General features: G+C 45.1%; 1 protein-coding gene across 3 annotated transcripts; it reads left to right on the forward strand.

Moving 5' to 3' along the window:
• Positions 1–374: 374 nt before the first annotated feature.
• Positions 375–48544, forward strand: LOC129867608 (ubiquitin-protein ligase E3A-like). 3 transcript variants are annotated; one of them, XM_055941119.1, is made up of 16 exons: positions 375–536; positions 3664–3799; positions 7710–7750; positions 8913–9214; positions 15499–16166; positions 16441–16518; positions 20045–20104; positions 26315–26416; positions 28118–28444; positions 30799–30943; positions 32049–32254; positions 36235–36399; positions 39752–39907; positions 43062–43135; positions 43352–43495; positions 45071–48544. In XM_055941119.1, coding segments are annotated over exons 3-16 (2550 nt in total). In that variant the 5' UTR covers positions 375–536; positions 3664–3799; positions 7710–7748; the 3' UTR covers positions 45192–48544. The 3 variants fall into 3 exon arrangements, with proteins under 3 accessions (XP_055797094.1, XP_055797093.1, XP_055797092.1); XM_055941118.1 differs by lacking the exon at positions 3664–3799 and having other exon boundaries at positions 375–666; XM_055941117.1 differs by lacking the exon at positions 3664–3799.
• Positions 48545–51825: the final 3281 nt, after the last annotated feature.

Here is a 51825-nt window from a genome sequence, read left to right on the forward strand (position 1 = left end):
TTGTGTACGTTGCCCATGCGTCGTCGTGCATTGTTTACATTGCCTATGCATTCTGGGTGTGTAGGGGACAAGGAAAGCACTACTTCAAGTAGTGAATGGGAGTTCATTGGGCGTCGATCAAAAAAAACAACATTAGCAAGAATTTCGTGAACAAGGAAGTACAACATTACAAATATTTTCCACGATATCATATAGCTTTGGAATAGTGTATTTTAGAGGGAAATAGCCAGGTTTCTCGATTCATAGCCTGACTTTTTTTATTTTAGCAACCGCGTGACGTGAAGGCGATTGGTCGACAGTCTGCCATTCCTCAATTCACTGCCCAATGGGATTCCTTTTCCTCCTCTCTCTAATATCTCGAACTGTACTGTCTTTGGTTGGCTTGTTTTGGGATCACCATGCGCTGCATGCCGGGATACACCTCCGTGTTGACACAAAATGGTCGAGTATGTTTTGTGACCCGGGAGTTTAGCAGGCCTAAAAGTTGTACCTTATCATTCGGCACGCAGAACAGCTATTTGAATAGTACATAGTAGGTAAGTGCTAAAGATAGTTTTTATAGAAAGGACATTTATACAGCATGAGAGCAAGACTTGTCGAAGGAAAGCTGATTCTGCCACAGACAGACACACAGTCCGCCCTGCATGACTCGGATAGCACTCACAGGTCGGTAGCATACAATATCTATCTAACACCGGGGATATTATTGGACTGCAATCTTGTCACAAAAAGTGACGAGGACGCGATTGCATGAACAGAATGTCTAAAGATCGCCAAAATACCCGTTCACATTTGCAGCGATGTTTACTTGTCCACTTTGGCATATCAAGCGCATGGGACTATACGGTTCTATCTTTACATAGCAGAAGAATCTGGACACCCCTTCAAGTTAGGGGGATTCAGCTATTTCAGGTTCACCCGTTGCTGACTGGTGTATAAAGTTGAGCACGCAGCCATGCAATCTGTAGGAAAAAATTGACAGTATAATGAATGGCCTTATACTGAAGGCCACACAAGCTCACAGAAAGTGACCACCGAATGCTGTAACACTTAAAAATAGTCTGTCCTCGGTTGCAACACTCACTCCCGAGTTGCAAACTGCCTCTGGAAGCAACGTCAGCACAATAACTGTTTGTCGGGAGCTTCATGAAATGGGTTTCCATGGCAGAGCGGCCGCACGCTAGCCTAAGATCACCATCCGCGCAATGCCAAGCGTCGGCTGGATTGGTGTAAAGCTCGTCGCCATTGGACTCTCACGCTTCACCATCTGGCAGTCCGACAGATGAATCTGGGTTTGGCGGATCCCAGGAGAACGTACCTGCATAGTGCCAACTGTAAAGTTTGGTGGAGGAGGAATAATGGTCTCAGGCTGTTTTTCATGGTTCGGGCCCCTTAGTTACAGTGATGGGAAATCTTAACGCTACAGAATACAATGACATTCTAGATGATTCTGTGCTTCCAACTTTGTGACAACAGTTTGGGGAAGGCCCTTTCCTGTTTCAACATGACAATGCCCCCGTGCACAAAGTGAGGTCCATACAGAAATGGTTTGTCAAGATTGGTGTGGAAGAACTTGACTCCCTCAACCCCATCGAACACCTTTTGGATGAATTGGAACGCCGACTGCGAGCAAGTCCTAATCGCCCAACATCAGTGCCCGACATCACTAATGCTCTTGTGGCTGAATGGAAGCAAGTCCCTGCAGCAATGTTCCAACATCTAGTGGAAAACCTTCCCAGAAGAGTGGAGGCTGTTATAGCAGCAATGTTCCAACATCTAGTGGAAAGCCTTCCCAGAAGAGTGGAGGCTGTTATAGCAGCAATGTTCCAACATCTAGTGGAAAGCCTTCCCAGAAGAGTGGAGGCTGTTATAGCAGCAATGTTCCAACATCTAGTGGAAAGCCTTCCCAGAAGAGTGGAGGCTGTTATAGCAGCAATGTTCCAACATCTAGTGGAAAGCCTTCCCAGAAGAGAGGAGGCTGTTATAGCAGCAATGTTCCAACATCTAGTGGAAAGCCTTCCCAGAAGAGAGGAGGCTGTTATAGCAGCAATGTACCAACATCTAGTGGAAAGCCTTCCCAGAAGAGTGGAGGCTGTTATAGCAGCAATGTTCCAACATCTAGTGGAAAGCCTTCCCAGAAGAGAGGAGGCTGTTATAGCAGCAAAAGGGGGGAACCAACTCCATATTAATGCCCATGATTTTAGAATGAAATGTTTGACAGGCAGGTGTCCACATACTTTTGGTCATGTAGTGTATTTACATATAACTAGGAATAAAATTACAGACTGTAAACAGTAGCGGTAGCATATGTGATGAGTCAAAATATTTCATGCAAAAAAGGGTCAACTATTTATCAGTCATCGGTTGAGGTAGAAATCCTTGTTCAGCGTTATGTCAACAACTCCATAAAACAATTTGAATGCAGATAGAACCGCAGCTATAGTCCTAAAGCTCTCGATATCCTGGGTTTCCCTTTGCAAGAAATAGCTGACCCTGCTGTTACGCTTGTTGACACAAAGCCCGTTTATGCTTGATCCGGGCGATGTGGCCTGGTGGTTCCGTACGGAGGGTGTGACGCAATTGCGGAGCCCCCGTAGGCTTGCAGAGGCCAAATCCAGCTCCGGTCCGCATCGCCATGCGCCTCCCAATATGTTGGAACAATGCAGAAAGCATTGTGTTGTGAGTGTGTGTGTTGTGAGCGTGTGTGTGTTGTGAGCGTGTGTGTGTGTGATCCTGCATGTGTGCATACGACCCTAATATCTTTGTCTATTCTGCATTGATATGATTGGTTGACGGTAAGTGGGGGCAGTTTGTCCGTATAAACACAAACTCACTTCCTTCACAAGATCTCTGCGACCGCAAGAAATATAATACGTCCTGGCTTCTGCAGAGGCCACATCTCAGTAACTGATCCGGATTAACCATGAATCTGCTTTCTGAGCTGCGCTGGGGGGCAGAACGCAATCATGGTGACATTGACACCGTGGAGCCGGCGTTAAATATGGGTCGGAAAACATACCTCGATGCAGGGATGGGATATGCCACTGTACTCCACATTTTGACCTTTATCCACACTGATACATCTACAAGATTGAAATAGTGTTTAGGGAGAACTGCCCTTGACTAAAGAGACCCAGAAAAAACTACCGGCTAATTAAAAAATATATATTTAACAAATTATGAATATTTCAGTTCACTAAGACAAAACATATTCTCTATGTGACTAAAGTCTGACTTCTAAGTGCAATGGACAATAGTTTTTGAAGAGATTGCGAGCTTTTCAGTGACGAGCATTAAAGCTGCAATATGTCACTTTTTGGACGACCTGACCAAATTAGATCTGTGAGTTATAGATCTGTCATTCTCATTGAAGGCAGGTCTCTAAGAAGAGGTGGATCTGTTCTATCTGCACTATTTCTATGCTTCACGTTCTTAAGTTTAGTTTTTGCGTCTTTTACTCTCGATTTTGTACACCAGCTTCAAATAGCTGAAAATACAATATTATTTGTTATTGAAAATATATTTCACAGCTGTTCAGATGGTTCACATAATTTCAGTTTGTGTGATAAAACAAGCAGTATATAGTTAAGAGAATTATTGTACTATTAGAATTTTGCAACCAGGAAAGCGATTTCTGCATATTTCACCTTTTATTATTACCAGCACAGATGTCCAGTACTGTTCAGCAGTGGGAAGTATGCATCACAAAGCCTACATCAGCTGGTGAGCTGCGGGGGAGCAAGCCGATGACTGTGGGCAGACTGGCTACGCCTCCGATTATAGCCTACGCATCGCACAGGTGACTCGTGCTTCACCATCAGAAAGCAGGCTGTCTTTGAATTTGTAGTCTCGCTCAACCCTCACACTTTTCCCACTGCATTTCATATGAGTCATTCCACATCAAAAATTATTTCAACACCCACCATCTCAGATTGTTCTGAAATGGTTTCTGTAGTTAGAAACAGATAAGATTAGCATTCCTGAAAAATAATTTTGTTTAAATGTAATTAGATTTTTTTTTTTTTCACCTAATTGATTGCACCCAAATTGGCATTTTTTTAAAAATATTTATAAAATTCATATAATCTTCAATAAAAATAATAACTAACATCTGATTTGGACCATAATTTTTCCTACCAATGTCTTAAAATGTGAGGAATCCAATAAAATGGTCAAAAGCAACCCACGGACCGCCCACACCCCACACTAATCCCACCCCAACGTCCGGTATACAGTATCAATTCTCTGTCTGACAAGTAGTGTTAAGGTGCTGCTTGGAGTATTGCTTCTTCTTCCTTTAATGTATTTTCCTTTAATATCTGACTGGGTAAATAATCCCTCTTTCCACTACACTATATCTGACTGGGTAAATAACTTTATTTTGAGTTAATGGGGACCCAGTGACTGGACTTGAGCTCTGGGCCTCGGACTTCAGCCTTAGGGACTCGTGACTGGACTCGTAACTCAAGCCATTGATGACTCGGACTCGAGCACAAGGGGACTTGGGGACTCGATTTTGGACTCGACTACATCACAGGGTGAAACAGTCATTAGCCCAGTGTGGCTGTGGAGCATTGATATCAATGAGTTGACCGAGTGGCGGTGGTGCGACAGGTACTACTTTACAGTACCATCTGTTGATTGTGTCTGTTCTATAATATCTGTTTAGGCTGAATTAGGAATTTACATGGACAGATCATTCTTTCTATAATATTCTTCTATATGTTTGTCATATTTCTACTCTTGGGAAGAGAATAGGATGTTTTGCAGAGCAAAACATATAGGTAGGACAAGGCTAAATATGTTTATGTTTACTATAGGTTCACGAGGCACTACAAATGTGATGTAAAAAATGAAAGGGCATTTAGTTGACTAAACTAAACTGTTTTTTGTAGTTTTGACAATAACTAGACTAAATCATTATTCAAATGACATGATTTGCGTCACGTTGAACAACAAATGAGCTGATTGGCTGACACTGCCATTCCTAATTGGCTGCGGTGGCTACTGCTAGTTAGCATGAAGACGAAAAGGGCAGTTTCCCAGGAACACTAGCAGTATTTCATCTCGATGGAGCAGTGTGAAAAAAGGTACAAATTGAGTACAGTATCCCATCCCTGCATTGAGGTACATTTTCCGACCCACATCTCACACCGTCTCAACAGTGTCTTAATGTAACCATGATTGCGTTCCGAGCTCAATTTAAACAAGCATAATGGCAGGGTTGGTATCTTCTGGGTAGGTTTCACTTTGCTCACCTCGAACTAGCATCATGTATTTATTCTTCTCCTCTAGCTGCCCTCTAGTTGCCCTCTAGCTGCCCTCTAGTTGCCCTCTAGTTGCCCTCTAGCTGCCCTCTAGCTGCCCTCTAGTTGTCCTCTAGCTGCCCTCTAGTTGCCCTCTAGCTGCCCTCTAGCTGCCCTCTAGTTGCCCTCTAGCTGCCCTCTAGCTGCCCTCTAGCTGCCCTCTAGTTGCCCTCTAGCTGCCCTCTAGTTGCCCTCTAGTTGCCCTCTAGCTGCCCTCTAGCTGCCCTCTAGCTGCCCTCTAGCTGCCCTCTAGCTGCCCTCTAGCTGTCCTCTAGTTGTCCTCTAGCTGCCCTCTAGCTGCCCTCTAGTTGTCCTCTAGCTGCCCTCTAGTTGCCCTCTAGCTGCCCTCTAGCTGCCCTCTAGCTGCCCTCTAGCTGCCCTCTAGTTGCCCTCTAGCTGCCCTCTAGCTGCCCTCTAGCTGCCCTCTAGTTGCCCTCTAGTTGCCCTCTAGTTGCCCTCTAGTTGCCCTCTAGTTGTCCTCTAGTTGTCCTCTAGCTGCCCTCTAGCTGCCCTCTAGCTGCCCTCTAGTTGTCCTCTAGTTGTCCTCTAGCTGCCCTCTAGCTGCCCTCTAGCTGCCCTCTAGCTGCCCTCTAGCTGCCCCCTAGTTGCCCTCTAGCTGCCCTCTAGTTGTCCTCTAGCTGCCCTCTTGCTGCTGCTGTGGTGACAGACACGTGAGAGGTAAAGAAGTGTCTGCCCTCTAGTTGCCCTCTAGCTGCCCTCTATTTGTCCTCTAGTTGCCCTCTAGCTGCCCTCTAGCTGTCCTCTAGCTGTCCTCTAGCTGTCCTCTAGCTGTCCTCTAGTTGCCCTCTAGTTGCCCTCTAGCTGCCCTCTAGCTGCCCTCTAGTTGCCCTCTAGTTGTCCTCTAGTTGTCCTCTAGTTGTCCTCTAGCTGCCCTCTAGCTGTCCTCTAGCTGCCCTCTAGTTGTCCTCTAGTTGTCCTCTAGCTGCCCTCTAGTTGTCCTCTAGTTGTCCTCTAGTTGTCCTCTAGTTGTCCTCTAGTTGTCCTCTAGCTGCCCTCTAGTTGTCCTCTAGTTGCCCTCTAGTTGTCCTCTAGTTGCCCTCTAGCTGCCCTCTAGCTGCCCTCTAGCTGTCCTCTAGTTGTCCTCTAGTTGTCCTCTAGTTGTCCTCTAGTTGTCCTCTAGCTGCCCTCTAGTTGTCCTCTAGCTGCCCTCTAGCTGCCCCCTAGTTGTCCTCTAGCTGCCCCCTAGTTGTCCTCTAGTTGTCCTCTAGCTGCCCTCTAGCTGCCCTCTAGCTGCCCTCTAGCTGCCCTCTAGCTGCCCTCTAGCTGCCCTCTAGCTGTCCTCTAGCTGTCCTCTAGTTGCCCTCTAGCTGCCCTCTAGCTGCCCTCTAGTTGCCCTCTAGTTGCCCTCTAGTTGCCCTCTAGCTGTCCTCTAGCTGCCCTCTAGCTGCCCTCTAGCTGCCCTCTAGCTGCCCTCTAGCTGCCCTCTAGCTCCCCTCTAGCTGCCCTCTAGTTGCCCTCTAGTTGCCCTCTATCTGTCCTCTAGCTGCCCTCCAGTTGTCCTCTAGTTGTCCTCTAGTTGTCCTCTAGTTGTCCTCTAGTTGTCCTCTAGTTGTCCTCTAGTTGTCTTCTAGTTGTCTTCTAGTTGTCCTCTAGTTGTCCTCTCGTTGTCCTCTAGCTGCCCTCTAGTTGTCCTCTAGCTGCCCTCTAGTTGTCCTCTAGTGCTCCTCTAGCTGCCCTCTAGTTGTCCTCTAGCTGCCCTCTAGTTGCCCTCTAGCTGCCCTCCAGTTGCCCTCCAGTTGTCCTCTAGTTGTCCTCTAGTTGTCCTCTAGTTGTCCTCTAGTTGTCCTCTAGTTGTCCTCTAGTTGCCCTCTAGCTGCCCTCTAGTTGTCCTCTAGTTGTCCTCTAGTTGTCCTCTAGCTGCCCTCTAGTTGCCCTCTAGTTGCCCTCTAGCTGCCCTCCAGTTGCCCTCCAGTTGCCCTCCAGTTGCCCTCCAGTTGCCCTCTAGTTGCCCTCTAGTTGCCCTCTAGTTGCCCTCTAGCTGCCCTCTAGTTGCCCTCTAGCTGCCCTCTAGTTTCTGCTGTGGTGACAGACACGTGAGAGTTAAAGAAGTGTCTGTCTGACTAGCCGATGTTTCAACATGACATCAATGTAACCAGCTGATTCTGAAATGTGTAACAATGTAACAACAAATGGAAGGAGCTTGTTGCCATGTGTCCTGTAGCCTCTCAGCAGTAGCCATATCCCGAGTGACTGACCATGTCGAAGACGGCAAGTCAAATACGAAGTAGTTGTCTTCCTATAGCTGCTTATTCGTTGGCCTAGTTACGCACTTTCATTTCGACAGTCCTTCAGAAGCCTCATATATATATATATATATATATATATATATAAACCCTTTTAAATCAAAGGTTAGTTTGTTAACATACTCCCGTCTCGTTTCAGACCGTCGCCTACATCATAGAGGACGCTAAAACAAGCCGAATGTAAGTGTGAGGTACAAGAATGTTACTACTGCTAATACCCATGTCCCGTATTAACCACGGAGCCACAATGATTCTCTTAATCCTATGTGGACTGAGGCGGGATATCTCCATGCTGATTTGATTTGTCACCATGGTGATTCACACAGTTTAAAAAAATAAAAAAAAATAAAAAATGTCATTGCTTTTGGCATGGACCATTTGGCAACATTGTCGCTCAACTGTAGGCTTCTACATTTTTGTCCAAATGCATGCAATGCTCTGTTTTTAATTTATTTTTACTTATGATTAGGTACATATTCATAGTTGTTGCACTGCACATTTATTGCTATTGGGGGTTTTTTTGTGCTTTTTTTTTAAACAAAATTGTAAATATAATGTATCCTCTCTGTTATGGGGGTCGTTCCGAGGTCGTTCCACCTCCAAAAAAGCACAACGAGGAGTTTGACACCGACCGTCTCAGACTGTTCTGAAATTGTAAGAAACACAGATCAGATTAGAAACAGATCAGATTAGGAGCAGATCAGATTAGGAGCAGATCAGATTAGGAGCAGATCAGATTAGAAGCAGATCAGATTAGAAACTGATCAGATTAGAAACTGATCAGATCAGATTAGAAACAGATCAGATTAGAAGCAGATCAGATTAGAAGCAGATCGGATTAGAAACAGATCGGATTAGAAGCAGATCGGATTAGAAACTGATCAGATTAGCGTTCCTGCTGCATTGTTTTGTTGAAATATAATTTGATCTGGGAAATTAAGCTAATTGATTGCACCCAAATTGTCCATTTTAATTTATAGGATTCATATACATTAACGTTTGACCATTTATTTTTGATTCTTCGTGTCTAATTCATTGTTAGAAAAAAGTTTGGTCCAAATCTGATGTTGGGCACTATATTTATTGAAGATTATATGAATCCTATAAATGTAGGTGCAGTCAATTAGCTTAATTTCTCAGAGATTAAATTATATTTCAACCAAATAATGTTGCAGGAATGCTAATAATATCCATTTCTAACTACAGAAACATTTTCAGAACCATCGGAGGTGGTGGGTGTCACGGCTTGCTGAAATGACAATGTTCTGTGGTGAGCAAGCTTCCTTTTTCGGTGGTTGTCATACTAAAACCTTGTCACTTCCTGTTTGAATGTCCCGTACAGGAAGAGAGCGGCTGCAAAGCATCTAATTGAGCGCTACTTTCGCCAGTTAACAGAGGGCTGTGGAAATGGGGCCTGCGCGAATGAGTTGTGTGCTTCGTGTCTTGGTTTTCAACCTTTGGATCACAACACGGCGGCCATCAGAGCCCTGGAGCTCTATAAAATTAACACCAAACTGTGTGACCTTCACCCCTCCGCTGCCTTCCCTGACAACAACAGTGCCGAGGACACACAACCTGCCTTATTGGGCGACCGCCACGGGAAGATGACGGACAACCTGTTTCCCCCAAGGGAAGACTTCAGAGGTAAACACTCACATAAATACACACTGGCTGTATCCCAGATGGCACCCTCGTCCCTATATAATGCACTACTTTTGACCAGGGCCCTATTTAATGCACTACTTTTGACCAGGGCCCTATATAATGCACTACTTTTGACCAGGGCCCTATATAATGCACTACTTTTGACCAGGGCCCTATATAATGCACTACTTTTGACCAGGGCCCTATATAATGCACTACTTTTGACCAGGGCCCTATATAATGCACTACTTTTGACCAGGGCCCTATATAATGCACTACTTTTGACCAGGGCCCTATGTAATGCACTACTTTTGACCAGGGCCCTATGTAATGCACTACTTTTGACCAGGGCCCTATATAATGCACTACTTTTGACCAGGGCCCTATATAATGCACTACTTTTGACCAGGGCCCTATATAATGCACTGCTTTTGACCAGGGCCCTATATAATGCACTGCTTTTGACCAGGGCCCTATATAATGCACTGCTTTTGACCAGGGCCCTATGTAATGCACTACATTTGACCAGGGCCCTATGTAATGCACTACATTTGACCAGGGCCCTATATAATGCACTGCTTTTGACCAGGGCCCTATATAATGCACTACTTTTGACCAGGGCCCTATATAATGCACTACTTTTGACCAGGGACCGGTTTCCCGATAGCGATAGAATTTAGGCTTACGAGTGTCTTCAACGATGCGTATTTCCTACATCGGCCGAAGGTGTAACATGCGTTTCCCAAAACGGCACACGGAGAGGAAGGTTCACATTGAGGTGTTGATACTGATCGGATGGGAAGAAAGGAGGCGCTGCTCTCGGATCAGAGTTCTCCCTTTCCAGTCTTACCTTAACATTATAATTATTCCACAATACTGACGCTGGATCAGCTCCTAGAGCGATATTACCACTAGAGGTCGACCGATTATGATTTTTCGACGTCGATACCAATTTATTGGAGGACCAAAAAAAGCCGATACCGATTAATCGGCCGATTTTAAAAATAAAAAAAATAATAAATAAAAATAATAATAATAATAATAATAATAAACATTTTTTTTTTAAAATAAAAATAAAAATATATATATATTATTATTTTTTTATTTAAAAAAGGATATATATATATTATTTTTTTTTGTTGTAATAATGACAATTACACCAATACTGAATGAATACTTATTTTAACTTAATATAATACATCAATAAAATCAATTTAGCCTCAAATAAATAATGAAACATGTTCAATTTGGTTTAAATAATGCAAAAACAAAGTGTTGGAGAAGAAAGTAAAAGTGCAATATGTGCCATGTAAGAAAGCTAACGTTTAAGTTCCTTGCTCAGAACTTGAGAACATATGAAAGCTGGTGGTTCCTTTTAACATGAGTCTTCAATATTCCCAGGTAAGAAGTTTAAGGTTGTAGTTATTAGAGGAATTATAGGACTATTTCTCTCTACCATTTGTATTTCATATACCTTAGACTATTAGATGTTCTTATAGGCACTTTAGTATTGCCAGTGTAACAGTATAGCTTCCATCCCTCTCCTCGCCGCTACCTGGGCTCGAACCAGGAACACATCGACAACAGCCACCCTCGAAGCAGCGTAACCCATGCAGAGCAAGGGGAACAACTACTCCAAGTCTCAGAGCGAGTGACGTTTGAAACGCTATTAGTGCGCACCATGCTAACTAGCTAGCCATTTCACATTGGTTACGCCAGCCTAATCTCTGGAGTTGATAGGCTTGAAGTCATTAACAGTTCAATAGCTGCTGCTGCCTACCATCGCTCAGTCAGACTGCTCTATCAAATCATAGACTTAAACTATCCTTTTAGAAAACAAAACGTTTATTCTTTCAGTGAAATACGGAACCGTTCCGTATTTTATCTAACGGGTGGCATCCCTAAGTCTAAATATTGCTGTTACATTGCACAACCTTCAATGTTATGTCATAATTATGTACAATTCTGGCAAAATAATTACGGCCTTTGTTAGGAATAAATGGACTTGAAACAGTTTGCCAAGAAGCAAGGCGGCCCAAACTGCTGCATATACCCTGACTGCTTACACGGAACGCAAGAGAAGTGACACAATTTCCCTAATTATAAAAAATTCATGTTAGCAGGCAATATTAACTTAAACAGGTTTAAAAATATATAATTGTGTATTGATTTTAAAGAAAGGCGTTGATGTTTATGGTTAGGTACATTGGTGCAACGACAGGGCTTTTTTTGCCAATGCGCCAAACGGTTAAATCATCACCCGTTTGGCGAGGTAGGCGCATCGATTATATGCAACGGAGGACACACTAGATAAACTAGTAATATTGTTAACTAGTGATTATGTTAAGATTTAATGTTTTTTTTATAAGATAAGTTTAATGCTAGCTAGCAACTTACCTTGGCTACTTGCTGCCCTCACGTAACAGGTAGTCAGCCACGCAGGCTCCTCGTGTACTGCAATGTAAGGCAGGTGGTTAGAGCGTTGGTCTTGTATCCGGAAGGTTGCAAAAACGAATCCCCGAGCTGACAAATCTGTTGTTCTGCCCCTGGACAAGGCAGTTAACCCACTGTTCCTAGGCCGTCATTGAAAATAACTGACTTGCCTAGTTAAATAAAGGTGTAAAAAAAAAAAAAAAAAAAAAAAAATTAGGCAAATCAGTGTCCAAACATACTGATTACCGATTGGTATGAAAACTTGAATTCCGATTAATCGGTCGACCTCTAATTACCACCTATGGCTGAAAAGATTGAGATGGCTTAATCTAATACCTAATAATAACCTGAGTTTACGTTACCTAATAATAATGCACTGAATCAAGACTTAGCACATCATTGCTCACATGTTACGCACCATGGAGAATATTGAGACACAAATTACAGACAGTAGTAGGCCTAGCCTACAATTTGCAAAATAGAACTCCGTTCAATACACATGAAACTGATTTCAATATGATTGCAATACATACGGTGCCTTCGGAAAGTACTCAGACCCCTTCACTTTTTAGACATTTATTTACGTTACAGCCTAAAATGGATTCAATAAATTGTTTTCCTCATCAATCTACGCTCAATATTCCATAATGACAAAGCGAAAACAGGTTTTTAGAAATGTTGGCAAATTTATTACAAAGAAATAAACAGATACCTTATTTAAGTATTCAGAACCTTTGTTATGAGACTTTAAATTGAACTTTGGTTTATCCTGTTTACATTGATCATCCTTGAGATGTTTCTACAACTTGAATGGAGTCCACCTGTGGTATATTCAATTGATTGGACATGATTTGGAAAGGCACACACCTGTCTATGTAAGGTCCCACAGTTGACAGTGCAAAAACCAAGCCATGAGGTCGAAGGAATTGTCCGTGGAGCTCAGAGACAGGATTGTGTCGAGGCACAGATCTGGGGAAGGGTACCAAAACATTGCAGCGTTGAGTCCACTGTGTTATTGGGGACCTTCAATCATTCTTAAATGGAAGAAGTTTGGAACCACCAAGACTCTTCCTAGAGCTGGCCGCCCGGCCAAACTGCGCAATCGGGAGAGAAAGGCCTTGGTCAGGGAGGTGACCAAGAACCCGATGGTCACTCTAACAGAGCTCCAGAGTTCCTCTGTGGAGATGGGAGAACCTTCCAGAATGACAACCATCTCTGCAGTACTCCACCAATCAGGCCTTTATTGTAGAGTGGCTAGATGGAAGCCACTCCTCAGTAAAAGGTAAATGACAGCCCGCTTGGAATTTGTCAAAAGGCACCTAAAAGACACTCAGACCATGAGGAACCAGATTCTCTGGTCTGATGAAACCAAGATTTAATTCTTTGGCCTGAATGCCAAACGTCACATCTGGAGGAAACCAGGTACCGCTCATCACCTGGCCAATATCATCCCTACAGTGAAGCATGTTGGTGGAAGCATCATGCAGTGGGGATGTTTTTCAGCAGCAGGATCGAGGGAAAGATGAACGGAGCAAAGTACAGACGGATCCTTGAGGAAAACCTGCTCCAGACTCCGACTGAGGCGAAGGTTCACCTAACAGGACAACGATCCCAAGCACACAGCCAAGACAACACAGGAGTGGCTTCGGGACAAGTCTCTGAATGTCCTCGAGTGGGCCGGCCATCTCTGGAGAGACTTGAAAATAGCTGTGCAGCGATGCTCCCCATCCAACCTGACAGAGCTTGAGAGGATCTGCAGAGAAGAATGGGAGAAACTCCCCAAATACAGGTGTGCCAAGCTTGTAGCGTTATACCCAAGAAGACTCGAGGCTGTAATCGCTGCCAAAGGTCCTTCAACAAAGTACTGAGTAAAGAGTCTGAACACTTATGTATGTCATATTTCTGTTTATTTTTAATACATTTGCAAACGTTTCTAAAAACGTGTGTTTGCTTTGTCGTTATGGGGTGTTGTGTGTTGATTGATGAGGTAGAAAAAACAAACAATTTAATTAGTTTTAGAATACGGCTGTAACGTAACAATGTGGATAAAGTCAAGGGGTCTGAATTCTTTCCGAAAGCACTGTATAGGGCTCTGGTCAATAGTAGTGCACTAAATACGGAATATGGTAATATGGGACGCGGTATGTAGGGAATGTGGTGACGTGGTATGTAGGGAATGTGGTGACGTGGTATGTAGGGAATGTGGTGATGTGGTATGTAGGGAATGTGGTGACACGGTATGTAGGGAATATGGTGCTGCTGAATGTGGTGACGCGGTATGTAGGGAATGTGGTGACACGGTATGTAGGGAATGTGGTGACACGGTATGTAGGGAATGTGGTGACACGGTATGTAGAGAATGTGGTGACACGGTATGTAGGGAATATGGTGCTGCTGAATGTGGTGACACGGTATGTAGGGAATGTGGTGACACGGTATGTAGGGAATGTGGTGACACGGTATGTAGGGAATGTGGTGACGCGGTATGTAGGGAATGTGGTGACGCGGTATGTAGGGAATGTGGTGACGCGGTATGTAGGGAATGTGGTGACGCGGTATGTGGGGAATGTGGTGACGCGGTATGTAGGGAATGTGGTGACGCGGTATGTTGGGAATGTGGTGACGCGGTATGTAGGGAATGCGGTATGTAGGGAATGTGGTGACACGGTATGTAGGGAATGTGGTGACACGGTATGTAGGGAATGTGGTGACGCGGTATGTGGGGAATGTGGTGACACGGTATGTAGGGAATGTGGTGCTGCTGAATGTGGTGACACGGTATGTAGGGAATGCGGTATGTAGGGAATGTGGTGACACGGTATGTAGGGAATGTGGTGCTGCTGAATGTGGTGACACGGTATGTAGGGAATGTGGTGACACGGTATGTAGGGAATGTGGTGACACGGTATGTAGGGAATGTGGTGACACGGTATGTAGGGAATGTGGTGACACGGTATGTAGGGAATGTGGTGACACGGTATGTAGGGAATGTGGTGACACGGTATGTAGGGAATGTGGTGACACGGTATGTAGGGAATGTGGTGACACGGTATGTAGGGAATGTGGTGACGCGGTATGTAGGGAATGTGGTGACGCGGTATGTGGGGAATGTGGTGACGCGGTATGTGGGGAATGTGGTGACGCGGTATGTGGGGAATGTGGTGACACGGTATGTAGGGAATATGGTGCTGCTGAATGTGGTGACACGGTATGTGGGGAATGTGGTGACACGGTATGTGGGGAATGTGGTGACACGGTATGTAGGAAATGTGGTGACACGGTATGTAGGGAATGTGGTGACACGGTATGTGGTGACACGGTATGTAGGGAATGTGGTGACACGGAATGTGGTGACGCGGTATGTGGGGAATGTGGTGACGCGGTATGTAGGGAATGTGGTGACACGGAATGTGGTGACACGGTATGTGGTGACGCGGTATGTGGGGAATGTGGTGACACGGAATGTGGTGACACGGAATGTGGTGACGCGGTATGTGGGGAATGTGGTGACGCGGTATGTAGGGAATGTGGTGACACGGAATGTGGGGAATGTGGTGACGCGGCATGTGGGGAATGTGGTGACGCGGCATGTGGGGAATGTGGTGACGCGGCATGTGGGGAATGTGGTGACGCGGCATGTGGGGAATGTGGTGACGCGGCATGTGGGGAATGTGGTGACGCGGCATGTGGGGAATGTGGTGACGCGGCATGTGGGGAATGTGGTGACACGGTATGTAGGGAATGTGGTGACACAAACTAATTTTTTTCTCTTCATTCATGCTATTCAATATTCATTATTTTTTAAAGAGATTAAAATGGTTGCTCACTATTTTTCTCTTATCTGTTTCCAGATGTGCATTACCTGACCGAGGAGAAGGTGTATGAGATCCTGAGTATCTGTGAGGGGAAGAAGGACTACTCTCCTCTGATCCGAGTCATCGGGAGGATCTTCTCCAGCGCTGACGGTCTGGTGCGGAGCTTCAGGAAAGACAAGGAGCAACACCCCGACACCAAGGAGCAGCGCAAGACCCACCAGGCCAAAGACGAGGACAAGGACGAGGACGACAAGGAGAGAACCACCGCCATGGAGCAGGAATCAGAGGCCTCGGCGTCCATGGAAGGAGCGACGGGATCGACGGAGAACAGACTGGGTCCTGTGGAGGTCTCCTTGGACGTAGAAGCTGTGAGGAGAGTGTACGACAGACTCCTCTCCAACGAGACGATGGAATCAGCCTTCCTCAACGCCCTGGTCTACCTAACTCCCAACGTAGAGCTGGATCTAACCTATCTGGACGTGTACGACACCAACCCAGACTACCTGAACATCTTCGTCATCGTGATGGAGAACAGCAGCCTCCACAGCCCAGAGTACCTGGAGATGGCCATGCCTCTGTTCTGTAAGTGTATGAGTAAACTCCCTCTGCCTGCCCTGGCCAAGCTGACGCGCCTGTGGTCTCGGTACAGTGTAGAGCACATCAGGCGAATGATGGAGACCTTCCAGCAGCTCATCACCTACACGGTAACCTTACATTCTTTATCTGATTTTGAGGTTTTTATTTCATTCGTGCTCGCAGTCGACAAGACTGAATTATTATACGGAATACGCAGTTACATGCATTCATTGTTTTATGTACATTATTTTGTCTTTTTTGTCATTTTCTGCCTACCTAAAGCGTTGATTCCTCTGTAATGATTAGTTCTCTATCAAAATTAACAGCACAGGATACAGCAGGTGGGAAAAGTACAGTGAAATGCTGTTATACTAATGTCTTATTATTATTATCGTCATTAAGGTGATCAGCAACGACTACGACAGCGACAGTCTGGTAAACGATGACGAGGCCGTTGTGGCGGCCACCAAGTGTCTGAAGGTATGTTAGTCGTTTATCAGTTTATCAGATGCTTATCAGACGCTTACCAGATGCTTGTCAGACGCTTATCGGACGCTTATCAGACGCTTATCGGACACTTATCGGACGCTTATCAGACGCTTATCAGACGCTTATCAGACGCTTATCGGACGCTTATCGGACGCTTATCGGACGCTTATCGGACGCTTATCGGACGCTTATCGGACGCTTATCGGACGCTTATCGGACGCTTATCGGACGCTTATCGGACGCTTATCGGACGCTTATCAGACGTTTATCAGACGCTTATCAGACGCTTATCAGACGCTTATCAGACGCTTATCCGATGCGCTCATCCAGAGCAACATCGCATTCATCTTAAGGTAGCTAGGTGAGACAACCACATTTTACTTCACTTTTAAAAGCACTGAAGTTCACAGCCTTGCTCCCCTCTTATCGGACAGACGTGCTCGTTCCATACAACCAAGGATCTGGTATATAACAATACCTGGTGTTACAACCAAGGATCTGGTATATAACAATACCTGGTTACAACCAAGGAGCTGGTCTATAACAATACCTGGTGTTACAACCAAGGAGCTGGTCTATAACAATACCTGGTGTTACAACCAAGGAGCTGGTCTATAACGATACCTGGTTACAACCAAGGAGCTGGTCTATAACGATACCTGGTGTTACAACCAAGGAGCTGGTCTATAACAATACCTGGTGTTACAACCAAGGAGCTGGTCTATAACAATACCTGGTGTTACAACCAAGGAGCTGGTCTATAACAATACCTGGTTACAACCAAGGAGCTGGTCTATAACAATACCTGGTGTTACAACCAAGGAGCTGGTATATAACAATACCTGGTGTTACAACCAAGGAGCTGGTCTATAACAATACCTGGTTACAACCAAGGAGCTGGTCTATAACAATACCTGGTGTTACAACCAAGGAGCTGGTATATAACAATACCTGGTTACAACCAAGGAGCTGGTCTATAACAATACCTGGTGTTACAACCAAGGAGCTGGTCTATAACAATACCTGGTGTTACAACCAAGGAGCTGGTCTATAACAATACCTGGTGTTACAACCAAGGAGCTGGTCTATAACAATACCTGGTTACAACCAAGGAGCTGGTCTATAACAATACCTGGTTACAACCAAGGAGCTGGTCTATAACAATACCTGGTGTTACAACCAAGGAGCTGGTCTATAACAATACCTGGTGTTACAACCAAGGAGCTGGTCTATAACAATACCTGGTGTTACAACCAAGGAGCTGGTCTATAACAATACCTGGTGTTACAACCAAGGAGCTGGTCTATAACAATACCTGGTTACAACCAAGGAGCTGGTCTATAACAATACCTGGTGTTACAACCAAGGAGCTGGTCTATAGGAATACCTGGTTACAACCAAGGAGCTGGTCTATAGGAATACCTGGTGTTACAACCAAGGAGCTGGTCTATAACGATACCTGGTGTTACAACCAAGGAGCTGGTCTATAACAATACCTGGTTACAACCAAGGAGCTGGTCTATAACAATACCTGGTTACAACCAAGGAGCTGGTCTATAACAATACCTGGTTACAACCAAGGAGCTGGTCTATAACAATACCTGGTGTTACAACCAAGGAGCTGGTCTATAACAATACCTGGTGTTACAACCAAGGAGCTGGTCTATAACAATACCTGGTTACAACCAAGGAGCTGGTCTATAACAATACCTGGTGTTACAACCAAGGAGCTGGTCTATAACAATACCTGGTGTTACAACCAAGGAGCTGGTCTATAACAATACCTGGTGTTACAACCAAAGAGCTGGTCTATAACAATACCTGGTGTTACAACCAAGGAGCTGGTCTATAACGATACCTGGTGTTACAACCAAGGAGCTGGTCTATAACAATACCTGGTTACAACCAAGGAGCTGGTCTATAACAATACCTGGTTACAACCAAGGAGCTGGTCTATAACAATACCTGGTGTTACAACCAAGGAGCTGGTCTATAACAATACCTGGTTACAACCAAGGAGCTGGTCTATAGGCCTATTAACTATACCTAGAGTCTTCAGAAAGTATTCACACCCCTTGTGTTACAGCCTGAATTTAAAATGAAATAAACTGATGTTGTCACTGGCCTACACACTACCCCATAATGTCAAAGTGTAATTATAAAAAGCTGATATGTTTTGAGTCCTTTTCCCCTGATTCGGATTCTCCAGTTCGACAGAAATCGTGGTGAATCCTGCCGACAACGCCAACTGTAGCAACAGCTCAAACCAAGTTTATTCACCCAATGGGTCAGACAGCTGAAAAGACAAAGACATATTTACACAAACCACTGGCATTTATACCTTCCTCCTATGCCGAGTCTCCGCCTTACACACCTGGACAGCCAATAGCATCTCTGTTGCTGGACAGGACTTTAGTGATGCCTGTTCTATCTCACTTCATTTGGACCTGACCTCGGACCAAATTCTTCACTCCTCCCCAACTCACGGCCGTCCTGCTGCCTTGTACCCAGACCGTGGCCCTTCTTCTTTCCATAGGATACCTGATGTCTAACAATAAAATGTTCTGACTGAACGTAAACGCTCTGCATTCCCCTCTCTCTCCCTCAGTGACATGAATGAGGATATTTCATGTTTAGAAGTCCGAACCCATCACAGTTTAACCGGGGCTGCCTAGTGGGGCAGAAATGTGACTGACTTGTTGGAAAGGTGGCATCCTATGACGGTGCCACGTTGAAAGTCACTGAGCTCTTCATTAAGGCCATTCTACTGCCAATGTTTGTCTATGGAGATTGCATGGCTGTGTACTAGATTTTATACACCAGTCAGCTATGATAGCCGACTCCAGTCATTTGAACGTGTGTCGACATAGTTTTGTATATATATATATATATAGTGTACACTGGATTTGCTCACCAAGATGACGTTGAATGTTCCTGAGTTGTCTAGTTACAGTTTTGACTTAAATCGGCTTGAAAATCAATGGCCAGACTTGAAAATGGGTTTTCTAGCAATGATCAACAACCAACTTGACAGATCTTGAAGAATTTTTTTAAAGAATAATGTGCAAATATTGTTCAATCCAGGTGTTGAAAGCTCTTAGACACCCAGAAAGACTCACAGCTATAATCGCTGCCAAAGGTGATTCTAACATGTATTGACTCAGAGGTGTGAATATTTATGTCAATTAGATATTTCTGTATTTCATTTGTCAATAAATTAGCACATTTCTAAAAACATGTTTTTCACTTTGTCATTTTTGGGGTGTCGATTGGTGAGAAGAAGAAAAAAAAATAACAATTGAATCCATTTTAAATGTGAAGGTTGTAACACAAAGTGGAAAAAGGTCGAGGGGTATGAACACTTCTTGAAGGCGCTCTAGCTGTAGAACCAAGGACAATCCTTGATCAGATCCCCACAGCTATGGAAAGAAGATGTGTTTATACATGTTATAGTTGTCATTGATTGTTTTCCTGTAAAGTGTCTTGTGATTTTAATCGTGTCTGATTCTGTTTGAAGCTGGTGTTCTACGCCAACGTGCTGGGAGGTGACCTCGATACGGGCCACAACGAAGAGGAGGTAAGAGATATCGTCCGGCTGGAGCAGCCTAATGATTATCTAATAAACTCATCATCGACTAGAAAAATATTTGTCCATGGAGAAAAGTTGTGACTTGCTTTAACTGTTTAGGTAGCCCTATCCAATCACAGCCTAGCATCCCATATACCTATCCCATCACAGCCTAGCATCCCATATACAGGGAGTGTAGCCCTATCCAATCACAGCCTAGCCTCCCATATACAGGGGGTGTAGCCCTATCCAATCACAGCCTAGCATCCCATATACAGGGGGTGTTGCCCTATCCAATCACAGCCTAGCATCCCATACAGGGGGTGTAGCCCTATCCAATCACAGCCCAGCATCCCATACAGGGGGTGTTGCCCTATCCAATCACAGCCCAGCATCCCATACAGGGGGTGTAGCCCTTTCCAATCACAGCCCAGCATCCCATACAGGGGGTGTAGCCCTATCCAATCACAGCCCAGCATCCCATACAGGGGGTGTAGCCCTATCCAATCACAGCCTAGCATCCCATACAGGGGGGTGTTGCCCTATCCAATCACAGCCTAGCATCCCATACAGGGGGGTGTAGCCCTATCCAATCACAGCCTAGCATCCCATACAGGGGGGTGTAGCCCTATCCAATCACAGCCCAGCATCCCATACAGAGGGGTGTAGCCCTATCCAATCACAGCCTAGCATCCCATACAGGGGGGTGTAGCCCTATCCAATCACAGCCTAGCATCCCATACAGGGGGTGTAGGCCTATCCAATCACAGCCTAGCATCCCATTTACAGGGGGGTGTAGCCCTATCCAATCACAGCCTAGCATCCCATTTACAGGGGGGTGTAGCCCTATCCAATCACAGCCTAGCATCCCATACAGGGGGGTGTAGCCCTATCCAATCACAGCCCAGCATCCCATACAGGGGGTGTAGCCCTATCCAATCACAGTAACTTATCTAATAAACTCAAACTGTTTAGGTAGCCTTTTCCACTTCAATATGGATTGAAAATGACATATTTTGTCTTGACTGATAACCATTATAAATTTGAGCACAATACGCAACAAGAAGTTGTGTTCTGACAGATGAGACGTTGAGGATTATAATAAATACCACTGAGGTCATATAGTCTCACAGGGCCTTACCCCAGGACAGGACACTAGTCTATCTCAGGGCCTTACCCCTGGACAGGACACTGGTCTATCTCAGGGCCTTACCCCTAGACAGGACACTAGTCTATCTCAGGGCCTTACCCCTGGACAGGACACTAGTCTATCTCAGGGCCTTACCCCTGGACAGGACACTGGTCTATCTCAGGGCCTTACCCCTAGACAGGACACTAGTCTATCTCAGGGCCTTACCCCTAGACAGGACACTAGTCTATCTCAGGACCTTAACCCTGGACAGGACACTAGTCTATCTCAGGGCCTTACCCCTGGACAGGACACTAGTCTATCTCAGGGCCTTACCCCTGGACAGGACACTAGTCTATCTCAGGACCTTAACCCTGGACAGGACACTAGTCTATCTCAGGGCCTTACCCCTGGACAGGACACTAGTCTATCTCAGGGCCTTACCCCTAGACAGGACACTAGTCTATCTCAGGGCCCTACCCCTGGACAGGACACTAGTCTATCTCAGGGCCTTACCCCTGGACAGGACACTAGTCTATCTCAGGGCCCTACCCCTGGACAGGACACTAGTCTATCTCAGGGCCTTACCCCTAGACAGGACACTAGTCTATCACAGGGCCTTACCCCTGGACAGGACACTAGTCTATCTCAGGGCCTTACCCCTGGACAGGACACTAGTCTATCACAGGGCCTTACCCCTGGACAGGACACTAGTCTATCTCAGGGCCTTACCCCTGGACAGGACACTATTCTATCTCAGGGCCTTACCCCTGGACAGGACACTAGTCTATCTCAGGGCCTTACCCCTGGACAGGACACTAGTCTATCTCAGGGCCTTACCCCTGGACAGGACACTAGTCTATCTCAGGGCCTTACCCCTGGACAGGACACTAGTCTATCTCAGGGCCTTAACCCTGGACAGGACACTAGTCTATCTCAGGGCCTTAACCCTGGACAGGACACTAGTCTATCTCAGGGCCTTACCCCTGGACAGGACACTAGTCTATCTCAGGGCCTTACCTCTGGACAGGACACTAGTCTATCTCAGGGCCTTACCCCTGGACAGGACACTAGTCTATCTCAGGGCCTTACCCCTGGACAGGACACTAGTCTATCTCAGGGCCTTAACCCTGGACAGGACACTGGTCTATCTCAGGGCCTTACCCCCAATCTTATCTCTTTAATGCTGAGTGCCAAGCAGAGACACACAGGTCCCATTTTCAGAGTTCTTTGGTATGACTTGGCAAAGGGATTGAACTCGCAACCTTCCAATCTCAGGGCAGACACTCTAACCACAAGGACACTGAGTTGGTGATAGAAGGTGGGTTATGTAGTCATTGCCCCAGCATGTCTTCCAGTGGACGATTCGGACGGGAATACTTTTACCCAACTGCCCATGTAATTGTTTTTTTCCTCTCATTCAAAATTGACCGTTATGACGGAAGGCTGTTCTGGGCGTGAATATATTTCACATGTCGAGGGACAGTCTAATAGTGACCTAATGCCCTTCGGTTCACATGTCGAGGGACAGTCTAATAGTGACCTAATGACCTTCCGTTCACATGTCGAGGGACAGTCTAATAGTGACCTAATGACCTTCAGTTCACGTCGGGGGACAGTCTAATAGTGACCTAATGACCTTCAGTTCACATGTCTAGGGACAGTCTAATAGTGACCTAATGACCTTCCGTTCACATGTCGAGGGACAGTCTAATAGTGACCTAATGACCTTCAGTTCACATGTCGAGGGACAGTCTAATAGTGACCTTCAGTTCACATGTCGAGGGACAGTCTAATAGTGACCTAATGACCTTCAGTTCACGTTGGGGGACAGTCTAATAGTGACCTAATGACCTTCAGTTCACATGTCTAGGGACAGTCTAATAGTGACCTAATGACCTTCAGTTCACATGTCGAGGGACAGTCTAATAGTGACCTAATGACCTAATGACCTTCAGTTCACATGTCGAGGGACAGTCTAATAGTGACCTAATGACCTATTGACCTTCAGTTCACATGTCGAGGGACAGTCCAATAGTGACCTAATGACCTTCAGTTCACATGTCTAGGGACAGTCTAATAGTGACCTAATGACCTTCAGTTCACATGTCGAGGGACAGTCTAATAGTGACCTAATGACCTTCAGTTCACATGTCGAGGGACAGTCTAATAGTAACCTAATGACCTTCAGTTCACATGTCTAGGGACAGTCTAATAGTGACCTTCAGTTCACATGTCGAGGGACAGTCTAATAGTGACCTAATGACCTTCAGTTCACATGTCTAGGGACAGTCTAATAGTGACCTTCAGTTCACATGTCGAGGGACAGTCTAATAGTGACCTAATGACCTTCAGTTCACATGTCTAGGGACAGTCTAATAGTGACCTAACGACCTTCAGTTCACATGTCGAGGGACAGTCTAATAGTAACCTAATGACCTTCAGTTCACATGTCTAGGGACAGTCTAATAGTGACCTTCAGTTCACATGTCGAGGGACAGTCTAATAGTGACCTAATGACCTTCAGTTCACATGTCTAGGGACAGTCTAATAGTGACCTTCAGTTCACATGTCTAGGGACAATCTAATATTGACCTTCAGTTCACATGACGAGGGACAGTCTAATAGTGACCTAATGACCTTCAGTTCACATGTCTAGGGACAGTCTAATAGTGACCTTCAGTTCACATGTCGAGGGACAGTCTAATAGTGACCTAATGACCTTCAGTTCACATGTCTAGGGACAGTCTAATAGTGACCGTATGACCTTCAGTTCACATGTCGAGGGACAGTCTAATAGTGACCTTCAGTTCACATGTCGAGGGACAGTCTAATAGTGACCTAATGACCTTCAGTTCACATGTCTAGGGACAGTCTAATAGTGACCGTATGACCTTCAGTTCACATGTCGAGGGACAGTCTAATAGTGACCTTCAGTTCACATGTCGAGGGACAGTCTAATAGTGACCTAATGACCTTCAGTTCACATGTCGAGGGACAGTTTAATAGTGACTAATGACCTATTGACCTTCAGTTCAGAAGGCTAAATAAAAGTAAACACCATGAACTGTAACCTACAGACATTTAATTACCTGACGGATTTAACAATTTTATAAATTCTTGGGTCAATATCGTCTTCTTCCGTCTTTTAAAAAGAAAAGTATGGCACTATGAAAGATGTGACGACACAGATCATTCATCTGTACGTTACGTACAAACCACTTTGTTTTTAAAGCATCAATTTAGTCCCATGTTCTGCCCCAGACTGAGTGCAGCGCCTGTTAAACTCCCTGAAAACACAGAGATAGTAATATCAGAGGACCTGGCAGTTTCCTGGAAAACAGGAGGGTTTTTAATAACCTTCTTGGCAAGTAAAAATGACAGACATGGCAGATTCGGACGGGACTAAAATGACTGACATGGCAGATTCGGACGGGACTAAAATGACTGACATGGCAGATTCGGACGGGACTAAAATGACTGACATGGCAGATTCGGACGGGACTAAAATGACTGACATGGCAGATTCGGACGGGACTAAAATGACTGACATGGCAGATTCGGACGGGACTAAAATGACTGACATGGCAGATTCGGACGGGACTAAAATGACTGACATGGCAGATTCGGACGGGACTAAAATGACTGACATGGCAGATTCGGACGGGACTAAAATGACTGACATGGCAGATTCGGACGGGACTAAAATGACTGACATGGCAGATTCAGACGGGACAAAAATGACAGACATGGCAGATTCGGACGGGACTAAAATGACAGATGTGGGGATTTTTGCTTGTGCACATGATTTACATTACCGGAGCTCCCCCAGTAAAACGTATCCTGTCCGAAAAGGGCTTAAGATCGTATTTTATAACTTAGCTAGCCATGTTGGCAGTAGAATAAGCTTCCAAATGATGCCCGCCTGACCCAGATTGTGATTTATAATGGAATGTTTTCGGGTTGCGTAAACAACAGTAATTGTGTGATGGTGGGGATGTGTTCCTAACAAGAAACTACAAGTTTGCTGGATTCAGTTCCTCAATGGCAAAGCTGTGAGGTCAAAAAAGCACATTGTGTCATAATGCATTGAAATGACTTACGATCTGCACAGTTTGGAGAGGTGTGGGGGCCACTTGGAGACACCAGTTAGTCCTCTCACTGAAACCCACAGTTTGGAGAGGTGTGTGGCCACTTGGAGACACCAGTTAGTCCTCTCACTGAAACCCACAGTTTGGAGAGGTGTGGGGCCACTTGGAGACACCAGTTAGTCCTCTCACTGAAACCCACAGTTTGGAGAGGTGTGTGGCCACTTGGAGACACCAGTTAGTCCTCTCACTGAAACCCACAGTTTGGAGAGGTGTGGGGCCACTTGGAGACACCAGTTAGTCCTCTCACTGAAACCCACAGTTTGGAGAGGTGTGGGGCCACTTGGAGACACCAGTTAGTCCTCTCACTGAAACCCACAGTTTGGAGAGGTGTGGGGCCACTTGGAGACACCAGTTAGTCCTCTCACTGAAACCCACAGTTTGGAGAGGTGTGGGGCCACTTGGAGACACCAGTTAGTCCTCTCACTGAAACCCACAGTTTGGAGAGGTGTGTGGCCACTTGGAGACACCAGTTAGTCCTCTCACTGAAACCCACAGTTTGGAGAGGTGTGGGGCCACTTGGAGACACCAGTTAGTCCTCTCACTGAAACCCACAGTTTGGAGAGGTGTGGGGCCACTTGGAGACACCAGTTAGTCCTCTCACTGAAACCATTGTAATTGTTTTTTCTTATCTTGTACCTACTCCAAAAGTCGAATTAATATTCTTATCATGTTACTGTAAGTATCATGAGTATTTTCAGATTTCGCTATCAACAAATAGAGTGAAAGTACATCAAATCAACAATGTGTAATGTTTGGATTCATTCTTGTCAGATGTACAGTTGTGTCCTCACCTTTTGGTCGAATAATAATTTACCCATAATCCTCAGTGTTCTCTTTCATGGTTCTTTTAAGGAACGTTTCAATTTGGCCCTATCCATGTAGGTGAAGTGTTTTTATGGTAGTGGGAGAAGTTTTAAAATAAAATGCAAATTCGATCAGGAGGAGGAGCCCCCGTCTGAGTCCAGCGAGCTCACCCTGCAGGAGCTCTTAGGGGAGGAGAGGAGGAACAAGAAGGGTCTCCGGGTCGATCCTCTGGAGAAGGTGAGGAGAGACGACCACAATGGGAAATTAAACTTTATTTTAAAGAATGTACTTTTTCTTTGTTATCCTCAATAATTTACAGTGCGGTCAAAGTATTCAGATCGCTTGACTTTTTCCACGTTATGTTATGTTACAGCCTTATTCTAAAATGTATTAAATAGTTTTTCCCCTTCATCAATCTACACACAATATACCCCATAATGACAAAGCAAAAACTGGTTTAGAAATTATTGCTATTTTATTCAACAACCCCAAAAACTTAATCACGTTTACATAAGTATTCAGACCCTTTACTCAGTACTTTGTTGAAGCACCTTTGGCAGCGATTACAGCCTCAAGTCTTCTTGGGTGTGACGCTACAAGCTTGGCACATCTGTATTTGGGGAGTTTCTCCCATTCTTCTCTGCAGTTCCTCTCAAGCTCTGTCAGGTTGGATGGGGAGCGTCGCTGCACAGATATTTTCAGGTCTCTCCAGAGATGTTCGATCAAATTCAAGTTCGGCCTCTGGCTGGGCCATTCAAGGATATTCAGAGACTTGTCCCGAAGCCACTCCTGCATTGTCTTGGCTGTGTGCTTAGGGTCGTTGTCCTGTTGGAAGGTGAACCTTCACCCCAGTCTGAGGTTCTGAGCGCTCTGTAGCAGGTTTTCATCAAGGATCTCTCTGTTCTTTGCTCTGTTCACCCATCCCTGCTGCTGAAAAACATCCCCACAACATGATCCTGCCACAACCATGCTTCACCGTAGGGATGGTGCCAGGTTTCCTCTAGACGTGACGCTTGGCATTCAGGCCAAAGAGTTCAATCTTTGTTTCATCAGACCAGAGTATCTTGTTTCTCATGGTCTGAGAGTCTTTAGGTGCCTTTTGGCAAACTCCAAGCGGGCTGTCATGTGCCTTTTACTGAGGAGTGGCTTCCATCTGGCCACTCTACCATAAAGGCATGATTGGTGGAGTGCTGCAGAAATGATTGTCCTTCTGGAAGGTTATCCCATCTCCACAGAGGAATTCTGGAGCTCTGTCAGAGTGACCACCCTTCTCCCTGGATCACTCAGTTTGGCCGGGCGGCCAGCTCTAGGAAGAGTCTTTGTGGTTCCAAACTTCTTCCATTTAAGAATGATGGAGGCCACTGTGTTCTTGGGGACCTTCAATGCTGCAGAAATGTTTTGGTACCCTTTCCCAGATCTGTGCCTCGACACAATCCTGTCTCTACGACAATTCCTTTGACCTCATGGTTTGGTTTTTGCTCTGACATGAAATGTCAACTGTGGGACCTTATATAGACAGGTGTGTGTCTTTCCAAATCATGTCCAATCAATTGAATTTACCACAGGTGGACTCCAATCAAGTTGTAGAAACATCAAGGATGATCAATGGAAACAGTATGTACCTGAGCTCAATTTCGAGTTTAATAGCAAAGGGTCTGAATACTTATGTAAATGTATTTTTAGTAAATTGCCAACATTTCCAAAAACCTTTTTGATTTGTCATTATGGGGTATGGTGTGTATATTGATGAGGGACAATAAAAATAAATCTATTTTAGAATAAAGCTGTAACAAAATATGGAAAAAGTCAAGGGGTCTGAATACTGTTTCTGTAAATACTTTTTCTGTTTTATCCTCAATGATTTAAATACTTTTATCCACAGTGATTTGGAATGGATTGTGTCCACGTGTGGTTGAATTGTTTTTAAATTGTCAAAAGGAGCTGGGCGTCAGGACCCTGGACTGCAGACGACCCCTCATCCCCTTCGAGGAGTTTGTCAACGAGCCGTTGAACGACGTTCTAGAGATGGACAAGGACTTTACCTTCTTCAAGGTGGACTCGGAGAGTAAGTTCTCCTTCCAGAGCTGTCCCTTCATCCTCAACGCCTGCACCAAGAGCCTGGGTCTGTACTACGACAACCGCATCAGCATGTACAGCGAGAGGAGGATCACGGCTCTCTACAGCCTGGTACAAGGGCAGCAGCTCAACCCGTACCTCAGGCTCAAAGTACGACGAGACCACATCATCGACGACGCCCTCGTCAGGGTGAGTCACAGACACACACACACATATAGTACCCAGTCCAAAGTTTGGACACAGCTACTCATTCAAGAGTTTTTCTTGATTTTTTACTATTTTCTACATTGTAGAATAATAGTGAAGACATCAAAACTGTGAAATAACACATATGGAATCATGTAGTAACCAAAAAAAAAGCGTTAAACAAATCAACATATACAGTATCAAGAAAAAAGAATGTGAATCTTTTGGAAATACCTGGATTTCTGCATAAATTGGTCATAAAATCTAGATCACAACAATAGACAAACACAGTCTGATTAAACTAATAACACACAAACAATTATATGTTTTCATGTCTCTATTGAACAAACTGTGTAAATATTCACAGTGCAGGGTGGGGGAAAGTATGTGAACCCTTGGATGTAATAACTGATTGACCCTCCTTTTGGAAGAAATAACCTCAACCAAAAAAAAATTTGTAGTTGTGGATCAGACCTGCACAGCGGTCAGGAGCAATTCTGAATTTTGGGCTACAAAACTGTTTCAGTTCAGCAATATTATTGCGATGTCTGGTGTGAACGGCTCTCTGAGATGCTGTGGCATGACCTCCGATCGGGTTGAGGTCAGGACTTGACTGGGCCACTCCAGAAGGCAGTGCTTCTTCTGATCGTAGGTCTTTTGAGATCTTTGTTCGAGACATCACATCAGGCCGTGCTTCTTGTGAATAGCCAACTCAAATTTTTTGTGTTACGGCAGCTCTAACCAACATCTCCAATCTCATCTCATTGATTGGGACTCCAGGTCAGCTGACTCCTGACTCCAATTAGCTTTTGGAGAAGTCATTAGCGTACAGGTTCACATACTTTTTACACCTTACACTGTGAATTTAATGATGTATTCAATATAGCAAGAAAAATACAGTAATTTGTGTTAGTTTAAGCACACTAGGTTTGTCTATTGTTGTGACTTAGAGTCCAGATCAAATTTGATGACCAATTTATGCAGAAATCCAGATAATTCCAAAGGGTTCACATACTTTTTCTTGCCACTGTATTTTATATTTGAGATTCTTCAAAGTAGCCACCCTTTGCCTTGATTGACAGCTTGATTGCACACTCTTGGCATTCTCTCAACCAGCTTCACCTGGAATGCTTTTCCAACCGTCTTGAAGGAGTTCCCACATATGCTGAGCACTTGTTGGCTGCTTTTCCTTCACTCTGCGATCCAACTCATCCCAAGCCATCTCAATTGGCAGTTCATAGCACGGATAATTCCTGCCTATAGGAAGGGAGTAGCAGAATGGAGTCGTCATCTGATTTGCCGAAAGTAAGGCGGGGGAGGGCCTTGTAGCAACGGTAGAGTTTTTGAAGCTCAACTATTATAGTCAATGTGTTTGTAGGACTTCGGTAGCGTTTTCCTCAGATTTCTTTGTTAAAGTCCCCAGCTACAATAAATGTTGCCTCGGGATATGTAGTTTCCAGTTGCACAAAGTCCAGTGTAGTTCCTTGAGGGCTGTCGTGGTATGAGGCTTGAGGGGGAATATACTGCGATATGGCTGCGACATTAGCCGAAGAGAATTCTCTTGGGAGGTAATATGGTCAGCATTTGAGGTATTCGAGGTCGGGTGAACTAAAGGACTTGAGTTCCTGTACGTTACCACGATCACACCATGAGTAGTTAATCATGACACATACACCCCCGCATTTCTTCTTCCCGGAGAGTTCTTTATTTTGCACGATGTACTGAGAACCCAACTGGCTGTATGGACAGGGACAGTATATCCGGAGAGAGCCATGATTCCATGAAACAGAGTATGTTACAGTCCCTCTGGAAGGAGGTCCTCGCCCTGAGCTCGTCTACGCTATTGTCCAGGGACTGAACATTAGCGAGTAATATACTCCAGAAGCGGTGGATGGTGTGTACGCCTCCTGACTCGGACTAGAAGTCCACTTCGAATACCTCGTCTCCGTGGCATCTTGGAGTAGCCTCTGGGATAAGTTCATGCACCTTGCGGGGTACGAACAAAGGATCCATTTCAGATAAGTAATATTTACGTTCGAAATGCAGGTTCCTGTTACGCTATAATACTGCAGAGTTGCTTCGGAGCAGAGTGGCCATGTCGATCGGACTCCCTCTAGTTATCTGTGTTTTTAATTATTTTTGTCAGACAAGCTCGGTGTCTATCGGTTGATTTGATTAAGACACAATGGAGGTGTCTATATATGGAAAAAATACACGTTTTAACAATTCTACCAATCGATTGGTGGAAAAGAACAGACGACTCTCGGTCGACCAAGACCAGGCTAGTGCTAAGGTGAATGGGAAGGGTTCCTCTGTGTGTCTGTCCCTCTCCTAACCTAATGGTCTGCGTCCTACAGTTAGAGATGATCTCCATGGAGAACCCAGCGGACCTGAGGAAGCAGCTGTTTGTGGAGTTTGAAGGCGAGCAGGGCGTCGACGAGGGAGGAGTCTCTAAAGAGTTCTTCCAGCTAGTCCTGGAGGAGATGTTCAACCCTGATATTGGTGAGATGTTCTGCTTGGAATTGAATGCTGTATCTGGGGTGGATAAAAATACAATGTAGTCTCTCAGGCTTTGCGTTATACATGTTATATGTAATCCGAAGACACTTTCCTAATGCACTGTATATAGAAATGTTTCCCCCTTCTGTTTTTCCACATTTTGTTACGTTACAGCCTTATTCTAAAATTGATAAGTAAAATCCTCAATCTACATTTTAATGACAAAGCGAAAACAAGTTTTGATGGAGAATAGCTGCTGCCTTGGTAGGAACTAATGGGGATCCATAATAAACCCCAGGAAGAGTAGCTGCTGCCTTGGCAGGAACTAATGGGGATCCATAATAGACCCCAGGAAGAGTAGATGCTGCCTTGGCAGGAACTAATGGGGATCCATAATAGACCCCAGGAAGAGTAGCTGCTGCCTTGGCAGGAACTAATGGGGATCCATAATAAACCCCAGGAAGAGAAGCTGCTGCCTTGGCAGGAACTAATGGGGATCCATAATAAACCCCAGGAAGAGTAGCTGCTGCCTTGGCAGGAACTAATGGGGATCCATAATAAACCCCAGGAAGAGTAGCTGCTGCCTTGGCAGGAACTAATGGGGATCCATAATAAACCCCAGGAAGAGTAGCTGCTGCCTTGACAGGAATTAATGGGGATCCATAATAAACCCCAGGAAGAGAAGCTGCTGCCTTGGCAGGAACTAATGGGGATCCATAATAAACCCCAGGAAGAGAAGCTGCTGCCTTGGCAGGAACCAATGGGGGTCCCTAATAAATACAAAAGTAAAGGGTCTGAATACTTATGTAAATGTGATATTTCAGGCTTTTTAATTTCCCAAAACCCGTTTTTGCTTTGTCATTATGGGGTATTGTGTGTCGACTGATGACGTAAAACATTTTTGTTGTCCATTTTAGAACAAGGCTGTAACGTAACAAAATGTGGGAAAAGGTCAAGGGATCTGAATACTTTTGCGAATGCACTGCACGTTAGCCATAGACACTTTTCTATTAAAAAAATATGTATTTTTGAAAAAGTTTTAAACTGAACTTAATATTCACAAACAAATTGTTCATCTGTTTTCTTGGTATTAATGTCCCTCCTCCAGGCATGTTTACGTATGATGAGTCCACCAAGCTGTTCTGGTTCAACCCGTCCTCTCTGGAGAATGAGGCCCAGTTCACCCTGATCGGCATCGTCCTGGGCCTGGCCATCTACAACAACTGCATCTTGGATGTTCACTTCCCCATGGTGGTCTACAGGAAACTGATGGGGAAGAAAGGGACCTATCTTGACCTGGCAGACTCTCACCCGGTACTGGAACATATTTCAGCCTGTTTCAATGTCATTAATGTAACATGTTTAAACCCGGTACTGGAACACATGCTGAAATACGTTTAATTGTCATTTTTAAATCGGTCTATGTCATTAAAACGTGTTTCAGGTTAGACAACTACTACAAGAGCTGTGTATAAATGCTAGGTACGTATTAATATAGATCGCTTATCCCTCTGTTAGCTACGTATTATTATAGAGCGCTTATCCCTGTGTTAGGTACGTATTATTATAGAGCGCTTATCCCTGTGTTAGCTACGTATTATTATAGAGCGCTTATCCCTCTGTTAGCTACGTATTAATATAGAGCGCTTATCCCTCTGTTAGCTACGTATTATTATAGAGCGCTTATCCCTGTGTTAGCTACGTATTATTATAGAGCGCTTATCCCTCTGTTAGCTACGTATTAATATAGAGCGCTTATCCCTCTGTTAGCAAAGTATTATTATAGAGCGCTTATCCCTCTGTTAGCTACTTATTAATATAGCGCGCTTATCCCTCTGTTAGCTACGTATTAATATAGCGCGCTTATCCCTCAGTTAGTTACGTATTATTATAGAGCGCTTATCCCTGTGTTAGCTACGAATTAATATAGAGCGCTTATCCCTCTGTTAGCTACGTATTATTATAGAGCGCTTATCCCTGTGTTAGCTACGTATTAATATAGAGCGCTTATCCCTCAGTTAGTTACGTATTATTATAGAGCGCTTATCCCTCTGTTAGCTACGTATTAATATAGAGCGCTTATCCCTCTGTTAGCTACGTATTAATATAGCGCGCTAATGTTAGCTACGTATTATTATAGCCCGCTTATCCCTCTGTTAGCTACGTATTAATATAGAGCGCTTATCCCTCTGTTAGCTACGTATTAATATAGCCCGCTTATCCCTCTGTTAGCTACGTATTAATATAGCCCGCTTATCCCTCTGTTAGCTACGTATTAATATAGCGCGCTTATCCCTTTGTTAGCTACGTATTAATATAGAGCGCTTATGTTAGCTACGTATTATTATAGCCCGCTTATCCCTCTGTTAGCTACGTATTAATATAGCCCGCTTATCCCTCTGTTAGCTACGTATTAATATAGCGCGCTTATCCCTCTGTTAGCTACGTATTAATATAGATCGCTTATCCCTCTGTTAGCTACGTATTAATATAGCGCGCTTATCCCTGTGTTAGGTACGTATTAATATAGAGCGCTTATCCCTCTGTTAGCTACGTATTAATATAGAGCGCTTATGTTAGCTACGTATTAATATAGAGCGCTTATCCCTCTGTTAGCAAAGTATTAATATAGAGCGCTTATCCCTCTGTTAGCTACGTATTAATATAGAGCGCTTATGTTAGCTACGTATTAATATAGAGAGCTTATCCCTCTGTTAGCTACGTATTATTATAGAGCGCTTATCCCTCTGTTAGCTACGTATTAATATAGAGCGCTTATCCCTCTGTTAGCTACGTATTAATATAGAGCGCTTATCCCTCTGTTAGCTACGTATTATTATAGAGCGCTTATCCCTCTGTTAGCAAAGTATTAATATAGAGCGCTTATCCCTCTGTTAGCTACGTATTAATATAGAGCGCTTATGTTAGCTACGTATTAATATAGAGCGCTTATCCCTCTGTTAGCTACGTATTATTATAGAGCGCTTATCCCTCTGTTAGCTACGTATTAATATAGAGCGCTTATCCCTCTGTTAGCTACGTATTAATATAGAGCGCTTATCCCTCTGTTAGCTACGTATTATTATAGAGCGCTTATCCCTCTGTTAGCTACGTATTAATATAGAGCGCTTATCCCTCTGTTAGCTGCGTATTAATATAGAGCGCTTATCCCTCTGTTAGCTACGTATTAATATAGCGCGCTTATCCCTCTGTTAGCTACGTATTAATATAGAGCGCTTATCCCTCTGTTAGCTACGTATTAATATAGAGCGCTTATCCCTCTGTTAGCTACGTATTATTATAGAGCGCTTATCCCTCTGTTAGCTACGTATTAATATAGAGCGCTTATCCCTCTGTTAGCTACGTATTAATATAGAGCGCGTATCCCTCTGTTAGCTACGTATTAATATAGAGCGCTTATCCCTCTGTTAGCTACGTATTAATATAGAGCGCTTATCCCTCAGTTAGTTACGTATTATTATAGAGCGCTTATCCCTCTGTTAGCTACGTATTAATATAGAGCGCTTATCCCTGTGTTAGCTACGTATTAATATAGAGCGCTTATCCCTCTGTTAGCTACGTATTAATATAGAGCGCTTATCCCTCTGTTAGCTACGTATTAATATAGGGCGCTTATCCCTCTGTTAGCTACGTATTAATATAGGGCGCTTATCCCTCTGTTAGCTACGTATTAATATAGCGCGCTTATCCCTCTGTTAGCTACGTATTAATATAGAGCGCTTATCCCTGTGTTAGCTACGTATTATTATAGAGCGCTTATCCCTCTGTTAGCTACGTATTAATATAGAGCGCTTATCCCTCTGTTAGCTACGTATTAATATAGAGCGCTTATCCCTGTGTTAGGTACGTATTATTATAGAGCGCTTATCCCTGTGTTAGCTACGTATTATTATAGAGCGCTTATCCCTCTGTTAGCTACGTATTATTATAGAGCGCTTATCCCTCTGTTAGCTACGTATTAATATAGAGCGCTTATCCCTCTGTTAGCAAAGTATTATTATAGAGCGCTTATCCCTCTGTTAGCTACTTATTAATATAGCGCGCTTATCCCTCTGTTAGCTACGTATTAATATAGCGCGCTTATCCCTCAGTTAGTTACGTATTATTATAGAGCGCTTATCCCTGTGTTAGCTACGTATTAATATAGAGCGCTTATCCCTCTGTTAGCTACGTATTAATATAGAGCGCTTATCCCTCTGTTAGCTACGTATTAATATAGAGCGCTTATCCCTCTGTTAGCTACGTATTAATATAGAGCGCTTATCCCTCTGTTAGCTACGTATTAATATAGAGCGCTTATCCCTGTGTTAGCTACGTATTATTATAGAGCGCTTATCCCTCTGTTAGCTACGTATTAATATAGAGCGCTTATCCCTGTGTTAGCTACGTATTAATATAGAGCGCTTATCCCTCTGTTAGCTACGTATTAATATAGCGCGCTTATCCCTCTGTTAGCTACGTATTAATATAGAGCGCTTATCCCTCTGTTAGCTACGTATTAATATAGAGCGCTTATCCCTCTGTTAGCTACGTATTATTATAGAGCGCTTATCCCTCTGTTAGCTACGTATTATTATAGAGCGCTTATCCCTCTGTTAGCTACGTATTATTATAGAGCGCTTATCCCTCTGTTAGCTACGTGTTAATATAGAGCGCTTATCCCTCTGTTAGCTACGTATTATTATAGAGCGCTTATCCCTCTGTTAGCTACGTATTAATATAGAGCGCTTATCCCTCTGTTAGCTACGTATTATTATAGAGCGCTTATCCCTCTGTTAGCTACGTATTAATATAGAGCGCTTATCCCTCTGTTAGCTACGTATTATTATAGAGCGCTTATCCCTCTGTTAGCTACGTGTTATTATAGAGCGCTTATCCCTCTGTTAGCTACGTGTTAATATAGAGCGCTTATCCCTCTGTTAGCTACGTATTATTATAGAGCGCTTATCCCTCTGTTAGCTACGTATTATTATAGAGCGCTTATCCCTCTGTTAGCTACGTATTATTATAGAGCGCTTATCCCTCTGTTAGCTACGTGTTAATATAGAGCGCTTATCCCTCTGTTAGCTACGTATTAATATAGAGCGCTTATCCCTCTGTTAGCTACGTATTATTATAGAGCGCTTATCCCTCTGTTAGCTACGTATTATTATAGATCGCTTATCCCTCTGTTAGCTACGTATTATTATAGAGCGCTAATCCCTGTGTTAAATACGTATTGGTGGTCTCTCCCATTTATACTGACTGACAGCCTGGGGTCTCTCCCATGCCAGGTTCAGTACCAGAGTCTGAAGGAGCTGCTGGACTATGAGGGCGACGTGGAGGAGGACATGATGATCACCTTCCAGATCTCACAGACTGACCTGTTTGGAGACCCCATCACTTACGACCTGAAGGAAAACGGGGACAAGATACCTGTTAATGTGGACAATAGGAAGGTAAGATACCTGTTTGTGAGGACAATAGAAAGGTGAGATACCTGTTAGTGAGGACAATAGGAAGGTAAGATACCTGTTTGTGAGGACAATAGAAAGGTGAGATACCTGTTAGTGAGGACAGTAGAAAGGTGAGATACCTGTTAGTGAGGACAATAGAAAGGTGAGATACCTGTTTGTGAGGACAATAGAAAGGTGAGATACCTGTTAGTGAGGACAGTAGAAAGGTGAGATACCTGTTTGTGAGGACAGTAGAAAGGTGAGATACCTGTTAGTGAGGACAGTAGAAAGGTGAGATACCTGTTAGTGAGGACAGTAGAAAGGTGAGATACCTGTTAGTGAGGACAGTAGAAAGGTGAGATGCCTGTTAGTGAGGACAATAGAAAGGTGAGATACCTGTTAGTGAGGACAATAGAAAGGTGAGATACCTGTTTGTGAGGACAATAGAAAGGTGAGATACCTGTTAGTGAGGACAATAGAAAGGTGAGATACCTGTTAGTGAGGACAATAGAAAGGTGAGATACCTGTTAGTGAGGACAATAGAAAGGTGAGATACCTGTTAGTGAGGACAATAGAAAGGTGAGATACCTGTTAGTGAGGACAATAGAAAGGTGAGATACCTGTTAGTGAGGACAGTAGAAAGGTGAGATACCTGTTAGTGAGGACAGTAGAAAGGTGAGATACCTGTTAGTGAGGACAGTAGAAAGGTGAGATACCTGTTAGTGAGGACAGTAGAAAGGTGAGATGCCTGTTAGTGAGGACAGTAGAAAGGTGAGATGCCTGTTAGTGAGGACAGTAGAAAGGTGAGATGCCTGTTAGTGAGGACAGTAGAAAGGTGAGATGCCTGTTAGTGAGGACAGTAGAAAGGTGAGATGCCTGTTAGTGAGGACAGTAGAAAGGTGAGATGCCTGTTAGTGAGGACAGTAGAAAGGTGAGATGCCTGTTAGTGAGGACAGTAGAAAGGTGAGATGCCTGTTAGTGAGGACAGTAGAAAGGTGAGATGCCTGTTAGTGAGGACAGTAGAAAGGTGAGATGCCTGTTAGTGAGGACAGTAGAAAGGTGAGATGCCTGTTAGTGAGGACAGTAGAAAGGTGAGATGCCTGTTAGTGAGGACAGTAGAAAGGTGAGATGCCTGTTAGTGAGGACAGTAGAAAGGTGAGATGCCTGTTAGTGAGGACAGTAGAAAGGTGAGATGCCTGTTAGTGAGGACAGTAGAAAGGTGAGATGCCTGTTAGTGAGGACAGTAGAAAGGTGAGATGCCTGTTAGTGAGGACAGTAGAAAGGTGAGATGCCTGTTAGTGAGGACAGTAGAAAGGTGAGATGCCTGTTAGTGAGGACAGTAGAAAGGTGAGATGCCTGTTAGTGAGGACAGTAGAAAGGTGAGATGCCTGTCAGTGAGGACAGTGGAAAGGTGAGATGCCTGTCAGTGAGGACAGTGGAAAGGTGAGATGCCTGTCAGTGAGGACAGTGGAAAGGTGAGATGCCTGTCTGGGAGGACAGTAGAAAGGTGAGATACCTGTCAGGGAGGACAGTGGAAAGGTGAGATACCTGTCAGGGAGGACAGTGGAAAGGTGAGATACCTGTCTGGGAGGACAGTGGAAAGGTGAGATGCCTGTCAGTGAGGACAGTGGAAAGGTGAGATGCCTGTCAGTCAGGACAGTGGAAAGGTGAGATACCTGTCTGGGAGGACAGTAGAAAGGTGAGATACCTGTTAGTGAGGACAGTAGAAAGGTGAGATACCTGTTAGTGAGGACAGTAGAAAGGTGAGATACCTGTCAGTGAGGACAGTAGAAAGGTGAGATACCTGTCAGTGAGGACAGTGGAAAGGTGAGATACCTGTCTGGGAGGACAGTAGAAAGGTGAGATACCTGTCAGTGAGGACAGTGGAAAGGTGAGATACCTGTCTGGGAGGACAGTAGAAAGGTGAGATGCCTGTCAGTGAGGACAGTGGAAAGGTGAGATACCTGTCAGTCAGGACAGTGGAAAGGTGAGATACCTGTCTGGGAGGACAGTAGAAAGGTGAGATACCTGTTAGTGAGGACAGTAGAAAGGTGAGATGCCTGTCAGTGAGGACAGTGGAAAGGTGAGATGCCTGTCAGTGAGGACAGTGGAAAGGTGAGATACCTGTCAGTGAGGACAGTGGAAAGGTGAGATGCCTGTCAGTGAGGACAGTGGAAAGGTGAGATGCCTGTCTGTGAGGACAGTGGAAAGGTGAGTATTTTGTTGTAGCACTGGCAAGAACGTATCTAGTCTATCACAGGACCACTGACTGACTGAAGTATCTAGTCTATCACAGGACCGCGGTCATCCCCCTCTTCAACGGGGGAGACACTCTAGACCCAAACTGTTACAGACCTATATCCATCCTGCCCTGCCTTTCTAAAATCGTCGAACGCCAAGTTAATAAACAGATCACCGACCATTTTGAATCCCACCGTACCTTCTCCGCTATGCAATCTGGTTTCCGAGCTGGTCACAGGTGCACCTCAGCCTCGCTCAAGGTGCTAAGCGATATCATAACCGCCATCGATAAGAGACAGTACTGTGGAGCCGTTGACCTGCAGCCGTCGACCTGGCCAAGGCTTTCGACTCTGTCAATCACCACATTCTTATCGGCAGACTCAACAGCCTTGGTTTCTCAAATGACTGCCTCGCCTGGTTCACCAACTACTTCTCAGATAGAGTTCAGTGTGTCAAATCGGAGGGCCTGTTATCCAGACCTCTGGCAGTCTCTATGGGGGAGCCACAGGGTTCAATTCTCTGGCTGACTCTTTTCTCTGCATATATCAATGATGTTGCTCTTGCTGCTGGTGATTCTCTGATCCACCTCTACGCAGACGACACCATTCTGTATACATATGGCGCTTCTTTGGACACTGTGTTAACTAACCTCCAGACGAGCTTCAATGCCATACAACTCTCCTTCCTGGCCTCCAACTGCTCTTAAATGCAAGTAAAACTAAATGCATGCTCTTCAACCGATCGCTGCCCGCAGCCTCCCTCCCGCCCGACTAGCATCACTACTCTGGACGGTTCTGACTTAGAATATGTGGACAACTATAAATACCTACAGTTGAGGGGGAAAAAGTATTTGATTCCCTGCTGATTTTGTACGTTTGCCTACTGACAAAGAAATGATCAGTCTATAATTTTAATGGTAGGTTTATTTGAACAGTGAGAGAAAGAATAACAACCAAAGAAATCCAGAATAACGCATGTCAAAAATGATTTTGCATTTTAATGAGGGAAATAAGTATTTGACCCCCTTCTCAATCAGAAAGATTTCTGCAGTGGAAGTGAATGATGCCATTTAGTTTTGACTGTTTTTCTATGTGTTTATGTTTCTGATCTCCAGGAGTTTGTGTCTCTGTATGGCGATTACATCCTTAATAAGAGTGTGGAGCGCCAGTTCAAAGCCTTCAGGAGGGGCTTCCAGATGGTCACCAACGAGTCTCCTCTCAACTGTTTGTTTAGACCTGAAGAGGTGGAGCTACTCATCTGTGGAAGCAGGGTAAGGAAACTCATCTGTGGAAGCAGGGTAAGGGAACTCATCTGTGGAAGCAGGGTAAGGAATCTCATCTGTGGAAGCAGGGTAAGGGAACTCATCTGTGGAAGCAGGGTAAGGAAACTCATCTGTGGAAGCAGATCTGTGGAAGCAGGGTAAGGAAACTCATCTGTGGAAGCAGGGTAAGGGAACTCATCTGTGGAAGCAGGGTAAGGGAACTCATCTGTGGAAGCAGGGTAAGGAATCTCATCTGTAGAAGCAGGGTAAGGAATCTCATCTGTAGAAGCAGGGTAAGGGAACTCATCTGTGGAAGCAGGGTAAGGAATCTCATCTGTGGAAGCAGGGTAAGGAATCTCATCTGTGGAAGCAGGGTAAGGAATCTCATCTGTGGAAGCAGGGTAAGGAATCTCATCTGTGGAAGCAGGGTAAGGGAACTCATCTGTGGAAGCAGGGTAAGAGAACTCATCTGAGGAAGCAGGGTAAGAGAACTCATCTGAGGAAGCAGGGTAAGGGAACTCATCTGTGGAAGCAGGGTAAGGGAACTCATCTGTGGAAGCAGGGTAAGGGAACTCATCTGTGGAAGCAGGGTAAGGGAACTCATCTGTGGAAGCAGGGTAAGGGAACTCATCTGTGGAAGCAGGGTAAGGGAACTCATCTGTGGAAGCAGGGTAAGGGAACTCATCTGTGGAAGCAGGGTAAGGGAACTCATCTGTGGAAGCAGGGTAAGGGAACTCATCTGTGGAAGCAGGGTAAGGAATCTCATCTGTGGAAGCAGGGTAAGGAATCTCATCTGTGGAAGCAGGGTAAGGGAACTCATCTGTGGAAGCAGGGTAAGAGAACTCATCTGAGGAAGCAGGGTAAGAGAACTCATCTGAGGAAGCAGGGTAAGGGAACTCATCTGTGGAAGCAGGGTAAGGGAACTCATCTGTGGAAGCAGGGTAAGGGAACTCATCTGTGGAAGCAGGGTAAGGGAACTCATCTGTGGAAGCAGGGTAAGGGAACTCATCTGTGGAAGCAGGGTAAGGAAACTCATCTGTGGAAGCAGGGTAAGGGAACTCATCTGTGGAAGCAGGGTAAGGGAACTCATCTGTGGAAGCAGGGTAAGGGAACTCATCTGTGGAAGCAGGGTAAGGGAACTCATCTGTGGAAGCAGGGTAAGGGAACTCATCTGTGGAAGCAGGGTAAGGGAACTCATCTGTGGAAGCAGGGTAAGGGAACTCATCTGTGGAAGCAGGGTAAGGGAACTCATCTGTGGAAGCAGGGTAAGGGAACTCATCTGTGGAAGCAGGGTAAGGAAACTCATCTGTGGAAGCAGGGTAAGGAATCTCATCTGTGGAAGCAGGGTAAGGGATACTCATCTGTGGAAGCAGGGTAAGGGAACTCATCTGAGGAAGCAGGGTAAGGAAACTCATCTGTGGAAGCAGGGTAAGGGAACTCATCTGTGGAAGCAGGGTAAGGGAACTCATCTGTGGAAGCAGGGTAAGGGAACTCATCTGTGGAAGCAGGGTAAGGAAACTCATCTGTGGAAGCAGGGTAAGGGAACTCATCTGTGGAAGCAGGGTAAGGGAACTCATATGAGGCCCTTTCTCAATCATTCTTTGTTTACTCGCTTCCTCTCTTCTCGTTTCCTTCTCTAAATGATTTGGGGGGGAGAGAAGGTCACAGGATTGTGAGACTTTCTGGAGGCAGTGATGGAAGTATCACTGGAGACTTTCTGGAGGCAGTATCACGGAAAGACCCAATTGAGCTTGAGCTATAGAAAAGACATTTGGTGTCAGTGTTGGGGTCACTGCTTCATGGTTTCTACACCATCTGATCTAATGCAGCCTGGTGTGTGTGTGTGTATATATATGTGTGTGTGTATATATGTATGTATGTGTGTATGTATATATATATATATATATATATATATGAACTGAGCAAAAAAAAGAAACGTCCTCACTGTGAACTGTGTTTCTTATCAGCAAACTTAACGTGTAGATATTTGTATATGTATTCTGACTTCTTCTACACCTCCTGATGTATCTGTCTCTTGTACCCGTCTCTTGTATTCTAACTTCTTCTACACCCCCTGATGTATCTGTCTCTTGTATTCTGACTTCTTCTACACCCCCTGATGTATCTGTCTCTTGTATTCTAACTTCTTCTACGCCCCCTGATGTATCTGTCTCTTGTATTCTGACTTCTTCTACACCCCCTGATGTATCTGTCTCTTGTATTCTGACTCCTTCTACACCCCCTGATGTATCTGTCTCTTGTATTCTAACTTCTTCTACGCCCCCTGATGTATCTGTCTCTTGTATTCTGACTTCTTCTACACCCCCTGATGTATCTGTCTCTTGTATTCTGACTCCTTCTACACCCCCTGATGTATCTGTCTCTTGTATTCTGACTTCTTCTACACCCCCTGATGTATCTGTCTCTTGTATTCTAACTTCTTCTACACCCCCTGATGTATCTGTCTCTTGTACCTGTCTCTTGTATTCTAACTCCTTCTACACCCCCTGATGTACCTGTCTCTTGTATTCTAACTCCTTCTACACCCCCTGATGTATCTGTCTCTTGTATTCTAACTCCTTCTACACCCCCTGATGTACCTGTCTCTTGTTTCCGTCTCTTGTATTCTAACTCCTTCTACACCCCCTGATGTATCTGTCTCTTGTATTCTGACTCCTTCTACACCCCCTGATGTATCCGTCTCTTGTATTCTAACTCCTTCTACACCCCCTGATGTATCTGTCTCTTGTATTCTGACTCCTTCTACACCCCCTGATGTACCCGTCTCTTGTATTCTGACTCCTTCTACACCCCCTGATGTATCCGTCTCTTGTATTCTAACTCCTTCTACACCCCCTGATGTATCTGTCTCTTGTATTCTGACTCCTTCTACACCCCCTGATGTACCTGTCTCTTGTATCCGTCTCTTGTATTCTAACTTCTACACCCCCTGATGTACCTGTCTCTTGTATCCGTCTCTTGTATTCTAACTTCTACACCCCCTGATGTACCCGTCTCTTGTATTCTAACTCCTTCTACACCCCCTGATGTACCTGTCTCTTGTATTCTAACTCCTTCTACACCCCCTGATGTATCTGTCTCTTGTATTCTAACTCCTTCTACACCCCCTGATGTATCCGTCTCTTGTATTCTAACTCCTCAGAATTTAGACTTTCACGCACTTGAAGAAACGACCGAGTATGACGGAGGCTACAACAAAGACTGTCGCATTATCAAGTAAAAACATGTAATTTCTCTCTAGAAGGACATAGAATGTTAAAATGTGGACATAGATGTTTTAGTCCAAAATGTCTCTCTCTTAAAAATAACTTGACTTTTGAACATGTATTATAAAAGACAACCATTACACTCCTGCTCATTCTGATGCTACTGTTGTAATGTTATTAAATATCATGTTTTATGAAATGCTATTCTTTATTTCATCACTCGTAGAGACTTCTGGGAGACGGTGCATTCGTTTGGTGAGGAGGATAAGAGACTTTTCCTCCAGTTTACGACGGGGACTGACAGAGCACCCGTAGGAGGCCTGGGCAAGTTAAAGATGATCATCGCCAAGAACGGCCCCGACACAGACAGGTGAGACCAGGCCTCGGGTCCCAAATTGGCATCCTGTTCCCTACGCTACTGGTCAAAAGTAGTGCGCTACTGGTCCAAAAGTAGTACGCTACTGGTCCAAAAGTAGTGGGCTACTGGTCCAAAAGTAGTGGGCTACTGGTCCAAAAGTAGTGGGCTACTGGTCCAAAAGTAGTGGGCTACTGGTCCAAAAGTAGTGGGCTACTGGTCCAAAAGTAGTGGGCTACTGGTCCAAAAGTAGTGGGCTACTGGTCCAAAAGTAGTGGGCTACTGGTCCAAAAGTAGTGGGCTACTGGTCCAAAAGTAGTGCGCTACTGGTCCAAAAGTAGTGCGCTACTGGTCCAAAAGTAGTGCGCTACTGGTCCAAAAGTAGTGCGCTACTGGTCCAAAAGTAGTGGGCTACTGGTCCAAAAGTAGTGCGCTACTGGTCCAAAAGTAGTGCGCTACTGGTCCAAAAGTAGTGCGCTACTGGTCCAAAAGTAGCGGGCTACTGGTCCAAAAGTAGCGGGCTACTGGTCCAAAAGTAGCGGGCTACTGGTCCAAAAGTAGCGGGCTACTGGTCCAAAAGTAGCGGGCTACTGGTCCAAAAGTAGCGGGCTACTGGTCCAAAAGTAGCGGGCTACTGGTCCAAAAGTAGCGGGCTACTGGTCCAAAAGTAGCGGGCTACTGGTCCAAAAGTAGCGGGCTACTGGTCCAAAAGTAGCGGGCTACTGGTCCAAAAGTAGCGGGCTACTGGTCCAAAAGTAGCGGGCTACTGGTCCAAAAGTAGCGGGCTACTGGTCCAAAAGTAGCGGGCTACTGGTCCAAAAGTAGCGGGCTACTGGTCCAAAAGTAGCGGGCTACTGGTCCAAAAGTAGCGGGCTACTGGTCCAAAAGTAGCGGGCTACTGGTCCAAAAGTAGCGGGCTACTGGTCCAAAAGTAGCGGGCTACTGGTCCAAAAGTAGCGGGCTACTGGTCCAAAAGTAGCGGGCTACTGGTCCAAAAGTAGCGGGCTACTGGTCCAAAAGTAGCGGGCTACTGGTCCAAAAGTAGCGGGCTACTGGTCCAAAAGTAGCGGGCTACTGGTCCAAAAGTAGCGGGCTACTGGTCCAAAAGTAGCGGGCTACTGGTCCAAAAGTAGCGGGCTACTGGTCCAAAAGTAGCGGGCTACTGGTCCAAAAGTAGCGGGCTACTGGTCCAAAAGTAGCGGGCTACTGGTCCAAAAGTAGCGGGCTACTGGTCCAAAAGTAGCGGGCTACTGGTCCAAAAGTAGCGGGCTACTGGTCCAAAAGTAGCGGGCTACTGGTCCAAAAGTAGCGGGCTACTGGTCCAAAAGTAGCGCGCTACTGGTCCAAAAGTAGCGCGCTACTGGTCCAAAAGTAGCGCGCTACTGGTCCAAAAGTAGCGCGCTACTGGTCCAAAAGTAGCGCGCTACTGGTCCAAAAGTAGCGCGCTACTGGTCCAAAAGTAGCGCGCTACTGGTCCAAAAGTAGCGCGCTACTGGTCCAAAAGTAGCGCGCTACTGGTCCAAAAGTAGTGTGGCCTCCCAGATGACTTGGACAGATCTATAGTCTCTCCTCTCTCCCCTCTCTCTCCAGGTTACCTACTTCTCACACGTGTTTTAATGCCTTGCTGCTCCCAGAATACGACACAAAGGAGAAGCTGAAGGAGAGACTTCTCAAAGCCGTCACTTACGCCAAAGGATTTGGAATGTTGTGAAACAAAAACGACTACTCTGATTAAAAAAATTAAAACACAATTCAACGGTTTAAATGTTTTAATGGATACGGAAGGAGTTTTACAATACAATGAGACATGAATTCACATTTATTATTTTTATTATTTTTAGTGGCATTATGACAAGGAAGCGTTCCAGTTGTGTGTGCCAAGATATCAATTAGACAAGACACTTTGATCTAACCCCCCCCCCCCACACCAACCCTCAGATCTCTCTAGTGTACACAACCTCTCCTTATTTTCTAGCTTTTTTTCAAATAGTTTAAATCAGTCAGAATGATTCACTGGAACTCGATTCTTCTACGTGTGTTTTATTAGAGATGGTTGACGTGTTAAAACATCCCCGGTCTGAAGCAGGTGATCATCGTGTCTGATTTGTTGTGAAGGTGCACTTACCGTTCTGAATGTCAGTGAATGGTGTGTGTATATATATATATATATATACAGGACTGTATACTTCCGTACGGGGACATTTTTGTTTGTTCATGGGATCGTAAAAAAAGTCTTCCCGGTCAATATATTCTGTAATCGCCCAGCGGTGTTGTCGGTTAAACTTCCTAAAAATGAAATCCCTCTTCATAATGCATTTATACGTGCATTTTAATACCTGACATAGGTGCTTATAGCTGTTCATAAGCATCTATAATGCATTATTAAGAGGGTGTTCATATGAAGTGTTAGCAAGTTGTCTAAGGCAGGGTTTCCCATACTCGGTCCTGCCCCACCCCCCCAAAAGCTTAATGAGTTTGGTTATTTGAATCGGCTGTGTGCCGCTAGGTCCGAAACCAAAATGTGCACCCATGGTGGTTCCCAGCACCGGACTGTTCTCACCATGTACACCAATAGTGTTCCTGCTCTGCAGCCTCTGTGCAAATGGCACACTATTCCCTGCACAATGTTACTACTTTTGACCAGGGTCCATAGGAGTACACACTGTGTATGGCAGGGGTCTCCAACCCTGTTCCTGGAGAGAGACCCTCCTGTAGGTTTTAACTCCAACCCTGTTCCTGGAGAGAGACCCTCCTGTAGGTTTTAACTCCAACCCTGTTCCTGGAGAGATACCCTCCTGTAGGTTTACACTCCAACCCTGTTCCTGGAGAGCTACCCTCCTGTAGGTTTTAACTCCAACCCTGTTCCTGGAGAGAGACCCTCCTGTAGGTTTTAACTCCAACCCTGTTCCTGGAGAGAGACCCTCCTGTAGGTTTTAACTCCAACCCTGTTCCTGGAGAGAGACCCTCCTGTAGGTTTTAACTCCAACCCTGTTCCTGGAGAGAGACCCTCCTGTAGGTTTTAACTCCAACCCTTTTCCTGGAGAGAGGGCCTCCTGTAGGTTTTAACTCCAACCCTGTTCCTGGAGAGAGACCCTCCTGTAGGTATTAACTCCAACCCTGTTCCTGGAGAGAGACCCTCCTGTAGGTTTTAACTCCAACCCTGTTCCTGGAGAGGTACCCTCCTGTAGGTTTTAACTCCAACCCTGTTCCTGGAGAGAGGGCCTCCTGTAGGTTTTAACTCCAACCCTGTTCCTGGAGAGAAACCCTCCTGTAGGTTTTAACTCCAACCCTGTTCCTGGAGAGAGATACTCCTCCTGTAGGGTTTAACTCCAACCCTGTTCCTGGAGAGAGATACTCCTCCTGTAGGGTTTAACTCCAACCCTGTTCCTGGAGAGAGACCCTCCTGTAGGTTTTAACGCCAACCCTGTTCCTGGAGAGAGACCCTCCTGTAGGTTTTAACTCCAACCCTGTTCCTGGAGAGAGACCCTCCTGTAGGTTTTAACTCCAACCCTGTTCCTGGAGAGATACCCTCCTGTAGGTTTTAACTCCAACCCTGTTCCTGGAGAGAGACCCTCCTGTAGGTTTTAACTCCAACCCTGTTCCTGGAGAGAAACCCTCCTGTAGGTTTACACTCCAACCCTGTTCCTGGAGAGAGGGCCTCCTGTAGGTTTTAACTCCAACCCTGTTCCTAGAGAGATACCCTCCTGTAGGTTTTAACTCCAACCCTGTTCCTGGAGGGTTGGAAAGGGTTGGAAAGCCCTGATGTAGGGTCTCTCTCCGGAAACAGGGTTGGAAAGCCCTGATGTAGGGTCTCTCTCCGGGAACAGGGTTGGAAAGCCCTGATGTTGGGTCTCTCTCCAGGAACAGGGTTGGAAAGCCCTGATGTAGGGTATCTCTCCGGAAACAGGGTTGGAAAGCCCTGATGTAGGGTCTCTCTCTGGGAACAGGGTTGGAAAGCCCTGATGTTGGGTCTCTCTCCGGGAACAGGGTTGGAAAGCCCTGATGTAGGGTCTCTCTCCAGGAACAGGGTTGGAAAGCCCTGATGTAGGGTATCTCTCCGGGAACAGGGTTGGAAAGCCCTGATGTAGGGTCTCTCTCCGGGAACAGGGTTAGAAAGCCCTGATGTAGGGTATCTCTCCGGGAACAGGGTTGGAAAGCCCTGATGTAGGAAATAGGATGCCATTCTGGAAGCAGCCTATATATATAATGGAGTTGCATGATTGACTGTATGTCTACCACTTTGACAAACCACGCTGCTACTTTTGGCTGTAGTTCTGCACACAAACTTTTTCCGATATGTTGGAATAGCTTGCTGTTTAAACATTTTATTTTTTTTGCAATGTTGATTTTGTATGCCACAGCCCAGACAGAACCGGACACACTTCCCTTTGTGGAGTGTTTAAGTTTAAATCTTTTATTTTAATGCATAATTCGACATTAAAATGTCTAGTTTGCAGTGTATTGTGCCGGGGCAATGTTAATATTTTGTAGCTAAATCTGGGTAATGTTACCAGAATTTTGGAACCCTTTGCTCACTTTGCAGTTAATCGGGACCCAGATATTGTGAAATGTTGGCGTGGAGAAACGTTTCTTGCGTAATACTATAATAATAGCACTGAATTAACGTGCCACAGCCGTGCTCAGAACAGTGTGTGTTTGGTTCATGTTGTTTTTGATTGATTTTGATGTGACTTGGTAATTGTTTATTATGCTGTACAGCACAGGAGGTTGATGGCACCTTCATTTGGGAGGATGGGCTCGTGGTAATGGGTATTAAACACATGTTGGTTTGATGCCATTCCGTTCGAACCGTTTCAGCCATTATTATGAGCCGTCCTCCCCTCACCAGCCTCCACTGCTGTACACCTGAAAGCCCTCCCAAGCCCTACAGAAGGTTTTTTGGTTTAATATCCGATGTGTGCAACAGGAAGGAAGGAATTAGTTGTTTGCTGCCTGGTTTATTTGATCAAAATTGATATCTCATGAGATGAAGGAATGTGCAAACATAACGAAACACTTGATGTGTCAACATAATGCAAAAAATAAAAAGTACATTTTTTTTTACCTCGTCTCCATGTGAAAGTACATGGGATCGACTCTTATCTATTCTAAATCATATTAACATTGAATTCACTCAAGCTCTTATCATGACATCTCTCCTGAATTCCCCCTCTACGAGTTCTATTTTTAACCCCGGACAGTTAGTGAAAAGTAGCGACTACAAACGACAGGAAATGTGCATGTCTGCTCTCAGCTACGGCGCCTGGTCACCTGAATGATTATTCAGTGATCACTGGACTGCATCAGGTCAGAGCAGGTACATTACATTACATTACACTTAAGTCATTTAGCAGACGCTCTTATCCAGAGCGACTTACAAATTGGTAAAGAGGAACCTATTTAACCTGGTTGCTACAAAGTTACCTCCTTGATAACAACATCAGTGTCTTGCTTTTTTAAATTTTACTTTTATTTAACCTTTATTTAACTGGGCAAGTCCGTCAAGAACAAATTCTTATTTTCAATGACGGCCTAGGAACAGTGGGTTAACTTCCTTGTTCAGGGGGCAGAACGACAGATTTTTACCTTGTCAGCTCGGGGGATTCAATCTTGCAACCTTTCGGGTTACTAGTCCAACGCTCTAACCACTAGGCTACGCTGACGCCTCTTCAAGACCAGGGTGTCAATATACAGAGACGGACCTGGGCGGACGGCCGGGTAGCCTGGGGGACGGGCTCACTGTGACGACCCGTGGTAGGGAGGCCCTCCACCTGAGGTATGGAGAACCTTGCTGGTGGTGTCGAGGGCGATGGAGAACACGGAGGACTTCCTTCATGGTCGTTCCCAGTAGAGCCAGCTGGTCGTGGAGTAGATGACCCTGTTACCATCGACCATCTGGAAGATGCTGTAATCTACTGCTGCTTCCATTTTCTGAGGCAGTTTTCTGGAACGAAGACGCAGGGAGGCAGGAAGCAGATGGTGAGTTTAAAATAACGGCCCGTGGAGAGTTACGAAAACAAGAGAAGCGGTTGGACTTGGAAACAGAACCTGATGACTGAGGTTGGTGAGGGCTATATGACGGGAGAGTTATCAGGGTGGTAATGAAGTTCAGGTGTGTTCAACGATGGGGAGCAGGTGTGCACAATGATGGTTGCCAGCTGTTTCGCAAATGTGGGTTGCCAGTACCGATGGTTAGTAGACCACCAACGTTCGAGCGCTGGAGGGAGGTTGCACGACAGAGTCCCCCACCCCCGACACGTATCTCCAGATGTCTACATGTAACAGTATAACTTTAAACCGTCCCCTCGCCCCGACACGGGCGCGAACCAGGGACCCTCTGCACACATCAACAACAGTCACCCACGAAGCATCGTTACCCATCGCTCCACAAAAGCCGCGGCCCTTGCAGAGCAAGGGGCAACACTACTTCTAGGTTTCAGAGCAAGTGACGTAACTGATTGAAACGCTAGTAGCGAGTACCTGCTAACTAGCTAGCCATTTCACATCCGTTACATACATCCCGAAACACCAACGATACAGGAGGACCGCGTGATGGGCTGGAGGACACTCACAGGACCCTCCGCTGACGTGGGACCACAGGGTGCGGGAAAGAAGGTCCCGGTATGCTTAACGATGGGGAGCATGTGTACGCAATGTAGGTTGCCAGGACCGGTGATTTATTAGACCAGCAAGGTCGAGCTCTGGAGGGGAGGGAGCAGGAATAAGCATGACAATAACAAAATGTGGGAAAAAGTCAAAGGGGCTGAATACTTTCTGAAGTTCCTGTAAGTATGCTGATGACTCAACACGTCAGCTACTACAGTGAGGAATGCCCTGTAAGTATGCTGATGACTCAACACTATACACGGCAGCTACTACAGTGAGGAATGCCCTGTAAGTATGCTGAGGACTCAACACTATACACGTCAGCTACTACAGGGAGGAATGCCCTGTAAGTATGCTGATGACTCAACACGGCAGCTACTACAGTGAGGAATGCCCTGTAAGTATGCTGATGACTCAACACGGCAGCTACTACAGTGAGGAATGCCCTGTAAGTATGCTGATGACTCAACACGTCAGCTACTACAGTGAGGAATGCCCTGTAAGTATGCTGAGGACTCAACACTATACACGTCAGCTACTACAGAGAGGAATGCCCTGTAAGTATGCTGATGACTCAACACGTCAGCTACTACAGTGAGGAATGCCCTGTAAGTATGCTGAGGACTCAACACTATACACGTCAGCTACTACAGTGAGGAATGCCCTGTAAGTATGCTGATGACTCAACACTATACACGGCAGCTACTACAGTGAGGAATGCCCTGTAAGTATGCTGATGACTCAACACTATACACGTCAGCTACTACAGTGAGGAATGCCCTGTAAGTATGCTGAGGACTCAACACTATACACGTCAGCTACTACAGAGAGGAATGCCCTGTAAGTATGCTGATGACTCAACACGTCAGCTACTACAGTGAGGAATGCCCTGTAAGTATGCTGAGGACTCAACACTATACACGTCAGCTACTACAGTGAGGAATGCCCTGTAAGTATGCTGATGACTCAACACTATACACGGCAGCTACTACAGTGAGGAATGCCCTGTAAGTATGCTGATGACTCAACACGGCAGCTACTACAGTGAGGAATGCCCTGTAAGTATGCTGATGACTCAACACTATACACGGCAGCTACTACAGAGAGGAATGCCCTGTAAGTATGCTGATGACTCAACACGGCAGCTACTACAGAGAGGAATGCCCTGTAAGTATGCTGATGACTCAACACGTCAGCTACTACAGAGAGGAATGCCCTGTAAGTATGCTGATGACTCAACACGGCAGCTACTACAGTGAGGAATGCCCTGTAAGTATGCTGATGACTCAACACTATACACGGCAGCTACTACAGTGAGGAATGCCCTGTAAGTATGCTGATGACTCAACACGGCAGCTACTACAGTGAGGAAGGCCCTGTAAGTATGCTGATGACTCAACACGGCAGCTACTACAGTGAGGAATGCCCTGTAAGTACGCTGATGACTCAACACGGCAGCTACTACAGTGAGGAATGCCCTGTAAGTATGCTGATGACTCAACACTATACACGGCAGCTACTACAGAGAGGAATGCCCTGTAAGTATGCTGATGACTCAACACTATACACGGCAGCTACTACAGTGAGGAAGGCCCTGTAAGTATGCTGATGACTCAACACGGCAGCTACTACAGTGAGGAATGCCCTGTAAGTATGCTGATGACTCAACACTTTACACGGCAGCTACTACAGAGAGGAATGCCGTGTAAGTATGCTGATGACTCAACACTATACGCGTC

Source organism: Salvelinus fontinalis, chromosome 12 (genome assembly GCF_029448725.1).
Source record: "Salvelinus fontinalis isolate EN_2023a chromosome 12, ASM2944872v1, whole genome shotgun sequence".
Lineage (NCBI taxonomy): Eukaryota > Metazoa > Chordata > Actinopteri > Salmoniformes > Salmonidae > Salvelinus > Salvelinus fontinalis.

Excerpts from the sequence above, each read along its gene's own strand:
- LOC129867608 (XM_055941118.1), top strand. Across the intron at positions 16,167-16,440 it reads AGCAGCTCATCACCTACACG|GTGATCAGCAACGACTACGA; the intron begins GTAACCTTACAT and ends ATCGTCATTAAG. Across the intron at positions 30,944-32,048 it reads GATGTTCAACCCTGATATTG|GCATGTTTACGTATGATGAG; the intron begins GTGAGATGTTCT and ends TCCCTCCTCCAG.